Source organism: Zea mays, chromosome 1 (genome assembly GCF_902167145.1).
Source record: "Zea mays cultivar B73 chromosome 1, Zm-B73-REFERENCE-NAM-5.0, whole genome shotgun sequence".
NCBI lineage: Eukaryota > Viridiplantae > Streptophyta > Magnoliopsida > Poales > Poaceae > Zea > Zea mays.
In genome coordinates, this window is record NC_050096.1 from 4,285,501 (window position 1) to 4,357,589 (window position 72,089).

At 44.1% G+C, this 72,089-nt stretch overlaps 3 protein-coding genes and 1 non-coding gene across 5 annotated transcripts; all 4 read left to right on the top strand.

Moving 5' to 3' along the window:
* The first annotated feature begins 7,482 nt into the window (after positions 1-7,482).
* LOC103631010 (histone H4) lies at positions 7,483-8,206 on the top strand. Its single transcript, XM_008652034.3, has one exon. The coding sequence runs from the start codon at positions 7,668-7,670 to the stop codon at positions 7,977-7,979; it is 312 nt and encodes a 103-aa protein (XP_008650256.1). The 5' UTR covers positions 7,483-7,667; the 3' UTR covers positions 7,980-8,206.
* Positions 8,207-14,938: 6,732 nt separating this feature from the next.
* LOC103630963 (uncharacterized) lies at positions 14,939-18,961 on the top strand. Its single transcript, NM_001301530.1, has 6 exons — positions 14,939-15,095; positions 16,565-16,842; positions 16,994-17,359; positions 17,464-17,967; positions 18,086-18,167; positions 18,292-18,961. Exons 1-6 carry the CDS (start codon positions 14,939-14,941, stop codon positions 18,732-18,734), a joined length of 1,830 nt encoding a protein of 609 aa, NP_001288459.1. The 3' UTR covers positions 18,735-18,961.
* A 12,617-nt stretch (positions 18,962-31,578) lies between these two features.
* TRNAK-UUU (transfer RNA lysine (anticodon UUU)) lies at positions 31,579-31,651 on the top strand. The gene has a single exon. It is a non-coding gene; the product is annotated as a tRNA-Lys (tRNA).
* A 38,093-nt stretch (positions 31,652-69,744) lies between these two features.
* On the top strand, positions 69,745-71,845 carry LOC100274636 (uncharacterized). 2 transcript variants are annotated; one of them, NM_001148973.2, is made up of 5 exons: positions 69,745-69,979; positions 70,245-70,370; positions 70,526-70,576; positions 71,148-71,199; positions 71,523-71,829. In NM_001148973.2, exons 2-5 carry the CDS (start codon positions 70,251-70,253, stop codon positions 71,717-71,719), a joined length of 420 nt encoding a protein of 139 aa, NP_001142445.2. In that variant the 5' UTR covers positions 69,745-69,979; positions 70,245-70,250; the 3' UTR covers positions 71,720-71,829. The 2 variants fall into 2 exon arrangements, with proteins under 2 accessions (NP_001142445.2, NP_001159099.1); NM_001165627.2 differs by lacking the exon at positions 70,526-70,576 and having other exon boundaries at positions 69,747-69,979; positions 71,523-71,845.
* The last annotated feature ends 244 nt before the right edge of the window (positions 71,846-72,089 follow it).

The following is a 72,089-nucleotide window of genomic DNA, read 5'->3' on the forward strand; positions in this document are numbered from 1 at the left end:
TATTCCAGCAACCTCACCTATTTGGTCCCAAGTGGTGGTTGCTTGTCATGATGTGACTCATGAGGGAGTGCATAAAACATTACATTGTATTAAGCAAAGTTTCTTTTGGGAGAATCTGCATCGGTCTGTAGAAGAGTATGTCAAGAATTGTCTTGTTTGTGAGCAACATAAACAAGCACTTTAGCGCCAGCTAGTGTTCTGCAAACCTTGCCAATACCTCATCATATTTGGGCTCTTATCTCAATGGATTTTGTGGTTGGTCCCCCATAATCTAAAGGGAATATGGCTTTGTTGGTGGTGGTGGATCGATTATCAAAATATGGTCATTTTATTGCCTTTCAAGCGGTCTGCTATGACCTCTATGGTTGCTGATATTTTTTTTGACTGGATTGTGAGACTAGATGGGATCTCGGAGTCAATCGTCTCCAATCGGGATCCAGCGTTCACTAGTTCTTTTTGGCAGGATCTTTTTAAGCGTTGTGACACACAACTCCTCACTTCTTCCTCTTATCACCCTTAGACGGATGGCGAGATAGAGGTGGTTAATCGTACTATTGAGATGTATCTTCGCTATCTAGTTGTGGAGGGGCCCTCCACTTGGGTCCACTAGTTACCCTGGGCTGAATTTTGTTACCACTCCTCATATAATTCTGCTCTCCAGCTGACTCCCTTTGAATTGGTGTATGGCCGCAAACCCCCTCTAGTTGTTCCTTATAGCCAAGGCTCTACCCTTGTGGATGCGGTTGATAGTCAGCTGATGGATCGTGATGTCTTATTGGATAGAACTCGTCATCACCTATTGATTGCCTAGAACATGATGAAACAACATTCTAATCTTCCTCAGCGTGAGGTCTCTTATGGTATGGGTGATTAGGTGTGGTTAAAGCTTCGAGGTCATCGTCCACTCTCGGTTCGCCCGGATAACTATCACAAGTTGGCGCCCAAAATTTTTGGACCTTATCAGGTGGTCAGTCAAGTGGGCAACATTGCATATCGTCTCGCCTTACCAATAACAGCTAAAATATATGATGTATTTCACGTCTCCATGTTGAAACCTTTCAAAGGGTCTCCTCCATCCACTAGACCTTCCTAAAGATGTGTCCTACCCCTCTCCAGAATCTGCACAACCTACTCCTCAGTCACAAGATACTGGCTCAACGCTTTGTTCAAGGGCACCAACAGTTCTTGATTCAGTGGACCAGACAAGATATTGAAGAAGCTACTTGGGAGGATGCTCTAGACTTCCATCAGGTGCACCTAGATTTCAAGCTTGAGGATAAGCTTGCTATGGAGGGGGAGTATTGATATGGCCCACCACATAGAGTTTATTTTAGGAAACATTGAGCCGATTGGATGTGTTTATTTGGTAGCAAATAGTCTCTTTTCGTAATGGTAGAATTAGTTACCTTATTGAGCATTATAATGCTCCATAGTTTCTATGTTTAGGAGAAAGAATTTGGGGAAATAAAAGGAGAAAAGGGCATAAGAGAAAAGGGACCATTCTGTTCCACAAATTCTAGTTTCAGGCGTCGCCAACGATAAATGACTGCTAGTGAGCTATTCTGGTCCAAATAAAATTGAGCAAGTAGAGAGCGTACCAGGTCCTGGATAGTTTTTGGCTTTTTGCAACCTTCTTATATTGAATAGATTGGATAGCACGAAAAAAATCCAAGATCTAAGATGTTAAAATCTGGTGAATTCGGTGATTGACAAATGAGTCTTATGTCAAATCCGTCTTGTCTAGCAACTTCACTGAATAGTGGATCAGCAAGTTCTATATGTGAGGATGCATTATCTTGCTGAATATAGATAGGTTTGTTCATATCTTCACGTGGCCATTTAGCTCGAATAGCCGGAAGAATCTTCTCAATCATAAATTCCCTAATGACATATCTTATAATGGATACGATTGGTTTCACCTCTATGGTCCCAGCTGGCCAGTTAATACTGCTCCTCCTTTTTTTAGATAATGGAAAAAGAGTTCCGGCCTTCTCCTCCGTAGAGGGTCCGAGCCAACATCTACATAAACAGCATCCACGCGAACAGCCACAGAGTCAAACACACATGAAACTGTAACAAGGGGAAACCACGCAGGGCTTCAAAGACATAAAAAACTACAGAGTAATGCGATTGGAGAAACGCCATCCATTGTGCGCAAACACCATCATCACCACTTTCTCCAGATGTCTGCAAGCCAGGACTAACTTCTCCTTTGCAACTTCATGCCTTTGAAGCAGCGCCCAGGAACGACACCAGTAGGTTCCCCTGTAGATTACCTGCATGTAAGTTTTCGAGTTATCACGATCAAAAACCACCTCATTCCTGCTAAGCCATAGAGCCCAAACCATTGCCGCCACCCCCATCATAATTAGGGTTTTGTCATGTTTACTGAAACCCATCAACCAATTCCCAGCAACGTGCTCCATATCCCGAGGGATCGGCAGACCAAAAGTGGCTAACAACGCCCTCCAAATGAAACGAGCGTAATGACACTCAAAGAACAAGTGTCTAATCGTTTCACTATTAGAGCAAAACACACAAAGCTTATTCCCTTTCCAGTTCCTACGCGTCAAGTTATCTTTAGTCAGGATGACCCCCCTACCAAGATACCACAGAAAAACCTTAATTTTAAGCGGTATCTTCAATCTTCAGAGAGGATTATTTTGTCTTATAATACCATTTGACATAAGCACCAGATACATGGAATTAACCGAGAACTTCTTATTTTGGTGTAAATCCCACTCACCCACATCTTTCGCACTATTAACCTGAACAGCCACCACCAGCGACACCAATCTAAACCAAGCCTCAAGGTTCACCTCCGTCAAACCTCGCCTAAAAGAAACATTCAGCGGTACTGACCTGAAAACATCAGCCACCGAACTCCCTTTTTTCCTAGTTAGATTATAGAGAGAAGGGAAACGATCTTTAAGCTTGAAATTGCCCACCCAACGGTCCTCCCAAAATCTGGTATTGGTTCCATTATTAACCCTGAACCTAATGAAGTCCAGGAACTTATGTTTGACTTTCATTAAACCCGACCAAAATTGGGAATCGCCCGGTTTTCTCTCCATCGCCCCAATAGGTAGGTCCTTTAAGTACTTGTGTTTTAACAAAGTTTGCCACATCCCCTCCTCATTGATGAGCTTAAAAAGCCATTTGCTCAGAAGGCATTGATTCTGAACACCCTGATTTTTCACCCCAAGCCCCCCTTGGTCCTTAGGCTGACATATAATATTCCACTTGACCAGCCGATATTTTTTCTTGTGGTTGTCAGCCTGCCAAAAGAACCGAGAGCGGAAGTAATTGAGCTTCTCTAGCACCCCTCTTGGAACTTCAAAAAAAGAAAGCAAAAAAAGAGCAATACTAGTAAGAACGGACTCGATCAAAATCAATCTACCACCAACCGACAAATGCTTACTTTTCCAATTACTCAGCTTCTTCTCAAACCTTTCTTCAATAACCCTCCAGTCTGCACTGGAGAGCTTTCTAACATTCATAGGAATTCCTAAATAATTAAAAGGAAATCCCCCAGCATTGCATCCAAATAGCCCAGAGTACACACCCTCCTCTTCCTTGGCCTTACCGAAGCAGTAAATCTCACTTTTATGAAAGTTATTTTTTAGCCCAGACACTTGCTCAAAGGCACAAAGAATCATTTTCATATTTGCAGCTTTCACCGGGTCATGATCCATGAACAACACTGTGTCATCTGCGTACTGTAAAATGGACAAACCTTCATCTACCAGATGCGGAACCACCCCTCCCACCAAATTGTTCCTTACATCCCTTTTCACAATAATAGCCAGCATGTCAACCATTATATTGAAAAGAATCGGAGACAACGGATCGCCCTGACGTAGACCCTTCTTAGTCTCAAAAGTATTCCCCGTGTAATTATTAACTTTAATGGCTACATGTCCTTTCTTCATAATAGTGTCCACCTAGGCACACCATTTATCATTGAATCCCTTCATTCGAAGAGTTTGCGTGACAAACGACCACTTAACCTTATCATACGCTTTTTCGAAGTCAATCTTAAAAACAACCACATCCTGTTGCCTCTTATGAAGTTTGTGCAGGGTCTCGTGGAGGACAACCACTCCCTCCATGATATTCCTACCAGGAAGGAAAGCTGACTGCGTGGGACTAATGACCTTATTGGCCACAGTAGTCAACCTATTAGCAAGCACCTTAGTAAAAAACTTGAAGCTCAAGTTAAGCAAACAGATAGGTCTATACTGCTGGATGGAAATCACGTCCGAACTTTTGGGAATTAAGATGATTGTCCCAAAGTTAATACTATGAATAGGAAGCAAGCCATCATAAAAGCTATCGAACATAACCATCAAATCCTTCTTAATAACATCCTAGAACACCTGCCAAAACTCAGCTGGAAACCCATCCGGGCCCAGGGCTTTGTTTTTTTCCATCTGGAAGAGTGCAGCCTTAACTTCCTCTTCAGAGAACCTACTAGTGAGCCTTTGGTTTTCTTCCACCGAAACCTGAGAGATATCCCCTCTAATAGAATCATCCAGAGTGATTTGCGAGGCTTCTGGTGGTCCAAAGAGATCTTTATAGTAAGAAGTGATATGTCGCTTAAGATTTTCATCCCCCTCGATAATATTGTTACCATCCTGAAGCTTAAAAATTCTAGTTTTCCTATGTCTCCCATTAGCCAGGAGGTGGAAGTATTGAGTATTTGCGTCTCCCTGAAGCAGATTTTTCGCTTTCGCTCTCTGGTACCACTTCAGTTCCTCCTCATAAAAACCCAATAGTGTTTAAGTAAGACACAACTTGCCTTGAAGTTAAAGCAAAAATACACTTAGAGTTACCTTCATTCAGTCACGCCTTAAGCCTTTCCGCCCGCTCCAGAGTTGAGTCGTCCATTGACGCGCCCCTTCTTTTGCTAGACCGGGTGGACTTGCTACCCGCCAACATTTCAGGAATGACAGCCAACTCTTGAGCGCTACAGGTCCCTCTTTGGTTCGGTTCCACTACCCCGTCTTGTGCCCCTTGCTGCACACCCGACACTACCACAAACCCCATTCCACTTTCCTCATCCAAAGCAGCCCCCTGAGCAGTTCTAGTCTTGGATTGATGGGTTAATGTTCCCCCAGTGCGAGCAGCTGGAGCCCGATCACCCGTCTTTCCAAGCTGACCAGGACCATCCCCTTTAAGATCATCGCCATCTTCATCCCCCAACAGGTCATCTTCATCATCATTGAACCCTCTCTCATCATTATCAGTCTCAGACAGAAGCCCCCCATTCCCATCTTCAACGCGGAAGGACAGAAGGTATACTTCCTCCCCAATGACCACGTCCACCGTGCTGGGAATAAGATTAGCATCAAGAATCATAACTTGAACTCTACCAACCTCAAATTGCCTGGTGTGTTTCATGTCCACATCAATAGATGTACCCAGCAAACTGCCCACTGCCCAAATTGTTGGGAAAGTACGATACACCAACGGTATACCCAACACCTGCACCCAGTAGCTGTTCACCACCTTGCACGGTTTTTCCGATTGCTTTTCCTCAAAATGAAAAAGAACCCCTTTCTTCTTTGAGTGAACCGTTCCCCATTCCACCAGACGCTGTAGCTCAGTTGTGGAAGGAAAAGCTGTCCGGAACACGTTAGACTGAACCATTTGCACCTTCCAATCCTGTGTCCCAGGTATTAGGCGCTTCAGTTCAGCAGTAACTTCCACCTCAGTAAGCTCGCCCTCGGTAACTCTGATCACTGCGTCAAGGCCCTCCCTCTTTGCCGGATTCTTGACAGTCACTGGAATATGGAAAAAACCCAGCCCCACAGCCGCGAATCCGCTGAGATAGATGCATCCGGGTCTCTGTTTGAGATGATTAAAAACCAGACACCTACTCTTAGGATGATCCAAAATCTTATCTTTATCTAAGATCGGTTCCAAAATCTTATCTTGAAGTTCCAAAACCAGGCACCTACTCTTAGGATGATCCACACTATCACAGACCTCAGATTCAAAAGTCACAAGAGGAAAACATCCTATCTTTCCATAAAAAATGCATACCCCATTCCCATCAAATCTTGACTGAGCAGTCGCACATAAGAACATTCCTATCAAACCATAAAACCTAAACCCTACAAGCCTAGTTGTAATTGCACATAACACAGTGTAGCGGTAAGTAATCAAGCCAGGGACGGTTGTGACATAGTAAATCGTAGCATTTTCGTAATGTCACCCTAATTATTTTCAGTCTCCAATATAAAACAAACATTCGATAATCGGTCGTGCCTAGACACTTGTCCAAATTGTGTCGCAAACTTTCATATACCGATATACAACTAGTTCTGGTTACCTATCCTAAAACTAGAATCATATATCCTTATGACAGATGGAGTTGTAATGTTTTAATGACCGTGAAGTTGCCATCATACCCGAGTTCAAAGATGAAAACAACAAAATTAGTTTCGTATAATCCATAAATTCACATACCACACGTTGGGTTGGTAGTTGGAACAAGGAGTTAGAATCTAAGGTTGCATTGCATCTTAAAAAAATGGATCTTCTCCAAGAAAGTATAAAAAAAAAAAACAAGGCTTGAGGAAGAACGTTTGGAGCACAAATATGACCACTGTTTTGTAGTCATGAAAAATTCTCAAGAGGAAAATGCCTTTTTTCTTGTTCAGAAGGCACTAACATTCATTAGCAAGATTGTTACTTAAGAGATATTGAGAATGTTTGTAGTACTAAGGTCTAAGGTATTACGAAATTTTAATAGCTTTTTCTATATCTTGTTTACACAGTAGATAGTCATTCATATTTTTATCTCTGTCTAGCGAGAAACACAGAATATAAGATGATTATATTTGAATAACCATTTAAATAGGTTATTGATATTTTTTGTAAAAATTTCTATTCATATCAAATATCAATTAGTAAGAATATAGAGACTTTTTGGTGTTTTTTGATAGGGTACAAAGACGCCACACACACTCACACCACTACACACCACATACACGCACACACACTAAATTAATTTAGAGCTCTAGACCTTTAATAAGTGAGCATGCGTAATACCGCTGAAGGCATACGCGTGTGTACTATATTTTCCTAGATAAATGACGCGCCACTCAGACTTAAATCTTAGTCAGGAGCGCTGCCGGCCAGTGGGCAGTGGCCTTTGCCACTATGCCGTGAGCCCTTCGCGAGTTTTTTTTTAGTTGCTCTAACACACTGTAGGACATACGTTTTTCATTAGCAAAGGAAATGCTTTTTTTGGAAAAGAAAAGTCCATTGGATTTAACGGCGACGCCACAATCTCCCATTCCCGCGGCCCATCTCAAGCCCACTCCTGGAAAACAGACCCACGTGACGTCAGCGATCCGGGTTCATCCCCCACGAACCAATCCAACGCCGCGCATCCCTCCGGGATCCTTGCCACGTCACGAATCCACCCCACTCGCTTCCACGCAGCCCCATCCATCCATCACGGATCCGACGCGCCGAACTCCACCTCCCACGGATTGCACTCCCTCCCTCCTCGCGCCCAAGCGCACACCCCCTCCCGCCTGGAGGCCGCTACAGCCTACAAGTAGCACTCAGCCCGGCTCCCGTTTACCGCCGCCGACTTCTGATTCTACCACCACCCGCCTCCTCTCGAGTTCGATCTGTTTGCTCCCCCAGACATGTCGGGCCGCGGCAAGGGAGGCAAGGGCCTGGGTAAGGGCGGCGCGAAACGCCACCGCAAGGTGCTCCGCGACAACATCCAGGGCATCACGAAGCCGGCCATCCGGAGGCTGGCTCGCAGGGGCGGCGTGAAGCGCATCTCCGGGCTCATCTACGAGGAGACCCGCGGCGTGCTCAAGATCTTTCTCGAGAACGTCATCCGCGACGCCGTCACCTACACGGAGCACGCCCGGCGCAAGACCGTCACAGCCATGGACGTCGTCTACGCGCTCAAGCGCCAGGGCCGCACCCTTTACGGCTTCGGCGGCTAGGGCGCTAGGCTAGGCCATGCTCGACCCGCCCCCCACTCTCCGCTCTGGCGTCGTCACTGGTTCCTTGACCCCTGTGCGGGTCGGTCGGTGGTGCTAGGGTCAGCAGTTGTCTGGTGTCTGTAGCCTCTCTGGCTATCCGTTCTTTGGTGTGAAATGGAATTCCAATCGTGTGGGAATGGATCTCTGTTCGATTGTTCAATTGGCCCATATTCCATCTTTGGATCTTAGTTTTGCACTAATGGCGCAAGCCTTTTCGAAAACCAATGCTCTGAACTGCACTCTGTCTGGCTTATTTTGGAGCTGTCTGAATCTGGTTCGAAATTGGATATGGGCGGCAATTTTGCACTTGTGCAATCAAAATTCGCAACAGTCGTTTTTCGGCTTGGCGAGTCGAATTCGCAACAATGTTTGGGCGCCAGAGTGGCTCGTGAAAGGGGGTGCAGCGTGGCGTTCCACGGGCTTAGAATATCCTGTTCCCTGGACGCGGTCCTTTCCATGTCACTTCTCGCCTGGCGGCCGCTGCGGCGGTAGCGATCCCGACGATTTTGTTGTTAGCGATGGGACTAGAGGCCAGGCGGGCCACTGCGCCAGTGGTCGCAACCCTCGCCGCTGGTATGGCTGTGCCCCCGCCTTCGATCGGCTGCCTTCGCGTTGGCGGCAGCCGGCAGCTGGTCCCCCAACCTCCACCCCCCAACTGATTTGCTTGCTCTCCACAAGGCCCACCTTCCGCTGCGGCGTGATCAGCTCCAGCATCCGCGTACGCAGTTACGCACAGGTATGCTTGTTCCACCCATCACCCCCTCGTTTCATCCAGTTGATTTAACTGTGCAAGGTTTAATCAATTGAAGTTATTTGATCGTGTGGCACTTGTTGCGATCACACATCTCAGCAGGCAGCACAGTATTGTCTCCTTTTGGCGAAATGACAATATGGCACGGTGTGTAGTGTCATGTGTGTGCTCCAGCACTTGGATGGAAAATATAGAGCCTGTTTTTCTTATCTGGTTACAGAAAGTTTTGCTAAATCAGTAGTGTTGCTCTGATGCTTGGTTTCAGTCTTACTGGGCTGTTCTACCTGTAACCTTCTCCAATCTTCTGCATATCGCTGGACAAAAGCAGCCGAACTTTAGGACCAGACAGATTCATCTATGTGCCAAAATCTTATTAACAGTTGGCTTGCGTATGTCACTTTGACTGAACAAACATATAATGTTTCACATGAAAAGAAATGTAAACAAGATTTTGGCACATGAGTGAGATCTAGAGAAGATATACTAAACAAGATTTAAATCATATTTAACAAACATATACTGAACCAACTGTTTTAATTATATTATTTAAATATGATGATATCTTGTTTACATTTCTTTTCACAGTAGTGATCTGAAACTAGCCATATGTGTGAGCGAATAAAATGCATGTAGGATCCCACATGAGTGAGATCTAGAGAAGATATAAATTGAGGTAACCCTTTCTCCCGTAAATATGGAGAGGCGGCTTAGAACCTATGACTTTGCACCAGCCTTCTAGTGAATAAAATGCATGCACCATTTTTTAATGTAACAAATGCATACACCATTTTGACGTGAACCTTTCTGACTAGATGAAGATTTGCATATCCATGTGGGGCAGACGATTTGAAAACGCAATCCACAGTCCCTATACTTAGAATTCTGCTTTAATGCTGCCATTTCTTTTGACGCCGTTAAGTTTTGTAGCATAACTGAAAATGACAGCTCCTTTTTATATCTTATCGTCTTCTTTTCCTTTTTTTCATGCAGCTGGATACTATGATCCCGGCCGGTATCATGATGTTGCTTCTGTCAAGAGAAATCAACCATTTAAATAGTTGATGTTTTATTACAGAAGTTTTATCTGATTCTGTAATTTAGCTTCTTAATACCATCGTTTCGCATGCATTGTACGTCCATGGTAAAATTAGTTTTTGATAGATAAAAAAACTCGACCTGTGGGGGTAAGACAACCCATTGTGACCCGGGACAAGTTTTAGACCTATGCTTTGACGTGGAACAAATGAGAGAATTTTTTTAATCACAAGTCTGAAATTTATTGCCATATGGAGTTGTACCTAGGACCTCATGAGTATTACTCAGACTGTCTATCCAACTCAGATAGAGGCCGTTTCGATAGAAGTATTGTTTTGCATTGAATTCTAATATATAGCATTACGTGTTGGTAATGACCAGTTAGATAGCAGTTCTTTTTTTTTGAAGATGTAGATAGCAGTTCTTTGAGGCTAGAAAAGAAGCTAACAAGATTTCTTGCTTTATCGGTTTGCAGTGAGAAAAGTAATAAGCATGTTAAACATGTGCAAGTTTCATCATTGATTCTTAGAAATCTGCTTGTATCATCCAATGGATAAAGAGAGAATAAACTTTTTGGTTCGATGTTGACCTCAGCTTCATAGTTTGCTTTTTTCCTGATGAAGATTGCATTTTGTCATGTTTTTCTCGTCGTTGCTGCAAGCTCTGCAGGCATGCATCTTCCATGACGTTCGCCCAAGTTATTCTTAGTCTGTCTTTCCCCCAATGTTTGTTCTTGCACTGAGTAGTGTTCTTTTTTCTAAATGGTATAATATCTATACCTTCTAACCATTGCAGTTCTAGCATGCTCAACCGTGGGACGAGGGCTAGGCCCGTGGGCCGGTCCGGCACGGCCCGAAATTCAAACGGGCCGGGCCGACCCGAAATTCAAACAATGCGGGCTTTTTCGGGCTTGGGCCGAGCCGGACCGGGCGGCCCGAATGTACACCTATAAACTGGAGATGAAATGTCTTACCATTTGGTTGCAACATAATCAGACAAACATAATCACAATGGCTTGCAATTCTGAAGGCACATGTTTACTTGTAGGCTGTGAGAATGTTATCATTTATCAAAACTAGAAGTTGATCGAAATAATTACATTTACAGCTGATGATGTTCTGCACCGGCACCCTGCACATTAAGCTGCTATAGTTATCTGTAACTTGTCCCACGACCACGACACTAGTATGTACCTAGTGACAGTAGTAAAGAACCAAGATAGCAGTTTGAGTCTCAACTCTCTGAAGTCAGCTGGTCGAAGATAGTGCTATCTTTTCCTAATGGATCAAATTGTATTTGAGCCTTGGCTTCAGCAATTCACTTATCCTAAGGCTACTTTTCATAGTGGGCTTGCTCTAAAATTTTGACCATCCTTTATTATGCATCAAGGATTTTACAACTATGTGTTAGAAGTGTCATCCAGTATTCCAGTGTAAGGTACGTTTTCTTTCCCGAGAAATGCTTTTGAATGGAATATATCTCAGCATATTAATCACCAGTTCGGTACTGGTAGGAACTGAATTCGGAGCTTTGGACTGCTACAGGAGAAAATCTGAAACTTTATGCCTTCCCAGCTGAACACCAAGACCTTGTCTACACGGGAGACGTACATACAAAGTTTCGTTTCAGAGCCATACTACCCGTATCGTATCGCTTCATCATTTGGCGCAAGGTACTCAGATCTCTTTCCCTGTTTGGGTACCATCTGATTCCTGTGGACGCCAAGATACTTGAACAATGGCCGGCTTTTGGGCTTTCAAAAGTGCTGTGCGAGGGGTAGGGTCGGGGGGTGGCCTATCCTTTCGGCTACACCGTTGCCGTTCCTTTTGTTTCGATTCCTCTTCTCCCGTAATCTGAACCGACACTGCGTTCAGCTCTGCGACCTTTGCGATTAAATAGCTTTTTTTTCTTCTTCTGAAACGCTTTTGAACGGAATATATCTCGGCATATCTTGATCGTAATTAGTTTTGTGTCCAGGTTGTTGAAGTGCTTTGCTTGCCGCTTGCAGATAGAGGCCACCCATCTGACTCTTGCTGGGTTTCGACGTGGGCACTCAAGGTCTGATCCCAACACCACCTCCAAAGTTGTTCGAATGATTCCTTGGCACATTAGTATATTTGCTCCTCGTTCGTCTTTTACCAAAAACTAGTTCTGACGGATATACAGTGGTTGGTCCGAGCTCTGGAAAACATCGGGGAAATAGAAAGAAGGATTTTGGATTATTTCCATCTTTTGAACTAAAGCTCAACCTTAAAGCAAAGTAATGATTTTTGTTGAAAAATAAACAGAGAAGGTATGTAACGCTTTTCTCTGTTGGTTGAGGGAGTCAAGTAATTATATATATATATATATTTTTCAAACTGAATTGAACACATGCTGATTAGACCTTAATGATTAGTCTGATGAGTATGTAATTTTTGTCTTTGGCATCATTACGAAGAGATACATGACTGATCTGCTGGGTCCAGGTGGGCTTAAATTCTCCCTTTCTTCTTCCCGCATTCCTTAAAAGCGGCGTGAAGTTGTGAGATCGATCTGGGTCTCCCTTATGGATCGAGCTGGCTAACCGCACTTTATCAGGTCCATCGTTATTGACAGGTGAGAGTTACCGAGACACATTGCTTTTTAGATTTTAAACTGACTGCGTCATGTGTGCTCTTCCTGCTCACTCTAGGCTGTCGGATCGACCGACTTGTTTGCCATCTCGATCTCACACCATATTCACCCACGCACCCAGCTTTTGTGTATCATAGCCACCGGGCTTAAGCATGATTGAGCAAACAGAGAACATGTATTAGCAGTTTTCTGCATGTCATTTTGAATGCAACAGCTTATACGCTTCAGGCAGGAGGAGCCGTGCAGTAGAATAATAGCTCGAGATGGTGTTGGAGACACCGGCTGTGTGTGTGTGGAGGGGGGTGGGTGGGGTACTGGGGTGGGGGGAAGCATAAACTCGAAAAGGGGAAAGGAACCTAAAGCTGGAGCGGGATGGATTGATAAAAAGGAAAAGTGGCCCACAAGCTATGCATCGGCAGCCGCAAGTTGGGTGGGCCTCGAAAGCTCCCGGTCCCGGGCCGGGGGAAGGGACCCAGCCCAGCCCTGCACGGCTGCACTTGCCATGTAGGCGTAGCAGTGGAACGTGTCGAAAGTCTGGCCGTCGCAGTAGCTAGGTTGGACCCCACCTTTCCCTTTTTTGTTGTTTTGTTTTGCTGCTGGTTGCAGGCTGAGGGATGTCGCCATCATTGGCTGGCTCGTTCATTGGATACTGGGAATGGGCTTCTGTTAAACTGGATCATCGACCAATGAGAGAGAGCGAGACCGTCGTCAGCTGGATGGAGAACAGAACACAGCCTGTCCTGTCGTGTGTCGTCTCATTCAGCTCCGATGTTCTTTCTGATCTGGACCCTTCTAGTTCACACTTTCTGCTCTTTTGAAGAAATTATTAGTCTCGGGTTCCTGCCGACTTGAGCAGGGGGGCGGCGGTGGTTTGATCAATTTTTTGATACGTACCAAGATGTGATGTGAAATGAATCCCCTTTCGGATTTATTATTAGTGGGTGCTTCAGGTGTTTAGTTTCTTGAGGCGGTAGGTAGTTCCGGTACTCTGAATCCGTGTCATTATTAGCAGCAGAAATACCTGTCCTGAACCCCTATGAGCATGCATGAACTATCATCGTCCTTGTTTGTATTCATGAGAAAAGCGGGGCTGTATATTTGTGTCCATCCAAAGCTTGCATCGTCCCATGGAAATTAACTGCACTTTTGCCTACGGCGGATCGAGCATCCAGAGCTGGCATGTCCATGCGCTGTTGGCAACAACGGAAATCTCGGTGGTGGCCCAGCTCCTCGAGCAAGTTTTCTGGAAAGCAGATTTCACTGGTGAGGACATTTTTCCACTCGATCAGCGTCGTACGTGGCTTGAGTTACACGTATATATATCTCTGACAAAATACGAAATATATCACTTATCAGGTCCTTCTGGTATTAGTAATAATTAAGTTTGTCTGGCAATAGGGCTCAACTGACCTGTGTCTTGATGACATTGTTTCGACAGGTGAGCTGATCGAGCGCGCTTTTGCCGTCATGGATGCAGCCATTTCTGTTGCAGCGACCAGTAACAGTAAGCATATATATGGCCATTATTCAGCACATATGCACCCTCCAGTTCTCTAGCATGAACATGAAAACATGGGGGACAGAAGAACAAGCAAACTTTAGTCCGAGTCAGTTGCTACGCTCAGTGTTGGGACAGTGAATCCTGGCAAAAGTATACAGTACATTGGACATGCATGGATTAGCTGCTAATCACGCAGGCACAAGCATCGAGGCATGCATGCAGCCACCACCCCCGGACCCCGGCAAATCTACATCGGGGCTCGTGTCTGAACGTGACGTAAACCGTCAAAGGGAAGTCGCGGGGCAACAAAAAAAAAAAGCGCGGGAATCGAGTACCAACCTTGGGGCCCTCACCCTTTCCAACGGGAGCTGACTCGGCATCGCTCTGGTGGCCCACAAAGCGCCCAATAGCCATCCATCCTACACAGTCCTGCGGCTATACACCAGCTCGCTTTGGCTGCCAAAGACAAGAAGAGAAGATTGGGATATTTCTACTCACCGATATAAAGCTACTGACACAGGACACAACAAAAGCAAAAGCCAAAGTTTGAGAGATAGAGAGAGAGAGAGGGGGCAGTATTAGCTTCATGTGAAAGATGACAAGAATCCCAGCATAAAATAATGTCCCAATCTTTGCTATAAAGCCAGAGCCTCCGCCCTCCTTTCCCTCCCTCCCTCTCTCCTTCCTCATCCGTCCGCCATTAGCCAAGGTCTCCTCCCCCTCCTGCCGCCTCCTATCACTGCACCTCTTAGCTAATTGCATACGCATGTGATCGACGATCTTGGTTAATTTCCTGCGACTTAATTATGCCTCTCTGTTATTTCTTGTTTCAGGTTGCACTGTGTACATGATTTGTAGCTGATCATTCATTCATATAGAGCTAGCTGAGCAGGCTTGCTTGGTTGGCTTGGCTGTCCACAATTTTTGCTTCGGATAGCATTTCTACCAGGCGACTGCAAAGCTCCAAGCACACTCGATCTTGCTGTGATAATTCTGAGAGGAAGGGCAGAGGGAGCAATGGCGCCGGTCAGTTTGCCTCCTGGTTTCAGGTTCCACCCCACTGACGAGGAACTCATCATCTACTACCTTAAGAGGAAGATCAACGGGAGACAGATTGAGCTCGAAATCATTCCGGAGGTTGATCTTTACAAGTGCGAGCCATGGGATTTGCCAGGTATATATGTGCATATCCATTCTTGGATTCATCTCGCTAGCTCTCTTGATGAACGAAGTTAATTGGCATTATGAAGCACGTAGTTATCATCATTTTTTGCTTGATATATTATCGGCCAGAATACGTAACATTCCTAAGTAGTTATGGAACACCTTCCTCAGTTTTGGTTCTGCTGTGAATTAATGTGTTTTCAATTTGTAATTGCACAGTGAATTATTAATGTATTTTCAATTTGTAATTGTACATGCCGCCATGGGATTTTAACATCTTCCACCTTTTATTTACCTACTACACAGAAATCACATACATACATATAGCTTCGAATATTTGTACTGGTTGCCGTGCACACTCTAAGCAATCTTATTCAAATCCTTATACTATTGTTCAACCCTTGCTCTTGAGGAAAGAATAAGCTCATGTTCCCTTCTTGGTGGGCACTTCACCGAACTATACTATACTTGACAGGCATCGTCACTAGCTCTTGCAAATTGCAGTTTATTACATACGATGGCTTTATGTATTTAGCGCTTTCTTTATATGTATTTATGATTCTGTATTTTTATAGAATTCCAATTTATACTTGGTTGAAGCATATATATCCGGCACGTTTTTTGTTTCTTTTGCAATTATAAAAGAGGAGCATGTTTATAAAAGCCATATTTTTCATACTAACTTTGAAATAAACCGACACTACTGGACACAACTGCTTTGTCGAGTGTCCGATAAATTTCCATTGACAAAGATTTTGATACTCGACAAAGAGTCGGATTCCGATAGTGCGAGATTAAGTGATCAACTATAATACATAATCTGTTTTCTTTGAAACGTTTCACGCGCACCGAAAGTAGGAATATAGATAGATCTTGCTCTTTTTGGCTGATTCTGCCAAGTGTAAAGGTGATCGTGTAGATATATATTGTCTATGCTCATGCATTGGGCTGCTCTTGAAAAGGAAAGGAATTCCTGTATCCCAGTAACAACAAAGATAAAGCTTATATATTTTGGGCCATGTCACAGTCTCACATAGATTTCAAGAAAAGAAATAGTCTCTGTATCCATTTGTTGGCTTTCAAGGATTTGCCAGTTTTTATTCCTTACTGAAAAATTACCTATAGCATTGTATGGAGTGAATGCTGTAAAAACTCGATGAAAAGATAAAATAAAGACTATTCTTTTACCAGCATTATATGGAGTGAATTAATGCTGTAAAACACTCGATGAAAAGATAAAATAAAGATTATTCTTTTACCTTCTTTGAGATGGACGTAAGTCAAGAGAATAAACTAATTAAAGTGCACAGCCTCCAAGATTCAAAGTGATCTTGGTCTAGTTCTCTTTTCAGTTGTGATAACCTGCTATATATATTGGTTAACTTTGAATCCTAATAATGATTATCACATATTTATGCAGACAATTTTTTGCGTCTATATATGCTGTGTATCTGACATCTGTTTGAATTAAACGTTCAGAAAAATCATTTCTTCCAAGCAAAGACCTTGAATGGTACTTCTTCAGCCCCCGGGACCGCAAGTACCCGAATGGGTCAAGGACAAACCGTGCAACAAAATCTGGGTACTGGAAGGCAACCGGCAAGGACCGAAAAGTGAACTCGCATAGGCGTGCAGTTGGTATGAAGAAGACCCTGGTGTACTATCGGGGCCGAGCTCCACATGGTTCTCGCACCGATTGGGTCATGCACGAGTACCGCCTCGACGAGAGGGAATGCGAGACTGACACGGGCTTACAGGTGCAACTTTGCTATTGCTACCGATGAGTAAATCTATTTATGTGTACTCCATACAGTTGTTGTTAAACCCTAAACCTTGCAGCTAGCATGCATGAAACATCTATCATACTGCTGGGTGACTGATATGTAGCTGTGTTTCTGTTCACTGCAGGATGCATACGCTTTATGCCGAGTGTTCAAGAAGACAGCGCCTGGGCCAAAAATCATAGAGCATTATGGCGCAGTGCACCATCCCATCGAACACCCTCAGTGGATGGCAGAGGCAGGCAGTGTTGACCGCCACTCCCCAACGCTGGACTTGTCCAGTGACGCTAGAGGTGACGACTTCGAGAGCAGCAGCTTCTCGTTCCCGACGGAGGCGCCCAGCATGGACTCCATGCACGGGATGCAGATGAGCGCACCCCACGAGGATGGCAAATGGATGCAGTTCCTGAGCGAAGACGCCTTCAACGCCACCAATAACCCTTTCTTCATGAACCCACCTTCTTCTTCAAGCTTCCCATGCCTCCCGTCCAAGGTAGTACCTAAAAAGTGGCAGAAATGCAAGTATTTTCAGCACAGTACTTGAGGCAAATAACACCGGAGTGCTTGCTTACATGTGCGTATATCATATATTATTAGGTGGATGTCGCACTGGAGTGTGCAAGGATTCAGCACAGGCTCTCGTTGCCTCCCCTGGAGGTGGAGGACTTCCCACAGGACGTCAGCCTCGACACCAAGGCGAGCGTGCTCCGCAGCAACCCCAACGAGGTCGACATCCTCCAAGAGTTCCTCTCCGTGGCGTCGGCCTCACAGGAGCTCATCAATGGCGCCACCAGCAGCTGCTACGCTGCAGAGTTGTGGCCATCAGGCGCGGGCACAAGCAGCACCAGCACCCACTACGTCAACGAACTGTCTTCCCTCGTTGAGCTCGGGGTGAAGGCCAAAGAGGAGGCAGACAACTTCTACTATATGGACTGCATTGTTGGAACATCTGTAGGGTTCTCATCCAAGTCGTCGGTCCAAGTCGATGAACAGGCCGTTAGGTTGGTTGAGATCGCTGACATCGAGGGGTTGAAGCAGGAAGAGAAGAGGCAGGTAGAGAACCTTAGAGGTGTGCGGCTTCACAACAATGACCTAGGAGAGGTAACTAGCTAATCCACTGTGGATGTGGATGTGGATTGGATGTGAATATGTGATGCTTTACACATTGCTGCCTCTCACCTACTCGTATACGTGCTCACTGGTTTCTCTGATGGCGCAGATTGTTGTACAAGGAGATGAAAGCAATCCAACGGACTGCATCACACAATACCCCATATCAGATTATTCTGCTGACAATTTAGGTATACATATATATGAAAAGAAATTTCGGGGTGCAACATGCATGCTTTCCGCTTGAAGCAGTTGAAAATCTGTAACGCGTACCTTCATGTTTCATTCAAACACTAACTCGGAGCTAGACTGCAGGAGAAGCCGGTCACCTGGCCGATCCCACTGACGTTGGCGGCGGCCTAGCCACTGCACCCATCTTCTCGCAATCTCAGCCTGACGACTTCGCTATTGGGTTCGGTGACGTCGACGTCAACCCTAATGCATCTTTCGACCTGTACGAGAGGGTCGACGTCAAGCATGGGCTCTTCGTCTCAACGGCCGGTGCGCCGAAGACATTCTTCCACCACGTTGAGCCATCGAAGAAGGTCAGCGTCTACCTGAGTCCCGTAGCGAGCGACGTCGTCGGCAAGGCGACCGAGAAGTTCCATTCCCCCATTACTGTGACAGCAACCAAAGCTTCCGTTTTTAGCAAGTTGAAGGCGCTCGTCACTCGTCAGGGACAAATTCCTGGTGGGGAAGACGCCTCCATCATGCCGCCGGAGGTCCTTAGGCAGCAAAGAAATAGCGGCAGTGAGTGAGTTGCTGCAGATAGTACGTACTGTTGTCGCTCCTCTTAATGACACCAATGGAGGCAGGCCCCACGACGATGAATACCGAGCAAGAGTTGGTCAAGAAGGCGAAGAAGGTGATGAAGCCGGGGCATGGTGGTGGTGATGGAAACCAAGCATGTCTTCTTCTTCCACTCTCCAAGAGGAGCAAAGGCATTTCCAGCATGTTCTTCTCGGTGAGAAATGGGCATAATTTCTGACATCCGCGCTCAGGGCGCAATCACTGGAAGGTCTTTCTGATCATGACTCGTGCAAAAAAGTAAGGGTCGTCTTGTGCTACTAGGCAACTAGTATCGGGTGCCTGCATGCTGCTGGTGCATGGAGATGCATAGTCTTTCTCGTGCATCAGTCAGTTAACTGGTGTGTATAACTGGAGAAATGTAATAATCCGTATTTAATTTTTTACTCGTCCGTACGTGTATTAACACGTCTGAAGAAATTGTACATGGAAACATTGTAAGTGCAAATACACATGTGACATGTTCATCCATATACACGGTTACGTTATATTTGGTGTAACTGGTTAGGGACTCGTGCGTTACAATGGTATATAAAATATTCATCAAAATGTTAGTGCACAACGATTAACACCACATATATTATTGGCTTTAATATCTCACGGAATATTTTTATAAAAAGTGTACATGTTCCATGTTTGAGAAGAAATATTTGATGTTCTAATATGGAATATTCTTATAACAAAGTGTAAATATTACATGTTCTAGTTAGGAATATTTGACCTTCGATTACGGAATATCTTATAAAAAAATGTAAATATTCCATGTTTGAGACAAGAATATTTGATGTGGTGATATGGAATATTTCTATAACAAAGCGTAAATATTTCATGTTTAAGACATGCATATTTGATGTTTTAATATGAAATATTCTTATAACAAAGTGTAAATATTCTATATTCTGGTCAGGAATATTTGACCTTTTATGGAATATTCTTATAAATAAATGTAAATATTCTGTATTCAAGACATGGATATTTAAAGTTTTAATATGAAATTTTTTTATAACAAAGTATAAATATTCCATGTTGCATTAGGAAGATTTGACCTTCTATTATGAAATATTCTTATAACTTAAAAACCCTAAACCCAAGTCATCCCCGGTCGACCAGTCAATAATGAATGAGATCAAGAGTCAGACCTTATCTAGGCGATTATGTCCTTGTGCCTTTCGATTAAGGAATATTCTTATAAAGAAGTGTAAATAATCTATGTTCGAGACATGAATATTTGATGTTGTGATATAGAATATTTTTATAACGAAGTGTAAATATTCCATGTTCTAGTCAGAAATATTTGACCTGCTTTTATGGAATATTCTTATAAATAAGTGTAAATATTCCATGTTCGAGACAAGAATATTTGAAGTTTTAATATGGAATGTTCTTATAACAAAGTGTAAATATTCCATTTGGCATGTTTGCTCCATTTGACACTTGTGCTCCATTTGGCACATGTTCTCCATTTCACAGATGTGCTCAATTTGCCCCCTGTACTCCATTTGACACTTGTGCTCCATTTGGCATGTCTGCTCAATTTGCCCCATATGCTCCATTCGCCCTCGTTCGTATTTTGTAGACCATAAACCTAGGTGTCAAATGGAGCCCAACTGCCCAATGGAGCACATGTGTCGAATTGAGCAAACGTCCTTGTAAGAAACGATGACGCCTAAGAGGGGGAGTGAATTATGACTTCTAAAACTTCTTTCTCTAAAGTAGGCCACAATTAAATTCCTAGAGCAAAACCTATGCAAGTAAACAATATATGCAAACTAAGTTTTGTCTAAGTGTTGCTATCTCTACCGCAAAGCCTAAGTTTCAATCCTAATTATTCTAATTGGAAAAGAGAGATTGAAACTTAAGTACTTAATGTAAATGTGGAAGGTAAAGTACAAGTAGAGAAAGTAAACTCTCGTGGATGACACTGATATTTTTACTGAGGTATCCGAAATAACGCAAGGTTCCGACTAATCCTCGTTGGTGCCCCTACACAAAATCCCACATGAGGGCCAAGCACCTCGGTCGAGTAACTCCGTAGAGAGCCACAGGTCTTCTCCACACGCAAGTGGTGCTTCGCTTCCGGCTCCTCTCGGACGCCCCCTGCCATATCCACTATCGAGCTTCTGGCTGAAACGCCGCGGGCCTTGTTCCCTCCAGTACACGGTGGCGGCCGTGACCCAAGCTCGGTTGTCACGGTCTTGCAAGACTCTCGCCCCACTTGGTACAATTACAACAGCTCGCGCAAGAGCCGAGGGTTGTGTGGTTTTTCTAAACTCACTCAACTAACTAGGAACAAACCTAGAGCAAGCGCTAATGCGGTCTAACTAACCTAAGCATTTCGCAAAGCACCTACGCTAATCACCGAGTGATTCTATTAAGCACTTGGGTGTATGAGCACTTGGAAATGTATACAATATGTCTTGATATGTTGCTTGGGACCCTACACATTCAAATGGCTGGTTGGAGGGGTATAAATAGCCTCCCCCTCAATTATAGTCGTTGGACAGAACAGTCCGGTGCACATCAGACATGTTCGATGCCCTGGCCACGTGAGCTGACCGTTGAGGTCTGTAGCAGTTGACCGTTGGCGAGACTGTCTGGTGCACACCGGACAGTCCGGTGCTAAGCCCCGAGAGTCGTTGGTTGCGGGCCTCTCTGCTCAAACTATCCGGTACCCATCGAACAGTCCGGTGCACACCAGATAGGTAATGTTCACTGTTTGGTGCGCCACCAGAGCGCTGGCTGACTATCCTCTTCTTGGATTTCTTCACTATTTCCTTGGGCTTCTTTTGTTCTTGAGTCTTAGACTTCTACACATCTTTTAGGTCTTCTTTGAGGTGTTTCATCCTCACCGCCTCAGTCCAATCCTCTTCGCATCCTATGGACTACAAACACAAACACATCAAACACATGTCCACAGGTTATATTGATCATCAAACACCAAAATCACTTAGGCCTCGTTTGTTTCGTTGGAATTGAATTCCATTTTGATAATTATAATTTAGACAAAACTAATTAAGTTTATATATTTATATATGTAATATATTTGTATATTATCCTAAATCATATGAGAGGGATAGTTATATACTACATTTATGTTATAGCGAAGCAAGTAGATGAGTGTGCTATAAGTTGTACATCGGAAAAATAGCATGTAAATCTATAGAATCAATTTCCATCTCTCCCCATGAATTTGAGATAGGCTTATATGATAACTTTGGAAAGTGGTGGAATGTCACATTCTAAAAAAATAGACTATTCTATTAGTAAGATTTCAATTCCTCGAAATGAAAGGAAACAGACGGGACCTTAGCCAAATGGCCCGGGGACCATTTTCCTTACAATCTTCCCCTTTTTGGTGATTGATGACAACACAACCAAAGCAAGAAAATATAACAAATAATTTAATGAAAATATGTAATCTACTTGTTAGGATGCATGAATGTACCAACAATGAGAGATTATGGACTTAAGCCTGCCCCTAACTCCATAATCCACATACTTCCTATTTTAGACAAAAAACACTTAGAGAACCAAAACCACTTGTAATATCAAGATTTTAATTTTTTGAAATTGGGTGGTGTTTGATGATTGATATATTTTGAGTTGCTTTGGTCCCTAAGACTTCTCCCCCTTTGGAATCAAACATCGAAAGGAAGACATTAAAAGCACATAGGAAGCAAATAAGACTTGCCCTCTAAAAGATTTTACCACTTGAAGCTCTAAAAGATTACTCCCCCTAATAGAGTGTTCTCCCCCTTTGAAAGAATATTCTCCCTCTTTTTCATACAAGAAGATATACTCCTCCTATCGGAGATCCTCTACTTAGAAAAAGCACATGAGAAAGGGAGGGGCAAGATATGCTTGATTAGATTAACTCCCCTATGCATAGGTAAAAAATATTTTTTGACAACATATGCATTTATAGCAACACGGGAAGTATAAGATATGTAATATAGTCTAATCAAACTGTGGAGAAGACATGTAAATGATACCAATTGTGGAATGAAACCACTTGTGGAATCAATTGAAGATTTTGAAAATTCTTGTAGATCTGCAATGGAAGCTTATTGTCTTTCTCCGAGGACTCCATTTTCCTTCAATGAGACCTACTACATATAATAGACTTGAAAACAAGTATTAGTCTTAAAGACTTAGATTATAGAGTAACCTCCCCCTGAAAGTGTGCATACACGTTTTGAATACTTGTAGGAGACATGCACTTTGATTTTGATATCAAGAGGAGAAAATTACCTATAATCCGAGCTTTAGCACATATAAGCCAAAATGACACTACTTGGAGAATACCACTAGTAGGATATAAACTTTGAAGCATTAGTGTCATTTACTTAGGAATGTTAATAAGTTATGTGTCGTGCTTAACTAAACATTTTAAACCATGTATGTTTGCTTAATTAATAATATGAATTGAAAACGAACATTCCTACCATATGATTGACCTAGTATGCATACAGTTCTGATCAAAAGTAAATATCACATGTAAAACTAGGCATGTAAGGTAAAAACTAGATATAAGAAAATAGATACGCATATCTAAAACGAAATGACATAAATCTAGTTACCTTAGTCATGGGTGGGAATTTGGGTCCTGTTGGGGGTCTGCTTCGTCGCCGAAGGTCCTTTAAGAAGAAACACCTTCAAAAGATCAGTACAGAAGCAAACATAGCGCGAAGATACACGCCGAAGCTACCATCCAGGGAGCTTCGGCATAGCGACATGCCTTGAGACGAAGGGCTGCACCGACTTAAAGAGGAAAAGACCAATTGGCCCATGGTAATTTGTGTCATGATTGTAACTAGTTGTGGAGGATATAAATGTAATTTTGGTCGGGCTGCGTCCCGTGCCTATAAATAGGTGAACAATACCCCTGTACTGTTCACGCTGACTTGTACTCGCTCGTGCGTCATGCTTGTACTTTTGCCTTTTGTCAAGCCGAAGGTACAAATGTAATTTAATATTGTTCTTATTCATCCATAATTATATAATAAGGTCATATAAATAATATATGATTATTCATGTTATTTCTCATGTTTCATATGCTTCTTCCTTCATCAATGTAAACTATGATGATGAAGGTACGTCCTTCATGACCTTCGTCCGAAGATCGTTATATCCTAAGGGAAATAGTGCTTCGAAGGACGAAGGGCATTAACCATTAACCTCTTTTTGTGTTGCCTTGTTCTTAATTCATAGCATTTGAGAACAAGTCCCCAACATTGGCGCCCACCTCCGGTGAACTCACTTCCACTTTTGAGCTAATGGCTTCGCTCAACAACCAAGTCGTAGCACCTTCGGCTATGAAGCTGGTGCTCCCGATAACAAGCGGTTCAAGCTCAGAGCCAGCTAACAAGAAGCAGAAGAAAGAAGCGCAGAGAAGGGTGCAACATGTTGGGGGTGCAGGGACCCTTCATCAAGTCAAAAATGGTCTCACATCTCAATCACCTTCTCCCAGGAGGACCTTCAGCTCAAAGATTACCCTCACAATGATGCTATGGTCATATATTGTGTCATCAAGGGATTTCTGGTATATAATGTTCTGGTTGATACAGGCAGTGCAGCAGATATCATATTTGCTAAGGTCTTCAGACAGATGCAAGAGCCAGAAGACAAGATTCATGATGCTACACACCCTCTTTGTGGCTTCGGAGGAAGGCAGATTGTAGCACTTGGCAAAATCACAATGCCAGTGACCTTCGGCTTTGTCCACAACACAAGGACTGAACAAGTTGTCTTTGACATTGTTGACATGGAGTACCCCTATAATGCAATCATTAGTCGAGGGACACTTAATGCTTTCGAAGCGATACTTCATCTAGCATATTTATGCATGAAGATACCTTCGGAACAAGGACCCATTGCTGTCCATGGGAGTCAAGAAGCTGCCAGAAGGGCCGAAGGAAACTAGAAAGATTCAAAAGCAATTCATAATATAGATGGAGCCGAAGCCTGTCAGTAGTACAAATACAAAAGAGAGAAGGCTGCTTCGGCGGATCAGTCGAAGCTTATGCTCCTATGTCAAGACATAGCAGAGCAAAGGGTACTGCTGGGGTCTCAGCTATCTGAAGAGCAAGAAAAGACTTTGCTAAGGTTTTTATTCAACAACAAAGATGTCTTTGCTTGGTCAGCCAATAATCTCTATGGTGTCAACAGAGATGTCATTGAACACTCACTTAATGTGGATCCATCCTTCAGGCCAAGAAAGCAAAGGTTTCGGAAAATGTCTGAAGACAAAGCTGAAGGTGCTCGGAACAAAGTGAAGAGACTTCTTAGTGCTGGTGTTATCAGAGAGGTGAAATACCCAAAATGGCTAGCCAACACTGTTATGGTGAAGAAGGCCAACGGTAAATGGAGAATGTGCATTGATTTTACAGATCTCAACAAGGCTTGTCCAAAGGACGAGTTCCCATTGCCAAGAATAGACTCTCTAGTAGATGCAGTAGCTTCTTCAGAGTTCATGAATCTACTGGATTGTTACTTAGGCTATCATCAAATATGGATGAAGAAGGAAGATGTGCCGAAGACTAGCTTCATAACTCCCAGTGGCACCTATTACTATCGTCGGATGCCTGAGGGGCTCAAAAATGCCAGAGGAAGCTTCAGCAGAATGACAGCTAAGGTCCTTCATTCTCAAATAGGCAGGAATGTACTGACCTATGTTGATGATGTCATAGTGAAAAGCACGAAGCAAGAAAATCAAATTGCTGATTTGCAAGAGACATTTGCCAATTTCAGGCAAGCTGGCCTGAAATTAAATCCAGAAAAATGTGTTTTTGGGTGAAGAAGGGCAAGTTCCTTGGTTGTTTGGTATCAACGAAGGGAATTGAAGCCAACCCAAGCAAGATTGAAGCTATCCTTCGGATGGAGCCACCAAGCACAAAGAAGGGGGCTCAGCGACTGGCAGGAAGACTGGTATCATTAAATAGATTCGTATCTAGATCAGCAGGAAGAAATCTGTCATTCTTTGAAATACTGAAGTCAGCCAAAGTTTTTCAATGGGGTTTGGCTCAACAAAAAGCCTTTGAAGAATTGAAGCAATACTTGATTGATTTAACAACACTAACTCCACCTTCGCTAGTGGCTCCATTGCTCTTATATGTGGCAGCTTCGCACTCTGCAGTGAGTGCGGCGCTTGTACAGGAGAAGCTAGATGGCCAAGTCAAGAAACAGGTTCCAGTGTACTTCGTCTCTGAAGTTTTAAGTTTATTAAAGAAAAATTATACAGAATTGGAGAATGTGTTGTATGCTATGTTAATGGCCTCCAGGAAGCTTCGGCTTTATTTTCAAGCATATCACATTATTGTTCCTTCGTCAGAACCTCTGAAGGACATAATGAGGAACAGAGAAGCTACTAGAAGGATTGGAAAATGGGCTGCGGAGCTTAACGAATTCACTATTGACTATGTGCATAGATCCTCAATTCAGTCCCAGGCGTTAGCAGACTTCATCGTTGATTGGACACCAGGGGCTCAGGAAGAAGAAATAAACAAAGACACTGAAGCTTGGACAGTGTTCTGTGATGGTTCTTGGGGAACCTTCGGTGCAGAAGCGGCTGCTGTCCTAGTTGCGCCTTCAAAAGTCAATACATGTTATGCAGCAAGGCTTGACTTCAGTTGCACAAACAATATTGCTGAATATGAAGCACTTCTGTTGGGGCTTCGGAAGTTAAGGGCAATGGGAATAAGAAGGGCCATCCTGAAAACTGATTCTCAGGTCATTTCTGGCCATATAGACAAAAGTAGCAAGGCAAGAGACCCGAAGCTTGAAAAATATCTGGATACAGTTCGAAGGTTGGAGGTTTCTTTTGAAGGTTTTTCTATCAAGAATATTACAAGAGGAGAAAATGAGCACGCAGATCTGCTAGCCAAGTCAGCAACACAGGGGCTCCCTCTACCTTCGGAAGTATTTTTTGAAACAATAAAGGCACCTTCGGTTGAACTCATGGAGAGAGCAGTGCTTGCAATTTCCCGAGTACATAGTGAAGATTGGAGGACTGAAATTATATCTTTCCTCCAAGGTAATTGTCTTTCGGATGACGAAGCTTATAATAAGAGAATGGAAGCAATGACAAGACCGTATGTAATAATAGAAGGGGAATTATATAAACATGGAGTCTGTTCTCCACTCCTCAAGTGTTTATCAAGAGTTGAAGGTATTGAATTAATGAAGTAGATACATGCAGGTCTGTGTGGATCTCATATTGGGTCTAGGCCCTTGCCGGGAAAAGTGTTCAGACAAGGATTTTACTAGCCGAAGGCAGCTTCGGATGCAGCAGAGCTAGTGCAAAAATGTGAAAATTATAAAAAATGTGCAAGAGACCAGAAACAACCTTCATCTCTTACCCAGCTAATACAACCTACTTGGCCGTTGCAAAGATGATGCCTGGATTTGTTAGGCCCATTTCCACCAGCGCAAGGTAATTTGAAATATGTTGTGGTGGCTGTAGAATATTTTTTAAGTGGATTGAAGCGAAGCCTTTGGCTACAATAACTTCGGTTACGGTCCAGAAATTCTTTTGGCAAAATATTGTTTGTCGCTTCGGCGTGCCGAAGGCTATAACTGTGGACAATGGAACACAGTTTGATGCCGAAACGTTCAAGGATTTCTGTGACCAAATTGACACGAAGATTTATTTTGCATCAGTTAGGCATCCAGAGTCAAACGGGCTGGTAGAAAGAGCAAAGGGCATTATTATGACGGGAATAATGAAGCTAATCTTCAATCAGTCTAGAGAAAAGTGGCCAGATGAGTTGATTAAAGTGGTGTGGAGCCACAATACAACTATATCAAGATCAACATGTTTTACACCTTTTAAACTATTATTTGGTGACGAAGCTATAACTCCAGAAGAAGCTAAAGCATTAAGAACAGCAGTTGCGGCAGAAGACGAAGCTGATTACCACGTAGCAAAAGATACTATAGGAGGGACCAGACTTCAGGCTGTGGAGAACATCAATAAATATCAAGCCGAAACAATAAAATGGCGTGACAAAAAAGTCCGGTTGAAAAATATTAAGCCAGGGCATTTGGTGCTTCGGAGAGTGGCTAATCCGGACACAGTAGGCAAACTACAGCTGAAGTGGGAAGGACCTTTTCTAGTGGTATCTTCGTCGAGGCCCGGTTCTTACAGATTGAAGGATATGGACGACAACGACATACTTAGATCTTGGAATGCGGATGAGCTTCGGCGATATTATGTGTAATTTGATGTAATCTTTTTTCATTGGCACCCTTTTCCTTTCCAAAGGGGGAGAAAGGTTTTTAATGGGGTCATAGCTTGTAATTTTTCCTTTCTTATTTAGCTTCACGAGAGCCAAATCCCCAAAAGAATGAAAAATGTAAAATCTGAGCATGCACCATCGAGTGCAGAAAAAGAAAAAAAAGCAGGGAGAAGCTCAAAAGTCGTCCCCAAGGGGATGCAGAGCACGACGAAGCTACAAAAAGTCGTTCCTAAGGGAGCGCATCGTAAGTTTTCTGCTCAAAAGTCGTTCCTAAGGGAATGCAGAGCCAAATACCGCCGAAATATAAGGCGAAGAAGTTCAAAAGTCGTTCCTAAGGGGATGCAGAACTTATACCGCCGAAATAGAAGGCGAAGAAGTTCAAAAGACGTTCCTAAGGGGATGCAGAACTTATACCACCGAAATAGAAGGTGAAAAAGCTCAAAAGACGTTCCTAAGGAGATGTAGAGCTTAAGACTCAAAAGTCATTCCTAAGGGGATGCAGAGTCTGGGTGTGGCTTCGTATGCGTGTGTTTGTACATTCATTTGCACGTTACATCACATCATTCATTGCATTCATACACATTCATTTAGACATTCGTAGGATCATCATCATCATAACATAGAGTACAAACAGATGCTTTGGCTCTGATGACAAGGCTTCGATGAGTATAAAAGAAGCAAAGTTATGCTTCGTTGTGTACGAAAAGAAGGGAAGGTGTTTTTCGCCTTCGGCTCAAAAAATACAAGTTTCGTCCACATCAAAGCAATTCATACACGGATGAAAAGGGTAAAAATATATTACAAGGTAAGGACAAATTTACAGAGCAATGTTTCATTCCTAAAGTTCAATATCTTTTACAAAGATAATTCAAATTTCTCTAGAGCTTTTTGCAGCAGCTTCATCAGTATCCGTCAAGCTTCGAATCATTGACCTTCGGCTTCGTCATCCTGTACATAACAAAACGGTATAAGGTAAATAGAAATCTCGGGAGAAGGTAAGCAACAGGCACAAGTTTAATACTGGCTTAAGATGACTTCGAGCTTCGTCACCAGCTAAGTTCCGCCCATCCTTCGTCCAAATTTGAGTTATGAATCTATTTCCAATGCTTCAGGCCAGGCTGGGGATGTCAGTTAAATCCGCTGGTGATAGGCTGAAGTTCGGTCAGTTTACAATTTTTCCGTGCGTACAACCAGCCTTCATAAAAGCTACAGCTGTGCCGCGAGAAGCCAGCAGGGCACAGAAATCACCATGCCCAGCTATAACTTCGTCAAGCGCCTCAACTTCGCCCTCAATATGTTCGAAGGTGCTTGGCAGGTTGTAGCATCCCAAAAATTCAAATCCTGAAATTTTCTCAAACTCGCTCTAAACTCAAAATGAATTTCAAATTTCATTTCAAAATGTTTGTTTGCGAGTTGATATCAACAAATAAAGTATAGTGGTCTATATTCTCTCTAAAATCCTCCTCAAAATATCCTGCAAATATTTCCCCAGTGACCCCCCTCAAATTGTTTACAGAAATACTGCCCAGATATTTTCCTAGTGATCCTCTTCAAGTTCTTTCCAGAAATACTGCCCAAATATTCCACCGATACATCTCCAGGTATTTTCCTCTTGAGAAATACCTTCAGAATCATTTTTCAAGTCCCTACAAATATTTTCTTCATAACTTTTCTCATGCTCATACGTATACGTATGCCTCCAGTGTCATACGGTGAGCTCTACAAGCAAATCTCACTTATACAAGACAAATACATGCTAACCTCCCACTAATCATCTCATCCTCCCACTAATCCTCTCACCCCTCCCCCTAATCCCCCCACCATGGCTATAAATAGAGGGGCAAGGGCCTCCTCTCATCCCACCCAAGCCATTTCATGGCAACTCTCTTCCCCCCACACACCCACTCCATGTTCCACACAAGCACACACTAGCACAAGGATCGTTCGATCGTTCTTCGATCGTTTGTCCCCTGTTCTTAGTTTGTTCGTTCGTTCGTCCGATCGTTCGATCGTTCGTCCGATCGTTCATGGTTTGTTCGTCCGTTCGTCCGACCATTCGATCGTTCGTCCGTTCGTTCGTCCAAATAATCTTTTTCCTACCGTTATGCTGCCGAAATTCCGATCGTTCGATCATTCAATCATTCATCGTTCGTTCATAGTTCCTATTCATCGTTCATCGTTCGTTCATAATCCCTATTCATCGTTCTTCCAGATAATCTTTGTCCTGCCATTATGCTGCCGAAATTCCGATCGTTCGTTGTTCGATCATTCGATCGTTCGTCCGTTCGTTCATCCAAATAATCTTTGTCCTGCCGTTATGCTACCGAAATTCCGATCGTTCATTCGTTCGATCATTCGATCGTTCATCGTTTGTTCATAGTTCCTATTCATCGTTCATCGTTCGTTCATATTCCCTATTCATCGTTCTTCCAGATAATCTTTGTCCTGCCGTTATACTGCCGAAATTCCGATCGTTCGTTCGTCCGATCATTCGATCGTTCGTCCGTTCGTTCATAGTTCCTATTCATCGTTCATCGTTCGTTCATAGTTCCTATTCATCGTTCATCGTTCATTCATACGACTATTCACCATCACTATTCACCGTTACTATTCATCATTACTATTCACTGACACTATTCACCATCGTTACTATTCAGTATTACTATTCATCATCGTTACTATTTATCATCATTACTACTCATCGATGATATCTAGTAACTTTTCGACGTCACTATTCGTCGTTACTATTCATCGATTAGCCGATCACCCCAAATTTCAACTACTCATACATCATGCTGTCCAGTCCACCTAAGACCAGCCAGACCCATATTCCAGTCATACGAACTCCGATGACTGTGATTTTCCTTCCAGTAGGGAACTTCCCATCTGGTCACCCATCCCAGGTTTCTCCAAGTTGAGCACGCTTAACTTTAAGATTCCTTCGAACCAGGCTCCCAAACTCAGATTCCAATAATTCTTGTTTCTAAATTCTTATCAAACTATTCCCTATCCAACCATGTCATCTCTTAAGCATGGTCCATATTCCAGAAAACTCCCAAAATACTCTTGTCCCATATTCTGCCTATAACTCTCCTGTTCATACTAAGTCAGACGATTCATTCGTCACTATTCTCACCAACAGTGAACTTCACTGTGCTACACCACATACACCCAGCTATAAATACACCCAACTACCCTCTCCCTCTCCACACACACTCAACACCCTCAGCCAAGGAAAACACCCTACCCACTCAGTTACTCCGCTCTTCCGGCTACACGCATAGTGTCGCTTCGCCTCCAGTCCGAATTTTTTATATTTTAGCCCTTTTTTGGAAAAAAATTCACGTTTGGACCTTAAAAAATTTTAATGTCATTTTTGGACCCTTTGCTCGGCGCCATAGCCAATGGCGCCGAGGTAACACAGCTCGGCGCCATAGGCTATGGCGCCGAGGTGCGTGTTACGCTGGCACAAACGGACGTCGTGGCACCGACGTGGCACCGACATGGAACCGAGCTCGGCGCCATAGATCTTGGCGCCGAGCTCTGTTATGTACACAAAACTTGTCTAGCTCAGTTGGTAGAGCTCAAGGCTTTTAACCTTGTGGTTGTGGGTTCAAGCCCCATGATAGGTATGTTTTCATACTTTTTTTGTCTTTGACACTGATTTTTTTTGTTGTCCAGATTTTTCGTTTATGTCGCTGATTTGTCCGTCTAGATTTATTTCTTATCCAGATTTTTTGTTTTTGTGACTGATTTGTTTATCCGTCCATATTTTTTTCGTTTATTAAGCTTAAGGAAACGTACTTACATTGGTTAGCGGCCACCGGTTTAGCTATGGTGCATCGTGGTTTTTTTCGTTTATGCCGCTGATTTGTCCGTCCAAATTTATTTCTCATCTTGATTTGTTTTTGCTTTTGCGACTGATTTGTTTATTACATTTTGTTTAATAGTACTGAATAATCCGTCTGGCCCTTGGTGCATTGTAAACCCCACATGCTTAAGCTTGATTCCGTCCTCTCGCTAATTACAAGTGATTTTAAACATTAAATAATATACTAAAAACTGAAGTACACCATTTAAAATGTTAAAAATATTTATATCATAAACAAATGATTGTGTTAATCTTACATTAGTAGTGATGTACAATGATAAATTTTAATTAATATTAAAAAGTATAATTTTGAATACATTAGATTATTGGAGTTTTAGAGTCCAAAATATAAATATACTTAATAAACAAAAAGATTATAATTAGAGTCCAAAATATAAATATACAAGGTATAAATAAACAGTGACTTGATGATTTTATAAAGTACTTTGTACTTCCATAGGGTGGGTTACTTATGTGCATGGTACTTGCGTCACACAGTTTGAATAAACAAAAACAAAAACAAAAACAAAAAATATCTAGATGAATAAATAAATCGGTCACAAAAACAAAAAAACTAGATGAAAAATAAATCTGGACGGACAAATCAGCGACATAAACGAAAAATATAGACAACAAAAAAACAAATTAGTGATAAAAAAATACGTCCACGATGGAGCTTGAACCCACAACCTCAAAGTTAAAAGTCTTGCACTCTACCGACTGAGCTAGACATACTTTGCTGTTACATATCCAAGCTCGGCGCCATAGATCTTGGCGCCGAGCTCGGTACCACGTTGGCGCCACGTCGTTCAGGTTGGGCCAGCGTAGCACGCACCTCGGCGCCATAGCCTATGGCGCCGAGCTGTGTTACCTCGGCACCATTGGCTATGGCGCCGAGCAAAGGGTCCAAAAATGACATTAAAATTTTCTAAGGTCCAAACGTGAATTTTTTCCGAGGAAGGGCTAAAATATAAAAAATTCGGGCCTCCAGTCCACCCTCCTGGTAAGCACCTCCGCTCCACCACCAGTAATATCACAACACCACATGACACAGATTCTACTCAAGACTCTACCCATCCATATATTGCTATTCTGACCACTATACTAAATATTTGTTGGTATACTTGCTGGTTTGTATGTTTGCTTGTTCATGTTGCATAGTTATCGGAGCGTTCGTGCCGTCTCGTGGAGGCCAGATCCGTAAGTCTACGCTAGGCGGTGGAGCCAGAAGCCAGTGCCGCGAGCTCCCCTTCCCCCTTCGCCGAATAAGCACGGCAAGCTCACTGGATCCCTTTGATGCATAAATTACCTATGATTTTTCAACCACAACCCTCAGCCTGTTATTTTATGCATGATATGATTTTGAGACAAGTTATTATGGCCACCCAGTCGCTTGCCGCAATCAATCCCTGATATATATGTTCCAAATGATTTGAGAACAGGTGTGAGTTTTCAAAAGAAAATGCTTTTCAAAATGTGTGTGATGAAGGGTTTTCACCCTTATCACCTTGTGAGTGGGATAATCAAGGACTCCTTGGTTTAGGGGAGGGCCTAAGGTGTTGGCTCAGCTGGTTTAGGCGTGAGCAGAAGGATTGTCCCCTCATATAAGGACCGGTTTGTCATCTTCACTACCTGTACTCTTTAATAGTACAACCACTCGAGACTGTGTGGGCAGTCACTCAATCTGAACTCGTACGGTCCAACCCCAGGGTTATGAAGGCTGGGGAGCACCAGGAGGATAAGGAGGGGGGAAGTTTTGTCCGGTTTGGACATGGTGGTGGCCTGACTCCTTCCGGATAACCGTTAAGGTTAGGACGTGCGGGGAAAGAAAGAGAGTCGGATTCGGGTCTCATTGGCCATGGGATCGCAGAGCCGAACTAGTGGGTAAAGTGTACCCCTCTGCGCAGAGTTCAAACCTATTCGAATAGTCTGTGTCCATAGGAATGGACGAGTCTGGTATGGTATGGCAATTAATGTTTTGTTTTCCAAAAAAAAAGAGATGGTTTTGAGAAAAGTGGTTTTTAAAAGGTTCGGCGGTTGAGCCGTGAGCTATGGTGGACGGGAAGTCCAGTAGCTGTTTTTGAAAATGAAAACCAGTGGGAACTGCTGAGATACCTGGATGGTTTAGTCCAGGGGGTTTTGTTATAATACTGAAAAACTTCCTGCTCCTTTTGGAGAGGATGCGCTTTGCAAAAATACAAAATGTTTTTCAAAATAACTCTGCATAAAATATTGATGTTTCTGCAAAATATCCTGAGCTCCACATATTCCATGCATTATATCTGATTTCCCCATTCCGCGGGTGAAGGTGGGCTGCTGAGTACGTTTGTACTCACCCTTGCTTATTTGTTGTTTTTCAGAAAAAGGAGATCGGGTAAGAGTTACGACTGTTCCCAACCTTGCCTGTGGTTGTTGGACCGCTGAATTGCTTCACTGCGTATATCGGGCTGCTTCAGCCCCACTCTGATGATATGTCCCGAGTTGTGGACCAACTCTTAAAGTTGTTCGCCACCTTTATAGGTTTGTCTCGTTTAAGCAGATCTGGAATCATCTGATGTATAAATGTGTTTACTAGCCACCTGGGACTAGTAATTGTATCACATTTGAGTCCCAGAGGATCGGGACGCTTCAGGTGGTATCAGAGCTGTTAGGTTGGCCGCAGGACGTAACCCTTAGCCTGATCCAAAAGTTTTTGAGTCCAAACTATTTTCTTAAAAAAATTCTTGCTCTCATCCCTTCATTTCAAAAATGCTTTCCCCCTTTCTCTCAGAAGTCAGATGGAGGTCCGTTGCCAAACCAGCTTTTGCCAGAATGAAGATGGTTTCCCCAAGTTGCTGAGAGCATGCACAGTTCGCCTCAGAATCAGGAACCAGCCAGAGTATGATGGTCGTGAGTTCGTCGAGCATGGCACAGAGAAGTGTGTCATGACTGTATACATTGGATCCAGTCCACACCATGTGGAATGGAGTGTCACTGCTGCTGGGCACAGATTTAGAGACACCTGCCAAGTCATCGCTCGCAAGGCATTGAGGGCCCTGTGTCAGATCTATGAAGAAGTGGCCGACACACCGCTCAGATTCTTTCCGCCCTTTCAGAGAGATCGTCCAGTTTGGATGGCCAGGATGCGTGCATTGGAAGGGAAGCAGCTGCTTGAGGACGACCCCACAGTCGTGTACCTCACTGCATACCTGCTCACCCTGGATGCCCAGTATGATTTCTTGGCTCGGCACCACCGTCAGATGATTGCCCGAGTAGAAGATGCAGAGAAGCTCAACCGTAAGCTGCATGTGGATCTCACCTCAGCTCAAGCCCGTGTAGCTGCCTTGGAAAGTCGTGAAGCCATTGCTGTTGAAGCCCTGAAGCAAGCCAAGGATGAGCACGTCCAGAAGTTGATGGAGGCCTACTTGGTCACCCATAACCAACATAGAGCCCTGCAGATCCAAGAGCCCGCTTCATCCAACCCAGTTCAACCCAGGAGAGTAGAAGACCCCCAGATTCTTGAAGGTCACCCGGTCTCTACCAGAGGAGAAAAGAAGGCTTGGGAACTACCAGAAGGAGCCATAGTCTTGGAAGGAATTCCTGTCTTCCCTAAGGTTATGGATAAGCAAGAGCACCCTGAATCCTCCCAAGATCCCCCGCCAGAGTTGTTTGAGCCCCTCACCATGAAGAAGATTCCAGCACCGTCCCTTGAGGTCAAGGAAGAAGCTGCAAGCACCCCGCCAGCACCACCGCCCTCTGAGGAGCTACAAGAGCCAGTCCTGCTTGAAGAAGAGTTTGACCCTGTCCTGCCATCTCAGTCGCCGCCAGAAGAAGTCATCAACATCAGCTCCCTCTTGACCCATCCAGGAGATGTCTCAGATTGAAGTTGTGAGCCAGCCTTGCCAGAAGAGAAGCTGCCAGATCTGAGTTAGTTATACCCAGTCCTCTGTGTGCATTGGGTAGTGAAGTTTTTCTTCACTTTGCCAGAGTCCTGCATGTATGAGAGGTAATCGTGTAAACTCGTGTTTTGAAAAACTCTAATTGTGTTGCCCCCTAGGGCATTTCAAAATGAATTTCGCTTGATGTTTTCCTCCCTTTTGAGTGCATATGTGATGCTTTAACGTTAGTGCTCATAAGTTGCATTTAGCATAGTTCTCAATTCAGGAGCCAAGCAATAGTAGTTATGCTTAGCCCCCGAATCTGAGTAGTTCGTGCTTTGGAAAAACTCTATTCTTCCCCTATTCAAAATATTTGATTTGTTTGTGCTTATCATTGCTGAACTTATGTGTTTTCTTTCTTTTTAAGAAAGGTTTTCTCTAAAAACATAGATCACAAATTAGATCTAATCCTCACCTTATGCTTCCATTCTCATCTTAACCCATCTCAAGAGAAAAGTGCCTTACCCAAGAAGATACCGGGAAGCTTACCCTTGAAGCCTGGAACAAGCTACAGAAGAAACCAGTCCAGCCGCTCAGTCAAAAGGACTGACCTTGAGAATCAAAGCACTACCCCGAGTCAAAGTAAACAGGAAAAGAGGATAAAAGGAGTTATTACCATACAGAGAGGCAAAGATTCTTGGAACCAGAGACCACAAACATCAGGGTCATCGACCCCACCACTCACCCGTGCCCCTCGCACGCGTGCCCGCCTCCATGCGCACTACCACCGCCCCACGCCCCCCCTTTGCAGCGCACTACCGCCGCCCACGCCACCTTTGCAGCGCACCCACCGCCACCATCATCGCCGGCAACATCAGGCCCCCTCCCCTTATCGCACCCGCTGCCACATAGCACCTACTCCATCACCACTACTCCGCAACCGAACACCCCCGCTCGCCTATAAAACCCCCCCACCAGCTCCCTCAACTCCCATCTCGCACAAAGCAAAAACAGCCCCGATAAAATCCCCTCTGCCAAATTGCAAGCAACTCCATTTTCCCACTCCCTCGCCCCTAAGATCACAATGTTTGGTGATTCTTGGGTTGAAGACTGTTGTACATGGTTCATAGTCTTTGGTTTCCTCCTCTGTATGATGGTAATACTCATCGATAGACTCCTCCAGTGGGAAGAGCAAAGAGAAAGAAAGAGGCAGTGAAAAGTGAGAAGAGAAAAGAAGATAGTGAAGAGAAGATAAGAAGAAGGTTCTCCCAGAATCAACCCTGTGCCAGTCATACCTCCGCAGCCAGCTCAAGCAACCCTCAGCCTGTTATTTTATGCATGATATGATTTTGAGACAAGTTATTATGGCCACCCAGTCGCTTGCCGCAATCAATCCCTGATATATATGTTCCAAATGATTTAAGAACAGGTGTGAGTTTTCAAAAGAAAATGCTTTTCAAAATGTGTGTGATGAAGGGTTTTCACCCTTATCACCTTGTGAGTGGGATAATCAGGGACTCCCTGGTTTAGGGGAGGGCCTAAGGTGTTGGCTCAGCTAGTTTAGGCGTGAGCAGAAGGATTGTCCCCTCATATAAGGACCGGTTTGTCATCTTCACTACCTGTACTCTTTAATAGTACAACCACTCGAGACTGTGTGGGCAGTCACTCAATCTGAACTCGTACGGTCCAACCCCAGGGTTATGAAGGCTGGGGAGCACTGGGAGGATAAGGAGGGGGAAAGTTTTGTCCGGTTTGGACATGGTGGTGGCCTGACTCCTTCCGGATAACCGTTAAGGTTAGGACGTGCGGGGAAAGAAAGAGAGTCGGATTCGGGTCTCATTGGCCATGGGATCGCAGAGCCGAACTAGTGGGTAAAGTGTACCCCTCTGCGTAGAGTTCAAACCTATTCGAATAGTCTGTGTCCACAGGAATGGACGAGTCTGGTATGGTATGACAATTAATGTTTTGTTTTCCAAAAAAAGAGATGGTTTTGAGAAAAGTGGTTTTTAAAAGGTTCGGCGGTTGAGCCGTGAGCTATGGTGGACGGGAAGTCCAGTAGCTATTTTTGAAAATGAAAACCAGTGGGAACTGCTGAGATACCTGGATGGTTTAGTCCAGGGGGTTTTGTTATAATACTGAAAAACTTCCTGCTCCTTTTGGAGAGGATGCGGTTTGCAAAAATACAAAATGTTTTTCAAAATAACTCTGCATAAAATATTGCTGTTTCTGCAAAATATCCTGAGCTCCACATATTCCATGCATTATATCTGATTTCCCCATTCCGCGGGTGAAGGTGGGCTGCTGAGTACGTTTGTACTCACCCTTGCTTATTTGTTGTTTTTCAGAAAAAGGAGATCGGGTAAGAGTTACGACTGTTCCCAACCTTGCCTGTGGCTGTTGGACCGCTGAATTGCTTCACTGCGTATATCGGGCTGCTTCAGCCCCACTCTGATGATATGTCCCGAGTTGTGGACCAACTCTTAAAGTTGTTCGCCACCTTTATAGGTTTGTCTCGTTTAAGCAGATCTGGAATCATCTGATGTATAAATGTGTTTACTAGCCACCTGGGACTAGTAATTGTATCACATTTGAGTCCCAGAGGATCGGGACGCTTCACAGGTCTTCAACCGAAGGTTCAAATTTTTTAGAGCTAGCACCCACTGAGTTGAAGACCTGTTTCAGCCGTTGCACGCACCGGTTGCCGAAGTTTAAACATTTGTCCTGAAGCTCTTTCAAGGATTTCTGCAAATTTAAACTTTTTTCAACTTCAGCTTCAAGCTTCGCATCAAAATTCTTCTTTTCTTGCTTCTGCCAATGAACCCTCCATTGTTTGAAGAAGAAAATCTTTCTTTTCAAGGGCAACTTCATGATCTTTGATTTTACTCTCCAAACTCTCAATTATAACCTCATTCTTCTTATCTTCGAGGTCCTCATCCTTAAGGCTTTACTTAGTAGCATACTCTGTGCAAAATAACCTTCATCAGAAATCACCTTCATCGCGAAACAATAAAAAGTTGAGGGAAAAACTTTACCTTAAAATTAGAATAGAATAAGCTACCGACGATATGCTGTCGTCGGTAGCGACTGATGTCAGCTTCAAGCTTCGGAAAACCAACACTCTTCGACAGAGTGCTAATAATCTTTGCTCCAGTTCGATCTCGAATACATCCTAAGGCTTCTTCATTAATTCCGCCGAAGAGCATGGCTCCTGGCTGGTAGCCACAGGATATAGCATATTCCTGTAGCTCCTTCTTCTCAGCCTTGGATAATTCTTGACCAAGTATATTTTGAAAGTTGAAGCCCTTTTCTTCCGAAATATCTTCGGCAATTTCCTTCCCTTTTTCACGCACTGTGGCCAGGACTTCTTATGCAGCAACAGCAGTCTCCTCCACATCCAAATCCAAGAGCACTTTATCGATAGCAGATAAAGTGCTCTCCAGGTTGGTAGCTTCGGCAGTCGCAACTTCGACAGAAGCAGCAACATCGGCAGCTGGTGTTATTTTTGATCCTGAGGCCGGCAATGGCGTTTCTTCAATAGCTTGCATAACGGTAACAATCATTTGCTTTTTTGGCCCAACCGCTTTCTTTGCTGTCGAAGGCTCGTCCTTCTTCTGTAAAAGCTTCGTCAGTTGCGGCCCCAGTGGTGAGAGCACCTAGAGGGGGGGGGGGGTGAATAGGTGATCCTGTGAAACTTGAAAACTTGAGCCACAAAACTTGGTTAATCGTTAGCACAATAATTGCCAAGTGGCTAAAGAGGAATCCTCGACAAAACACAATAACCAACAAGGATCAATCACAGAGATGGCACGGTGGTTATCCCGTGGTTCGGCCAAGACCAACACTTGCCTACTCCACGTTGTGGCGTCCCAACGGACGAGGGTTGCAATCAACCCCTCTCAAGCGGTCCAAAGACCCACTTGAATACCATGGTGTTTTGTTTGCTTTACTCAATCCCGTTTGCGAGGAATCTCCACAAATTTGGAGCCTCTCGCCCTTACACTTGAAATTCACAACGAACACGGAGCAAGGGAGGGATTAGCAACGCACTCAAGACAAGAAATCACAGCGACACCACGCACACAAGTCGCAATGAGAGCTCACAACACAACTCAATGAGTTCACCACTCAACTAGAGCTCTAATTGCTATCACAAAGAATCAAAGGCGCGGAATCGATGTCTTGGTGCTTAGAAATGTTGTAGGAATGCTTGGTGTACTCCTTCATGCGCCTAGGGGTCCCTTTTATAGCCCCAAGGCAGCTAGGAGCCGTTGAGAGCAATCTAGGAAGGCTGATCTTGCCTTCTGTCGACTGGCGCACCGGACAGTCCGGTGCCCGATTTCCTTCCTTAAAAAGTGAAGCCGACCGTTGCAGATTTGGGAGCCGTTGGCACACCAGACATGTCCGGTGCACACCGGACAGTCCGGTGCCCCCTTCTAGCCGTTGGCTCGGCCACGTGTCCCGTGCAGATTGTGCGGCCGACCGTTGGCCCGACCGACCGTTGGCTCACCGGACAGTCCGGTGCACACCGGACAGTCCGGTGAATTATAGCCGTACGTCGTCGGTGAATTCCCGAGAGCGATCACTTCGCTCGATACAGCCTGGCGCACCGAACACTGTCCGGTGCACCACCGGACACTGTCCGGTGCACCCAGACTGAGCAGAGTCTTGGCTGCTCGAGCCAAGACATTTCCAGTTGGTCTTTTCCTGTTTCCAGCACTTAGACACGATACATTAGTCTCTAAAACAATATACTAAGTCTGAGAAACATACCTTTATTCTTGATTTGTACTTTGTCCACCATTTTACACTTAGGCACTTGTGTTGGACACTAAATCACCAAAATACTTAGAAATGGCCCAAGGGCACATTTCCCTTTCAATCTCCCCCTTTTTGGTGATTTATGCCAACACAACATAAAGCAAGTAGAACAAGTACAAAATCAATTCAACTAAGAACTCAAAATTGTTTTGATTCAAATTTGACATATATGGATCACTCTATGCCACCACTTGGTTTGTTTTTGCAAATCAAACTCAAATTCCTATCTCTAGGTCAAATCCACTTGTAGAGACATAAAGAGAGGTTTTCCAAAGAAATTTGATCAAGGATTTCAAAAACTCCCCCTTTTTCCCATAATCAACACTTCTCCCCACAAGAGGCCAGCTTTTGACATAAGAGACAATAAAAGAGTTTTGACAAACCAAAAGCTCTAATCTACTATTTTCAAAAATTTTCTCAAGTGGTAGCTGATCCATCTATTGCTTTGGCCTTTATTTTCTCCCCCTTTGGCATCAAGCACCAAAACGGGATCAATCTTGGCCCGGAACCCCATTGCCTCACCAAAATCCTCAATAAGAATACAAAGGCAATAAGAGAACATGAGATGAACTTGGAATAAGTTACCCTCTCATCGGAGTGCAGTGGAAGTCTTTCATGGTCCAAGTCCACCTTTTCCCTTTTAATCCTCCTTTGAGACTAAAACAAGCAAACTCAAGCATATGGTTAGTCTCAAAAGGTCAAGTTGTAACACACCTCCCCCTAAATATGTGCATCACTTGCACAAGGACTTGTGAGATCCGGGGAGTGCTTATACAACTTGAGCACCACATTAAGCATAAAAAATGCAGAATGAACATGATCAAAGGCATAAACACATGTATGCTACAATTCAATCCAAGTTCCGCGAATCTAAGACATTTAGCTCACTACGCAACCTGCAAAAGGTCTTTTCATCTAAAGGCTTAGTGAAGATATCGGCTAGCTGGTTCTCGGTGCTAACATGAAACACTTCGATATCTCCCTTTTGCTGGTGGTCTCTCAAAAAGTGATGTCGGATGTCAATGTGCTTTGTGCGGCTGTGCTCAACAGGATTTTCCGCTATTCGGATAGCACTCTCATTATCACATAGGAGTGGGACTTTGCTCAGATTGTAGCCAAAGTCCCGGAGGGTTTGCCTCATCCAAAGTAGTTGCGCGCAACACTGTCTTGCAGCAACGTACTCGGCCTCAGCGGTGGATAGGGCAACAGAAGTTTGTTTCTTAGACTTCCATGACACCAGGGACCTTCCTAAGAATTGGCACGTCCCCGATGTACTCTTCCTATCGACCTTACATCCAGCATAGTCGGAATCTGAATATCCAATCAAGTCAAAGTTAGACCCCTTTGGATACCAGATCCCGAAGCAAGGCGTAGCGACTAAATATCGAAGAATTCGCTTCACAGCCACTAAGTGACACTCCTTAGGATCGGATTGAAATCTAGCACACATGCATACGCTTAGCATAATATCCGGTCTACTAGCACATAAATAAAGCAAAGAACCTATCATGGACCGGTATGCTTTTTGATCAACGGACTTACCACCTTTGTTGAGGTCGGTGTGTCCGTCGGTTCCCATCGGCGTCTTTGCGGGCTTGGCGTCCTTCATCCCAAACCGCTTTAGCAAATCTTGCGTATACTTCGTTTGGGAGATGAAGGTGCCGTCCTTGAGTTGCTTCACTTGGAACCCAAGGAAGTAGTTCAACTCGCCCATCATCGACATCTCGAATTTCTGCGTCATCACCCTGCTAAACTCTTCACAAGACTTTTGGTTAGTAGAACCAAATATTATGTCATCGACATAAATTTGGCACACAAAAAGATCACCATCGCAAGTCTTCGTGAAAAGAGTTGGATCGGCTTTCCCAACCTTGAAAGCATTAGCAATTAAAAAGTCTCTAAGACATTCATACCATGCTCTTGGGGCTTGCTTAAGTCCATAGAGCGCCTTAGAGAGCTTACACACGTGGTCGGGGTACCGTTCATCCTCGAAACCAGGGGGTTGCTCCACGTACACCTCCTCCTTGATCAGCCCGTTGAGGAAAGCGCTCTTCACATCCATTTGGTACAACCTGAAAGAATGGTGAGCGGCATATGCTAGCAAGATACGAATTGATTCTAGCCTAGCCACAGGAGCAAAAGTCTCCTCAAAGTCCAAACCTGCGACTTGGGCATAACCTTTTGCCACAAGCCGAGCATTGTTCCTTGTCACCACCCCGTGCTCGTCCTGTTTGTTGCGGAACACCCACTTGGTTCCCACAACATTTTGCTTGGGGCGAGGCACCAGTGTCCAAACTTCATTGCGCTTGAAATTGTTGAGTTCCTCCTGCATGGCCAACACCCAGTCCGGATCTAGCAAGGCCTCTTCTACCCTGAAAGGCTCAATAGAAGAGACAAAAGAGTAATGCTCACAAAAATTAACTAATCTTGAACGAGTAGTTACTCCCTTGCTAATATCACCCAATATCTGGTCGACGGGATGATCCCTTTGAATCGTTGCTCAAACTTGGGTTGGAGGTGCCTGAGGTGCTTCTTCCTCTTCAACTTGAACATCCTGTGCTCCCCCTTGATCATGCGCCTCCACTTGAGGTACCTGTTCGTCATCTTGGGTTGGGGGATGCACCATAGTTGAGGAAGACGGTTGATCTTGCTCCAAATGTTCCTGAGGCCGTACATCTCCAATCGCCATGGTGCGTATCGCGGCCGTTTGAACATCTTCTTCATCTACATCATCAAGATCAACAACTTGCTCTCTTGGAGAGTCATTAGTCTCATCAAATACAACGTCGCTAGAGACTTCAACCAAACCCGATGATTTGTTGAAGACCCTATACGCCTTTGTATTTGAATCATAACCTAATAAAAACCCTTCTACAGCTTTGGGAGCAAATTTGGAATCCCTACACTTCTTCACTAGAATGTAGCATTTACTCCCATATACACGAAAGTACGATACATTGGGTTTGTTACCGGTTAGCAGCTCATATGAAGTCTTCTTGAGGAGGCGGTGAAGGTAGACCCTGTTGATGGCATGGCAAGCCGTGTTCACGGCTTCCGACCAAAAGCACTCGGGGGTCTTGAACTCTCCAAGCATAGTCCTCGCCATATCTATGAGCGTCCTGTTCTTCCTCTCTACCACACCATTTTGCTGAGGTGTGTAGGGAGCGGAGAACTCGTGCTTGATCCCCTCCTCCTCAAGGAACTCCTCCACTTGAAGATTCTTGAATTCGGACCCGTTGTCGCTCCTTATCTTCTTCACCTTGAGCTCAAATTCATTTTGAGCTCTCCTAAGGAAGCGCTTGAGGGTCCCTTGGGTTTCAGTTTTGTCCTGCAAAAAGAATACCCAAGTGAAGCGGGAAAAATCATCAACTATAACAAGACCATACTTACTTCCTCCTATACTCAGATAGGCGACGGGTCCGAAGAGGTCCATATGAAGCATCTCCAAGGGTCTTGATGTCGTCATCACATTTTTGGTGTGATGAGAGCCTCCCACTTGTTTCCCTGCTTGACAAGCTGCACAAGGTCTATCTTTTTCGAAATGTACATTAGTTAGACCTAACACGTGTTCTCCCTTTAGAAGCTTGTGGAGGTTCTTCATCCCCACATGTGCTAAGCGGCGATGCCACAACCAGCCCATGCAAGTCTTAGCCATTAAGCATGCATCTAGACTGGCCTCTTCTTTTGCAAAATCAACCAAGTAAAGTTTGCCGTCTAGTACACCCTTAAAAGCTAGTGAACCATCACATCTTCTAAAGACAGACACATCTACATTTGTAAATAGATAGTTATATCCCATTTTGCATAATTGACTAACAGATAACAAATTATATCCAAGCGACTCAACTAAAAACACATTAGAAATAGAGTGCTCAGATGAAATAGCAATTTTACCTAACCCTTTTACCTTGCCTTGGTTCCCATCACCGAATATTATTGAATCTTGGGAATCCTTGTTCTTGACGTAGGAAGAGAACATCCTCTTTTCCCCCGTCATGTGGTTTGTGCATCCGCTGTCGATAATCCAGCTTGAACCCCCGGATGCATAAACCTGCAAGGCAAATTTAGGCTTGGGTCTTAGGTACCCAACTCTTGTTGGGTCCTACAAGGTTAGTCACAATTTCCTTAGGGACCCAAATGCAAGTTTTATCACCCTTGCATTTTGCCCCTAGTTTCCTAGCAACTATCTTCCTATCCTTTCTACAAATAGCAAAAGAAGCATTTAAAGCATGATAAATTGTAGAGGGACCATTCATAACTTTTCTAGGAACATTAACAACATTTCTCCTAGGCATATTATGAACAACATTTCTTCTACCAACATTTCTATCATGCACATAGGAAGAACTAGAAGCAAACATGGCATGAGAATCAAAAGCATCATAAGCATTATAATTCCTATAAGTATTTCTAGATTGTCTCCTGTCATGATACATAAAAGCATGGTTCTTTTTAGCACTAATAGCCATAGGGGCCTTCCCTTTCTCCTTGATCGAGATGGGAGCCTTATGGCTTGTTAGGTCCTTGGCTTCCCTCTTGAAGCCAAGTCCATCCTTAATTGAGGGGTGTCTACCAATCGTGTAGGCATCCCTTGCAAATTTTAGCTTATCGAAATCACTTTTGCTAGTCTTAAGTTGGTCATTAAGACTAGCTATTTCATCATTTAATCTAGAAATTGAAACTAGGTGTTCACTACAAGCATTAATATCAAAATCCTTACACCTAGTGCAAATCATAACATGTTCTACACAAGAATTAGATTTATTAGCTGCTTCTAATTTAGCATTTAAATCATTGTTAACACCTTGTAAAGTAGAAATGGTTTCATGATAAGTAGATAGTTCATAAGAGAGCATTTCATTTCTTTTAACTTCCAATGCATAGGATTTTTGTGCCTCAATAAATTTGTCATGTTCTTCATACAACAAATCTTCTTGTTTTTCTAGAAGCCTATTCTTATCATTTAAGGCATCAATCAATTCATTAATTTTATCTACCTTGGTTCTATCTAGGCCCTTAAATAGACATGAATAATCTATTTCATCCTCATCACTAGATTCGTCCTCACTTGAAGAAGCATAAGTAGAGTCTCGAGTACATACCTTCTTCTCCCTTCCCATAAGGCATGTGTGACACTCGTTGGGGAAGAGGGATGACTTGTTGAAGGCGGTGGCGGCGAGTCCTTCATTGTCGGAGTCGGAGGAGGAGCAATCCGAATCCCACTCCTTTCCTAGATGTGCCTCGCCCTTTGCCTTCTTATAGTTCTTCTTCTTCTCCCTCTTGTTCCCTTGGTCCTGATCACTATCATTGTCGGGACAGTTAGCAATAAAATGACCAAGCTTACCGCATTTGAAGCATGAGCGCTTCCCCTTGGCTTTGGTCTTGCTTGGCTGTCCCTTGCGACCTTTAAGCGCCGTCTTGAATCTTTTGATGATGAGGGCCATCTCTTCATCATTAAGTCCGGCCGCCTCAATTTGTGCCACCTTGCTAGGTAGCGCCTCCTTGCTTCTTGTTGCCTTGAGAGCAAGGGGTTGCGGCTCGTTGATTGGACCATTCAAAGTGTCGTCCAGGTACCTCGCCTTCTTGATCATCATTCGCCCGCTGACGAATTTTCCTAGGACTTCTTCGGGCGACATTTTGGTGTACCTGGGATTCTCACGAATATTATTCATCAAATGAGGATCAAGAACGGTAAAGGACCTTAGCATCAGTCGGACGATGTCGTGGTCCGTCCATCGCGTGCTTCCGTAGCTCCTTATTTTGTTGATAAGGGTCTTGAGCCGGTTGTATGTTTGAGTTGGCTCCTCGCCCCTTATCATCGCGAACCGTCCAAGCTCGCCCTCCACCAACTCCATTTTGGTGAGCAAGGTGACGTCGTTCCCCTCATGAGAAATCTTGAGGGTGTCCCAGATCTGCTTGGCGTTATCCAAGCCGCTCACTTGTGATATTCATCCCTGCACAATGAAGCTAGAAGAACAGTAGTAGCTTGTGCATTCTTATGGATTTTCTCATTAATGAACATGGGACTATCCGAACTATCAAAGTGCATTCCACTCTCTACAATCTCCCATATACTAGGATGGAGAGAGAATAGGTGACTACGCATTTTGTGACTCCAAAATCCATAGTCCTCCCCATCAAAGTGTGGGGGCTTGCCGAGTGGAATGGAGAGCAAATGTGAATTTGAACTTTGCGGAATACGAGAGTAGTCAAAAGAAAAGTTTGAATTAACCGGTTTCCTTCTCTCGTAGTCGTTGTGGTCGTCGTCCTTTTGGGAAGAAGTAGACTCATCGCTGTTGTCGTAATAGACGATCTCCTTGATGCGCCTCGTCTTCTTCTTCTTCCCTTCCTTCCGTCTATTGCCCGTGCCGGAGTCGGTAGGCTTGTCGTCCTTCGGCTCGTTGACGAAGGATTCCTTCTCTTTGTCGTTGATCATGATTCCCTTCCCCTTAGGATCCATCTCTTCGGGCGGTTAGTCCCTTTGTGAAGAGAACGACTCCGATACCAATTGAGAGCACCTAGAGGGGGGGTGAATAGGTGATCCTGTGAAACTTGAAAACTTGAGCCACAAAACTTGGTTAATCGTTAGCACAATAATTACCAAGTGGCTAAAGAGGAATCCTCGACAAAACACAATAACCAACAAGGATCAATCACAGAGATGGCACAGTGGTTATCCCGTGGTTCGGCCAAGACCAACGCTTGCCTACTCCACGTTGTGGCGTCCCAACGGACGAGGGTTGCAATCAACCCCTCTCAAGCGGTCCAAAGACCCACTTGAATACCACGGTGTTTTGTTTGCTTTACTCAATCCCGTTTGCGAGGAATCTCCACAAATTTGGAGCCTCTCGCCCTTACACTTGAAATTCACAACGAACACGGAGCAAGGGAGGGATTAGCAACGCACTCAAGACAAGAAATCACAGCGACACCACGCACACAAGTCGCAATGAGAGCTCACAACACAACTCAATGAGTTCACCACTCAACTAGAGCTCTAATTGCTATCGCAAAGAATCAAAGGCGCGGAGTCGATGTCTTGGTGCTTAGAAATATTGTAGGAATGCTTGGTGTACTCCTTCATGCGCCTAGGGGTCCCTTTTATAGCCCCAAGGCAGCTAGGAGCCATTGAGAGCAATCTAGGAAGGCTGATCTTGCCTTCTGTCGACTGGCGCACCGGACAGTCCGGTGCCCACCGGACACTGTCCGGTGCCCGATTTCCTTCCTTAAAAAGCGAAGCCGACCGTTGCAGATTTGGGAGCCGTTGGCACACCGGACATGTCCAGTGCACACCGTACAGTCCGGTGCCCCCTTCTAGCCGTTGGCTCGGCCACGTGTCCTGCGCAGATTGTGCGGCCGACCGTTGGCCCGGCCGACCGTTGGCTCACCGGACAGTCCGGTGCACACCGGACAGTCCGGTGAATTATAGTCGTACGTCGCCGGTGAATTCCCGAGAGCGATCACTTCGCTCGATACAGCTTGGCGCACCAGACACTGTCCGGTGCACCACCGGACAGTCCGGTGCACCCAGACTGAGCAGAGTCTTGGCTGCTCGAGCCAAGACATTTCCAGTTGGTCTTTTCCTGTTTCCAGCACTTAGACACAATACATTAGTCTCTAAAACAATATACTAAGTCTGAGAAACATACCTTTATTCTTGATTTGTACTTTGTCCACCATTTTACACTTAGGCACTTGTGTTGGACACTGAATCACCAAAATACTTAGAAATGGCCCAAGGGCACATTTCCCTTTCAAGTGGACTAAGCATCTTGATAGGTAAGGATTCAGCCATTACCTTTAAAATTTCTTCTACTTCAACAGCAGAAGGTGTTGAAGGAGTTTCTTCTATCTCAGCTGTTTTAGGCTCCGGAGTTGCAGCCCTTCTCTTCTTCGAAATAGTCACCTTCGGCTCAGGATTGGATTTTTTCTTTTTCAGAGCTTCTTCATCCTCTTTCACCATCCTTGCAGCCTGTCTGCTCAGAACACTGACAATCCTCTTTCTCTTTGGACCTTCGACACCCGTGCTTAGTCGTTCATAGTCAGGGTATTCAAAGTTTAAGGCGTCCATTACCCGATTCAACCTTCGTTTTGGTCGGGTGCCGAAGGCTGCAGTCATCAGTTGATCTTCTTTTTTGGTATAATTACCCAAAATTTCGTTGCATATAGTTTCAATCATTTCTAGCCACTCTTGGCAAGGCTCTTTGAATTGTTTTTTCAAATTTAAAGCAATAGGGCAATCGAACAAGTTCATTCTTCTTCTGTGTTCCTTTCAGCTTCGGCATACTCCATTCACTCAATGTTGGAGACACCCTGTTAGCCATGTATTCTTTCACTAGATCTCTAGTGCTGATCTGTTCAGCCACCACGTTGAATTCTGCTATAGCTTGTTGGCATGGTGACCCCGACGTCATGCGGCACAGGGGCCTAGTCAATCCGAAGCTTAAACTCAGTGGGCTCATGACCATCGTCTTCAACTTCTCCCTCTTCTTCTCATCGACCTTGACATAGAACCACTCACTTTTCCAGCCGGTTGGCCACTTGGTGCGATAACTGAGCACCGGAGCCTTTGTATCCTTGCGATACGCGAAGTTGTAACAGCCAAAATTTTCATGTAACCCGTCTTCTCTGGCCTTCGTCTGGTAATGTAGCTCATGCACTTGGCAGAAAGCTTCAGCATTCGGGTCCATTCCTTGGCTTTGAAGGGCCCAGATGAAGGCACTGAGCCTAACGATAGCGTTAGGGGTCAGCTGATGAAGATAGATTTCATAATTATCCAAAACTTCCCCAATCATCTCGTTCAAGGGAAATCGTAATCCCGCTCTGAAAAAGCTCTTGAAAACCACTACCTCATCATCTTTCGGCTTTGGAGTAGTTTCTTCTCCGGCAAAACGAATAAGTTTCTTCTCAGCTTCCACGAAGTAACCCAACTTCATCATCATGGACACATCGGCCTCAGACACAATAGACTTTTCAAAATCCAAGTGGCTGGGCTTTGATGGGATCAGAGTGTTATAGTCTTCCTCTTCTTCATCAGCATTTTCTTCTTCGATGTCAGCTTGTTCAGCTTCGGTAGTAGGCGCACCTTCATCAATAACTTCCTCCGTCACAACCAATCCCGATTGCCTCATAACTTTGGAGATCGGGGCTGTCTCGGTGGCTTCGACCTCCTCTCCTTCACGGGTCACCCTTGCAGTTGAGCGTACTCTAGCCATCTGATGATGATTTTTTTGTGGTTTTTACGAAGCTAATGATTTTTACAGTTTTGACGAAGCTCTTTCTTTTGCCGAAGCTAAATCAAGATGATGCTTTGCTCGAGAATGCAGTGAAAAAGCTTCGGCTATTGTTAAATTTTTCAACAGCACAACAGTGCAATGGCAATGAATGCTGTAGTAACTTCACACCAACTCGTCTGTTTATATAGTGCTGCAGGTGGGAAGGTGAATCGGCAAGTTGTCCGCACCCGCTGAACAGTTACTCGCACCCACTGAACGGTGGACCACTCGGCGCTTGGGTGGAGAATCGCCAGACCGTGCGTACCCACCGCATGGTGGGCCACCTCGCGCTCGGAATATTTTAATCGTTTCTTGGCAACGAGCTCAGGGAAGGTGTTTTTCGGACCTTCGACATTCCGAAGCCTTGAAGATTTTCACGGATCAAGCTCGTTACGAAAAACGATCTAGCACCGTGAAGGGGCTACTTTTGGGGTCTGCTCCGTCGCCGAAGGTCCTTTAAGAAGAAACACCTTCGGAAGATCAACACAGAAGCAAACATAGCGCGAAGGTACACGCCGAAGCTACCATCCAAGGAGCCTCGGCATAGCAACATGCCTTGAGACGAAGGGCTGCACCGACTTAAAGAGGAAAAGACCAATCGACCCATGGTAATTTGTGTCATTATTGTAACTAGTTGTGGAGGATATAAATGTAATTTTGACCGGGCTGCGTCCCGTGCCTATAAATAGATGAACAGTACTCATGTACTATTCACGCTGACTTGTACTCGCTCGTGCGTCACGCTTGTACTTTTGCCTTCTGTCAAGCCGAAGGTACAAATGCAATTTAATATTGTTCTTATTCATCCATGATTATATAATAAGGTCATATAAATAATATATGATTATTCATGTTATTTCTCATGTTTCATATGCTTCTTCCTTCATCAATGTAAACTGTGATGATGAAGGTACGTCCTTCATGACCTTCGTCCGAAGATCGTTATATCCTAAGGGAAATAATGATTCGAAGGACAAAGGGCATTAACCATTAACCTCTTTTTGTGTTGCCTTGTTCTTAATTCATAGCATTTGAGAACAAGTCCCCAACAGGTCCAAAGTATTCACTAACCCATTTGGCAATAAACTTGATCCAATATGATGTATCCCATGATATACATCCCAATTTTGCCAAGTCTCTAAATTCCACGAAGTCCTTCAGACTTCTCACTTCCCTCTTGGGATCCAAACCATCTTGGTGTTTTTTATGGTTGAAATGATTTCCGTTGGCACCCAGATGTGTTTGGCCCCCTTTCCTTTGTTAGCTTGCTTGTTGGCTTGATCGCTATCACATTTCCATTCTTTTTCTTCTTGATCAAATATGGTGTAGCGGCCTTTTTGTCCACCTTGTTGATGTAGGTGTTGGAGATTTTACTTGTTGGCTTTAGCTTGAGCTTTTGCTTATCTCCGGTCTTTGCCTTGCATCAGTAAGACTTGTGGCCTTCCTTGTGGCATAGCCTACAAATCATAGTTTATTCCTCCACAGGCTTGTTCACTCTCGTAGTGGTGTTATCCTGAGGAGGTTGGATTTGTTTGGCTTTGCCTTCCTTGTCATACAAAGCCTTGACAAGGCGAGCCACTTCTTGCCTTAATAGCTCATTCTCCTTTGCAACCTCATTCGAACATATTTCTATAACAACCTTCTCAACAAGAAACTGGTTGCAGGGGTTAGAATCATCGATTAAATCAAAGCAATAAATAGAAGAATCTTTCCTAATAATTTCAGGAATTTCAACTAAAGATGCTTCTGGGGTGCTACCGATGTTTTCTAGCTTAGTAGTTAGCTCATTATTGTATATGGTAAGAATTTCCATTTTCTCTAGCAAGTTTTCAATTGCTTCTTGAGAGCTAGCTAACTTAGCCTTAAGTTTTTCATTCCTTTTGACGAGGCTATCATTTGTAGTTGAGGATGGAGCATTAGACTCTAATTGCTCAATTTTAGTCGTTGGCTCACAATTCAAATTTGCAAATGTTTCAAATTTTTCTAGCAAACATTTATAATCATTTTGAGAGCTAATCAACTTATTTTTCAAGGTTTTAAGTTGAGCCTTTTGTTTAGTGCATACATCCTCAAAAAATTTAACGACATGCACAAATTCATTTTAGGAGGGCTTTCCCTCATCATCACATTCATCATCACTATCATCACTAGAGCATGGGATATTTGTTTTACCTCTTGCCATAAGGCATTTGTGTGATGACCGTGAAGAGCATGATGAAGAGCGGTGGCAACGAGTCCTTGGAGGATCATCTTCGCTTGAAGAATCATCCCAAGTTTTGACACTTATAAGCGTCTTGCCTTTGCTCCTACTCTTTGGGGGTTCAACCATATTTGGACAGTTGTCCCTAAAGTGGCCCTTTTTCCCGTATGCGAAACATCCTCTCTTTCTTTGCTTTTACCTGTCAATGTTAAATAGAAGATCCTCGACCTACAGGGGCACACCCATTAGATTAATCTTGCGAATCATCCCCATTACCTTTTCGACGCGTCGGATTGTTTTTTCGTCCTCAAAGGATGATGTTGAGGGTTGATCATATTCATCATCATCACTTTCTTCTTCACTTGAGGAGCTTGGAGTGGGAGCCTTCTTCTTATCTTTCTTTTCATCACATGCAAAAACATATGGCCTTGAAGAAGTTGGCTCCTCTTGACCCATCTTTCGCGACATTTTAAATGCTGCAATCTTTCCAATCACAATTGTCTGGGTCATTGTGCTCAATTCCTCCATGTTGTGAAGAATGATGATGATGCTCCCATATTTTTGTTGTGGTAGCAGGGAGATGATCTTCCTCATAATGTCTACATCACCTAGCTTATTAATTCTAATAGAATTGAGCTCATTGATGATTAGATTCAAATGGGAATACATATCTCTAACAAGCTCATTATCATTCATAGTAAAAGAATTGTAATCATTTAAGACTAGACAATGTTTTTGCTCACGGACATTGGATGTGCCATGATGGAGCTCATGCAATTTTATCCACATCTCATTAGCATTTTTTAATGTAAAAACTTGGTTGAAAATTTCCATGATAAGAGATTCATACAAGCAAATTTTGGTTCTAGCATTCAAATGAATTTCTTTTTCCTCACTCGTGGTGAACTTCTCGGGATTTTTAGGTGGTTTCATCCCATCATGAGTGACTCTCTAAACACCTAGATCAACAACTTCTAGGTAACAAGCCATTCTAGCATTATAATATGGGAAGTTAGTGTCTTCAAAATGTTGTGGCCTATGGGTATCCATCCTCTTCCTCTAAAAAGTGTCGGCTCGATTAGCGGTGAAGCTAAAACGTTTCAAATGAGCCAAACCAGGCTCTGATACCACTTGTAGGAAACGGTGACGCCTAAGAGGGGGGTGAATTAGGACTTCTAAAACTTCTTTCTCTAAACTAGACCACAATTAAATTCCTAGAGCAAAACCTATGCAAGTAAACAATTTAGAATGTGCAAACTAGGTTTTGTCTAAGTGTTGTTATCTCTACCGTAAAGCCTAAGTTTCAATCCTTAATATTCTAAGTGGATAGGAGAGATTGAAACTTAAGTACTTAATGTAAATATGGAAGGTAAAGTGCAAGTAGAGAAAGCAAACTCTCATGGATGACATCGGTATTTTTATCGAGGTATCCAGAACCACGCAAGGTTCCGACTAATCCTCGATGGTGCCCCTACACAAAGGGTAGCCCACGCGAGGGCCAAGCACCTCGGTCGAGTAACTCCGTAGAGAGCTGTGGGCCTTCTCCACGTGCAAGTGGTGCTCCGCTTCTGGCTCCTCTCGGACGCGCCCCGCAGTCTCCACTATCGAGCTTCCGGCCAAAACGCCATGGGCCTCGTTCCCCTGAGTACATGGTGGCGGCCGTGACACAAACTCGATTGTCACAGTCTCGCAAGAATCTCACCCCACTCAGTACAATTACAACGGATCACACAAGAGCCAAGGGGTTGTGTGTTTTTTCTAAACTCACTCAACTAACTAGGAACAAACCTAGAGCAAGTGCTAATGCGTTCTAACTAACCTAAGCACTTCACAAAGCACCTACACTAATCACCGAGTGATTCTATTAAGCACTTGGGTGTATGAACACTTGGAAATGTCTATAATATGTCTTGGTATGTTTCTTGGGCTCCCATACATTCAAATGGCCGGTTGGAGGGGTATAAATAGCCTCCCCCTCAATTATAGCCATTGGACATAAAAGTTGTTGCTTCTGTCAACGGGCGCACCGGAGAGTCCGGTGTCTGGCCACGTCAGCCGACCATTGAGGTATATAGCAGTCGACCGTTGGATCCGACCGTTGGCCAGACTATCTGGTGTACACCAGACAATCTGGTGCTACAACCCAAGAGTCCCTGGTTGCGGGCCTCTCTGCTCAGACTGTCCGGTACCCACTGGACAGTCCGTTGCACACCGGACAGTTACTGTTCACCGTCCGGTGCGCCACCAGAGCGCTGACCGACTGCCCTCTGCTTGGATTTCTTCACTATTTCCTTGGGCTTCTTTTGTTATTGAGTCTTGGACTTCTACGCATCTTTTAGGTCTTCTTTTGAGGTGTTTCATCCTAAGTGCCTCGGTCCAATCCTCTTCGCATTCTATGGACTACAAACACAGACACTAGCAAACACATTAGTCCACATGTTATGTTGATCTTCAAACACCAAAATCACTTAGCCAAATGGCCTGGAGACCATTTTCCTTACAGTCCCAAATGGAGCACAGGTGGCAAATGGAGCAAGTTGTGCTCCTTTTGACAGCTCTGCGCCATTTAACACATTTGCTCCATTTGTCACATGTGCTCCATTTGCCTCGTTTGCTCCATTTGACACTTGTGCTCCATTTGGCAAATGAGAGCGGAGAGCAATTGAGAGAGTGCAAATGAATCAAGGGTTGGGTCCTCTCCACCTCTCCCCACCCCTTTATATAGGAGGTGGAAGGGGAAGTTTTCACTACCTCTCTTTATGGGGTTTGTATTTATAAAAGAGCACCTACGACTATAGATATGACTTAATCATTATCTCATAAGCCCCTTGGCTAGGGATGTAAATGAACAGAATTGACCAGGTTAAAACATTTATTGTTTTCATTTTTACATTTTAATTCGAAAACGGATTCAGGGTCGGAATATTCGAAAGCGAGATCAAACATGAGGTATGTGGGATGGCAGGAACAAAATAATCCAAACAAAAATAAAATGCATCGGTGATGGTAAAAAATCGGAAAGATAAAACAAGTGTCATCCATATCACACATAATCTCATCGAATGAACAAATATATGATAATAATATAGTAATATAAGTAACATAAGTATATAACAATAGATTGATAATAGATCTATAAAATATGTATCAATTCAATATTCATGTATAATTAATTAAGTGGATACACACAATTGTACAAGCGCACAGGTAGTTCACAAAAGTCAATCACACATAACATATTAACTTAAGCTAAAAGCAATATTGTCGGGTATGATAATTAGAGGTACCGAGACTACACCCCTAAAACACGTTTAAAATCCTAAGGACACCATCAAAGTATGACCCCCGAGGTCAAGGAATCAAGAACTCCGCCTCGCCCGAGCCCGATCTCGGATGGGGCGTATGCTCGGGAGAATCTCCGTCTCGACCGAGGCCCCTCACCCCAGGACAACCATGTCCGCCTCGCCCGAGCCCGTCTAGGGCGAGAAGGACAAAACCTATGGCAAGGCTTGCCCAAAGGCCGCTGGGAGACAGCCGCATTCAATGCGCGCACCTACCCCACGCAGGGCTGTAGGTGTACAATGGTGACAAGACCGTGGTCTTGTCAAAGATTCACCAACTATGATTACGCGTGCAACCATTGTTCACGCACGCCGTCTGTCGGCCCCTAACGGGACATGTAATATGACAGGGGCACGGACCAGCCCTCGGGCACAAACTCCATCTCGCCCGACACAGGCCTCGCTCTCGGGACAAACTCTGCCTCGCTTGAACCCGGCCTCGGCTACCTACTCCCCCGCGAATCCCACGGAATGCCACTCCTTCAACTGTGGCGCACGTCATTGAATCTCAAGCTGGGTTCGGTCATGACCTCAGGCGGACCTCCGCCTCACTCGAGCCCGGTTCTGCCCTCGATATCTATAACGGAGGACGCCCCAACGTCATCAGATACAGTGGAGCTTACGCACCCCTTAAGAAGCTTTTTCCCATGCTTAGCACTGTGTCAACCACTACGGTATGGGCAACCCCTCGCCAAGGGGCTCGGGTACGTGACCGAACCCTCGGCCTCGGCTCTCAACAGGAAACAAGCGGGCACAAGTCAACAACAAAGTACAAGGCCATACCATCTACATGATATGAATACATCCCTTCACAGTGTGCAGCAAACTCCCATCCTCCAGGAAGCTCCCCTTGAGCCTATGAATAGGGTAGTCTACGGCTTCTGAAGGGTAGACGAACACTTCACAAGTTTTCTTCTCCACTCGGTATTGGCACTTGCCTCGATCATCCCCTAGGACTTGGAATCCTTCCCTATCCCACTTTGCTTGTAAGCCCTACTGCAAGCACTTAGGTGCAAGTAATATAAGTCTCCTCCCCCCTCTGCTGGAAGTAGGGCCTCTTCTAGCCCGAACCAGTATAAAAGACTTGTGTCAACTTGCATCACCATCTGGGTCCGGGGCACGCAACATTATTTCATTAGTTGGTTAGGTCCTCGGATCCAAACACCAACAAATACCCTACAACTACATCTCAAAGCTTAGTATGGTCACCCATGATATTTGGATCACTGTCAATATATATATTCTCTCCATCATCTTGCTCCCAGTCCTTCCCCTCTATGTCCCTGTCATCCTATAATTTTACATACATAAATATAATATATAAAATTGCATAAGTGAGAGCACCTAGAGGGGGGGGTGAATAGGTGATCCTGTAAAACTTAAACTTATAGCCACAAAAACTTGGTTAATCGTTAGCACAATGACTGCCAAGTGGCTAGAGAGGAGTCAAAACACAATAACCACAAGAAATCAATCACAGAGATGACACGGTGGTTATCCCGTGGTTCGGCCAAGTACAAAACTTGCCTACTCCACGTTGTGGCGTCCCAACGGACGAGAGTTGCACTCAACTCCTCTCAAGTGATCCAATGATCAACTTGAATACCACGGTGTTCTTCTTTACTTTGATCTTTTCCCGTTTGCGAGGAATCTCCACAACTTGGAGTCTCTTGCCCTTACAATTGAATTTCACAAAGAAGCACGGAGTAAGGGAGGGAAGCAACACACACAGATCCACAGCAAAAATGCGCACACACACGGCCAAGAAACGAGCTCAAAAGACTATCTCAAAGTTCACACTAGAACGGAGCTCGAATCACTGAGAATGACAAACGAATGCGCAAAGACTGAGTGTGGATGATCAAGAATGCTCTAAGGTTGCTTGGATATCTTCTCCATGAGCCTAGGGGTCCCTTTTATAGCCCCAAGGCAGCTAGGAGCCGTTGAGAGCAAATCTGGAAGGCCATCCTTGCCTTCTGTCGTCGGGTGCACCGGACAGTCCGGTGCACACCGGACACTGTTCGGTGCCCGATTTCTTTCCTTAAACGGCGCAGCTGACCGTTGCCGACCGTTGCAGATCTGGTGCACCGGACAGTCCGGTGCACACCGGACAGTCCGGTGCCTCCTTCCGACCGTTGGCCAGACCACGTGTCGCGCGCAGATTCCGTGGCCGACCGACCGTTGGCTCACCGGACAGTCCGGTGCACACCGGACAGTCCGGTGAATTTTAGCCGTACGCCGTCGGCAAATTCCCGAGAGCGGCGTCTTCAGGTCGAGGCGGCCTGGCGCACCGGACACTGTCCGGTGCACCACCGGACAGTCCGGTGCCCCAGACCGAAACAGCCTGTTGGCTGTACACAGCCAACATTCTCCTTTTCTTCTTCTCTCTGTTGCTAACACTTAGACAAATATATTAGTACACAAAACCAATGTACTAAGGCTTAGAAACATACCTTTACTTGTGATTTGCACTTTGTTCATCCATGGGCATAGATTCACATTTAAGCACTTGTGTTGGCACTCAATCACCAAAATACTTAGAAATGGCCCAAGGGCACATTTCCCTTTCAATCTCCCCCTTTTTGGTGATTTATGCCAACACAACATAAAGCAACTAGAACAAGTGCAGAATTACTTCAAATAGAACTCAAATCTATTTTGATTCATTTTTGGCATATATGGATCATCCTTTGCCACCACTTGGTTTGTTTTTGCAAATCAAACTCAAATCTCTATCTCTAAGTCAAACACACATGTTGAAGCATAAAGAGAGTCATTCCAAAAGAGATTGATCAAAGATTTCAAAAACTCCCCCTATTTCCCATAATCAATACTTCTCCCCACAAGAAGCCAACTTTTGACGAAAGAGACAATGCAAGAGTTTTGAACAAACCAAAAGCTCTATTCTACTATTTTCAAAATCTCTCAAGTGGTAGCTGATCCATTTATTGCTTTGGCCCTTTATTTTCTCCCCCTTTGGCATCAAGCACCAAAACGGAATCAACTTTGGCCCTTTCAACCCCATTGCCTCACCAAAATCTTCAATTAAGAGCAAATGGCAATAAGAGTTCATGAGATGGACTTGGAATAAGTTACCCTCTCATCGGAGTGCAGTGGAAGTCTTTCATGGTCCAAGTCCACCTTTTCCCTTTCAATTCTCCTTCGAGACTAAATTAAGCAAACTCAAGCATATGGTTAGTCTCAAAGGGTCAAGTTGTAACACATCTCCCCCTAAACATGTGCATCACTTTGCAACGGACTTGTGAGGTCCAGGGAGTGTTTGTACAACTTGAGCACCACAATAAGCAACAAAATGCAGAATGAACATGATCAAAGGCATAAACACATGTATGCTACAATTCAATCCAAGTTCCGCGAATCTAAGACATTTAGCTCACTACGCAGCCTGCAAAAGGTCTTCTCATCTAGAGGCTTGGTAAAGATATCGGCTAGCTGGTTCTCGGTGCTAACATGAAACACTTCGATATCTCCCTTTTGCTGGTGGTCTCTCAAAAAGTGATGCCGGATGTCTATGTGCTTTGTGCGGCTGTGCTCAACAGGATTTTCCGCCATGCGGATAGCACTCTCATTATCACATAGGAGTGGGACTTTGCTCAGATTGTAGCCAAAGTCCCTGAGGGTTTGCCTCATCCAAAGTAGTTGCGCGCAACACTGTCCTGCGGCAACATACTCGGCCTCAGCGGTGGATAGGGCAACGGAAGTTTGTTTCTTAGAGTTCCACGACACTAGGGACCTTCCTAAGAATTGGCACGTCCCTGATGTACTCTTCCTATCGACCTTACATCCAGCATAGTCGGAATCTGAGTATCCAACCAAGTCAAAGGTAGACCCCTTTGGATACCAGAGCCCGAAGCAAGGCGTAGCACCTAAATATCTAAGGATTCGCTTCACCGCCACTAAGTGACACTCCTTAGGATCAGATTGAAATCTAGCACACATGCATACGCTAAGCATAATATCCGGTCGACTAGCACATAAGTAAAGTAATGACCCTATCATTGACCGGTATGCTTTTTGATCAACGGACTTACCTCCTTTGTTGAGGTCGGTGTGTCCATCGGTTCCCATCGGAGTCTTTGCGGGCTTGGCGTCCTTCATCCCAAACCGCTTTAGTAGATCTTGTGTGTACTTCGTTTGGGAGATGAAGGTGCCGTCCTTGAGTTGCTTCACTTGGAACCCAAGGAAGTAGTTCAACTCGCCCATCATTGACATCTCGAATTTCTGCGTCATCACCCTGCTAAACTCTTCACAAGACTTTTGGTTAGTAGAACCAAATATTATGTCATCGACATAAATTTGGCACACAAACAAATCACCATCACATGTCTTTGTAAAAAGAGTTGGATCGGCTTTCCCAACCTTGAAAGCATTAACAATTAGAAAGTCTCTAAGGCATTCATACCATGCTCTTGGGGCTTGCTTAAGTCCATAGAGCGCCTTAGAGAGCTTACACACATAGTCGGGGTACCGTTCATCCTCGAAGCCAGGGGGTTGCTCTACGTACACCTCCTCCTTTATTGGCCCGTTGAGGAAAGCGCTCTTCACATCCATTTGGAACAACCTGAAAGAATGGTGAGCGGCATATGCTAGCAAGATACGAATGGACTCTAGCCTAGCCACAGGAGCAAAAGTCTCCTCAAAGTCCAAACCTGCAACTTGGGCATAACCTTTTGCCACAAGTCGAGCCTTGTTTCTCGTCACCACCCCGTGCTCGTCCTGTTTGTTGCGGAACACCCATTTGGTTCCCACAACATTTTGCTTCGGACGAGGCACCAGTGTCCAAACTTCATTCCTCTTGAAGTTGTTGAGCTCCTCCTGCATGGCCAACACCCAGTCCGGATCTAGCAAGGCCTCCTCTACCCTGAAAGGCTCAATAGAAGAGACAAAGGAGTAATGTTCACAAAAATTAACTAATCGAGACCGAGTAGTTACTCCCTTGCTAATGTCACCCAGAATTTGGTCGACGGGATGATCCCTTTGAATCATCGCTCGAACTTGGGTTGGAGGTGCCAGTTGCGCTTCTTCCTCCATCACATGATCATCTTGTGCTCCCCCTTGATCACACGCCTCCTGTTGAGGAACCTGTTCATCGTCTTGAGTTGGGGGATGCACCATAGTTGAGGAATAAGGTTGATCTCGTTCATCTTGTTCCTGTGGCCGAACTTCTCCAATCGCCATGGTTCGTATAGCGGCCGTCGGAACATCTTCTTCATCTACATCATCACAATCAAAAACTTGCTCTCTTGGAGAGCCATTAGTCTCATCAAATACAACGTCGCTAGAGACTTCAACCAAACCCGATGATTTGTTGAAGACTCTATACGCCTTTGTATTTGAGTCATAACCTAACAAAAACCCTTCTACAGCTTTGGGAGCAAACTTAGAATTTCTACCCTTCTTCACTAGAATGTAGCACTTGCTCCCAAATACACGAAAGTAAGATACATTGGGTTTGTTACCGGTTAGTAGCTCATACGATGTCTTCTTGAGGAGGCGGTGAAGGTAGACCCTGTTGATGGCGTGGCAAGCCGTGTTCACGGCTTCCGTCCAAAAGCACTCGGGGATCTTGAACTCTCCTAGCATCGTCCTCGCCATGTCGATGAGCGTCCTGTTCTTCCTCTCTACCACACCATTTTGCTGTGGTGTGTAGGGAGCGGAGAACTCGTGCTTGATCCCTTCCTCTTCAAGGAACTCCTCCACTTGAAGGTTCTTGAATTCGGACCCGTTGTCGCTCCTAATCTTCTTCACCTTGAGCTCAAACTCATTTTGAGCTCTCCTAAGGAAGCGCTTGAGGGTCCCTTGGGTTTCAGACTTATCCTGTAAAAAGAACACCCAAGTGAAGCGGGAAAATTCATCAACAATAACTAGACCATACTTACTTCCTCCTATGCTCAGATAGGCGACGGGTTCGAAGAGGTCCATATGCAGCAGCTCCAGAGGTCTTGAAGTGGTCATCACATTCTTGCTGTGATGTGCTCCTCCCACTTGTTTACCTGCTTGACAAGCTGCACAAGGTCTATCTTTTTCGAATTGCACGTTAGTCAAACCTATCACGTGTTCTCCCTTTAGAAGCTTGTGAAGGTTCTTCATCCCCACATGTGCTAAGCGGCGATGCCACAGCCAGCCCATGCTAGTCTTAGCTATTAAGCATGCATCTAGACCGGCTTCTTCTTTTGCAAAATCAACTAAATAAAGTTTGCCGTCTAATACACCCTTAAATGCTAGTGAACCATCACTTCTTCTAAAGACAGACACATCTACATTTGTAAATAGACAGTTATATCCCATATTGCATAATTGACTAACCGATAGCAAATTATATCCTAGAGACTCTACTAAAAACACATTAGAGATAGAATGCTCATTAGAAATTGCAATTTTACCTAACCCTTTTACCTTGCCTTGATTCCCATCACCGAATATAATTGAATCTTGGGAATCCTTATTCTTGACGTAGGAGGTGAACATCTTCTTCTCCCCCGTCATATGGTTTGTGCATCCGCTGTCGATAATCCAGCTTGAACCCCCGGAAGCATAAACCTGCAAGGCAAATTTAGGCTTGGGTTTTAGGTACCCAACTTATGTTGGGTCCCACAAGGTTAGCACAAATATTCTTAGGGACCCAAATGCAAGTTTTGTCTCCTTTGCATTTTGCCCCTAACTTCCTTGCAACTATTTTCTTATCCTTTCTACAAATAGCAAAGGAAGCATTTAAAGCATAATAAATTGTAGAAGGTTCATTCACTACTTTCCTAGGAGCATGAATAATATTCTTTCTAGGCATATGACCAATAGCATTTTTCCTAGACATATTTCTACCATGCATATAGGAAGAACTAGAAGCGAACATGGCATGAGAGTCAAAATCATCATAAGCATTATAACTCCTATAAGCATTTCTAGTTTGTTTCCTATCATGATACAAAAAGGCATGGTTCTTTTGCACACTACTAGCCATAGGGGCCTTCCCTTTCTCCTTGGCGGGAATGGGAGCCTTATGGCTTGTTAAGTTCTTGGCTTCTCTCTTGAAGCCAAGTCCATCCTTAATTGAGGGGTGTCTACCGATCGTGTAGGCATCCCTTGCAAATTTTAGTTTTTCAAATTCACTTTTGCTAGTCTTAAGTTGGGCATTAAGACTAGCTAATTCATCATTCAATTTTGAAATAGAAACTAAGTGTTCACTACAAGCCTTAATATCTACATCTTTACACCTAGTGCAAATTTCAACATGTTGAACACAAGAGTTGGATTTATTTGCTTCTACTAGTTTAGCATTTAAATCATTGTTAACACCTTTTAAGGTAGAAATGGTTTCATGACAAGTGGATAGTTCAAAAGAAAGCATTTCATTTCTTTTAACTTCTAAAGCATAGGATTTTTGAGCTTCTACAAATTTATCATGCTCTTCATACAATAAATCCTCTTGTTTCTCTAAGAGTTTATCTTTCTCATTCAATGCATCAATGAGTTCATTTATCTTATCTATTTTAGATCTATCTAAGCCCTTGAATAAGCATGAATAGTCTATGTCATCATCATCACTAGACTCATTATCACTAGAGGAAGCATAAGTGGAGTCTCGAGTACTCACCTTCTTCTCTCTTGCCATCAGGCATGTGTGACGCTCGTTGGGGAAGAGAGATGACTTGTTGAAGGCAGTGGCGGCGAGTCCTTCATTGTCGGAGTCGGAGGAGCAATCCGAATCCCACTCCTTTCCGATATGTGCCTCGCCCTTGGCCTTCTTGTAATTCTTCTTCTTTTCCCTCTTGTTCCCCTGTTCCTGGTCACTATCGTTATCGGGGCAGTTAGCGATAAAATGACCAATCTTACCGCACTTGAAGCATGACCGCTTCCCCTTTGTCTTGGTCTTGCTTGGCTGCCCCTTGTGACCTTTTAGCACCGTCTTGAAGCGTTTGATGATGAGAGCCATCTCTTCATCATTAAGTCCGGCCGCCTCAATTTGTGCCACCTTGCTGGGTAGCGCCTCCTTGCTTCTTGTTGCTTTGAGAGCAAGAGGTTGCGGCTCGTTGATCGGTCCATTCAAGGCGTCGTCCACGTACCTTGCTTCCTTAATCATCATTCGCCCGCTGACGAATTTTCCTAGGACTTCTTCGGGCGACATTTTGGTGTACCTGGGATTCTCACGAATATTATTCACCAAATGAGGATCAAGAATGGTAAAGGACCTTAGTAATAGTCGGACGACGTCATGGTCCGTCCATCGCGTGCTTCCATAACTCCTTATTTTGTTGATAAGGGTCTTCAGCCGGTTGTATGTTTGGGTTGGCTCCTCGCCCCTTATCATTGCAAACCTTCCAAGCTCGCCCTCCACCAACTCCATTTTAGTGAGCATGGTGATGTCGTTCCCCTCGTGAGAAATCTTGAGGGTGTCCCATATCTGCTTGGCATTGTCCAAGCCGCTCACCTTATTGTACTCGTCCCTGCACAAAGAGGCTAGCAACACAGTAGTAGCTTGTGCATTTTTATGAATTTGTTCATTAATAAACATAGGGCTATCCGAGCTATCAAATTTCATTCCATTCTCTACAATCTCCCATATGCTTGGATGGAGAGAGAATAAATGACTACGCATTTTGTGACTCCAAAATCCGTAGTCCTCCCCATCAAAGTGTGGAGGTTTGCCAAGAGGAATGGAAAGCAAATGCGAATTCGAACTATGTGGAATACGAGAATAATCAAATGAAAAGTTTGAATTGACCGTCTTCCTGTAGTCGTTGTCGTCGTCCTTTTGGGAAGAAGAGGATTCGTCGCTGTCGTAGTAGACGATCTCCTTGATGCGCCTTGTCTTCTTCTTCTTCCCATCTTTGCGCTTGTGACTTGAGCCCAAGTCGGTAGACTTGTCATTCTTCGGCTCGTTGAAGATAGACTCCTTCTCGTTGTTGTCGACCACCATCCCCTTTCCCTTAGGATCCATCTCTTCGGGCGATTAGTCCCTTCTTGAAGAGAACGGCTCTGATACCAATTGAGAGCACCTAGAGGGGGGGTGAATAGGTGATCCTGTAAAACTTAAACTTATAGCCACAAAAACTTGGTTAATCGTTAGCACAATGACTGCCAAGTGGCTAGAGAGGAGTCAAAACACAATAACCACAAGAAATCAATCACAGAGATGACACGGTGGTTATCCCGTGGTTCGGCCAAGTACAAAACTTGCCTACTCCACGTTGTGGCGTCCCAACGGACGAGAGTTGCACTCAACTCCTCTCAAGTGATCCAATGATCAACTTGAATACCACGGTGTTCTTCTTTACTTTGATCTTTTCCCGTTTGCGAGGAATCTCCACAACTTGGAGTCTCTTGCCCTTACAATTGAATTTCACAAAGAAGCACGGAGTAAGGGAGGGAAGCAACACACACAGATCCACAGCAAAAATGCGCACACACACGGCCAAGAAACGAGCTCAAAAGACTATCTCAAAGTTCACACTAGAACGGAGCTCGAATCACTGAGAATGACAAACGAATGCGCAAAGACTGAGTGTGGATGATCAAGAATGCTCTAAGGTTGCTTGGATATCTTCTTCATGCGCCTAGGGGTCCCTTTTATAGCCCCAAGGCAGCTAGGAGCCGTTGAGAGCAAATCTGGAAGGCCATCCTTGCCTTCTGTCGTCGGGTGCACCGGACAGTCCGGTGCACACCGGACACTGCCCGGTGCCCGATTTCTTTCCTTAAACGGCGCAGCTGACCGTTGCCGACCGTTGCAGATCTGGTGCACCGGACAGTCCGGTGCACACCGGACAGTCCGGTGCCTCCTTCCGACCGTTGGCCAGACCACGTGTCGCGCGCAGATTCCGTGGCCGACCGACCGTTGGCTCACCGGACAGTCCGGTGCACACCGGACAGTCCGGTGAATTTTAGCCGTACGCCGTCGGCAAATTCCCGAGAGCGGCGTCTTCAGGTCGAGGCGGCCTGGCGCACCGGACACTGTCCGGTGCACCACCGGACAGTCCGGTGCCCCAGACCGAAACAGCCTGTTGGCTGTACACAGCCAACATTCTCCTTTTCTTCTTCTCTCTGTTGCTAACACTTAGACAAATATATTAGTACACAAAACCAATGTACTAAGGCTTAGAAACATACCTTTACTTGTGATTTGCACTTTGTTCATCCATGGGCATAGATTCACATTTAAGCACTTGTGTTGGCACTCAATCACCAAAATACTTAGAAATGGCCCAAGGGCACATTTCCCTTTCAATAAGGAAATACAAGATACACTGTATGGACATGATAGTGGGTCCGCTAATAATGTACAAACGGGATATATTGTATGTGAATACGTTATAATCCCATAATAATATGGGATAAACAAAAACGACCGAGACATGTCCTAAATTGTTTTCAATTTTCTCATCCCATTTGTCGTACCATTTTCACATTTTTCCAAAAATATGAATCCGAGCAGGACAAATATAAAAATTCGTGCGTAGCGAGGCAAGATTTTTCCAACAGCTTACATCCCTACTCTTGGCTATTATCGTTGTTTATGACCCGACTGCACACCACGTGGTTCCCCAGGTGATGCTTTTGGACAGGACGACATCGTTGATTGCAACTCAATGGTACGTATGGGTGCACGCCGGATCACACAAGAGTTTATAAAAGTTCGGGCCGCTGGAATGCGTAACACCCTACATCCTGTCGAGGATGAGTATTTGAGTATTACTGGTGTACACGGGTTACAAATGAGCTGTGGGCAGAGGAGGGTGAATTATCCTATTGATCTAGTGGTGGCGTAGTTGCTATGAGAAGGCTAATGAGCTATGAGGTAGTGAATTTATGTGACGAGATGATTCGCGTTCATAGGGGTACCCCCTCGGCCTTATATAGATGCCCAGAGGGTTATCCCTTTATAGGTCATGATGATGACTATCTAACTCTATCTGAATCTATCCTTTAACGTGGCATGCATTCCTATTTATTCGGAGTTCGGTCGACCTTAATCCGAGTTATCTCTGAGTATCTAACTCTTCAAGTATGTGCCACTTCATTGTGTGAGGCATCAACGCTCCTTCTGCGCATAACTTGGTCGTTCGGTCTTCGTCTCCCTGGGTCGAGCTCATCCAAACTAGTTGCGGCCCGAGAGTGTGCCTTGCTATGCAAGCCATCAGAGGCCCATCTAGCGGCCCATGGGGCGTTTTTGTGCTCCCACCCAAGGTTGGCCTCGAGCGAGTCGTGACTGTGTTTCCTATCCAAGGTTGGCATCGGACAAGTCGTGACTGCGTCTCCCACCGAGGTTGGCCTTGGGTGAATTAGAACTGCGTCTGCCGTCTGAGGTTGGCCTCGGGCAAGTCAAAATAGTGTCTCCCGTCCGAGGTTGGCCTTGGGCGAGTTGGAACAATGTCTCTCATCCAAGGTTGGCCTCGAGCGAGTCGGAACTGCATCTCCTGTCCGAGGTTGGCATCGGGCGAGTCGAAATTGCATCTCCCGTCCGAGGTTGGCCTTAGACGATTTGGAACAACGTTTCTGTGCTCATAAGGACCCAAGGGATATCTATTTCATCAGGTTGTAGCTGATGCTCGAGAGGTTGACTTTTCCATTCTATTGTAGTCTTAGGTGAAGGTATGGTTTTATGTTTCAATTAACAAGAATTATCTGTGACTTTATACTAACCTTCATCTTTCGCTTGATGTATAGTAGGTGGCTAATAATGTTATCAAAGACATTCTTCCCTAGGTGCATGCAATCGATGGCATGCCGCATATACAACTCCTAGTATAACAGACTTTAAGAAAACTGACTTGTTGAAAGGAATGAAGACATTCAGTGGTTCTTCCATTTTCTCCTACTTTCTCTTCCTTGTCATGTTCCCTCTTGTTCTTCTTTCTAGCTCGACCTCCATGTCCTTCACCACGCCAAACACCTGTTTTCCATACCTTTCTTGCACTAGTTGATTTGGTTGAGGTATGTCCTTATTGTCAAAGTACTTATTCATCACATTAGATTGGTACTTATGCTCTCTAGAAAGGAATCATTTGTGCCTCATGTACAACATCTTATTATATCCCTTAAGGTAAGCATAACATGTACAATCAAGGCAAACTACATGACAAGTCTTATCATTTATATTCCCCAATAGTAAAAATATAACAGGGTAATCAATGATGGTGACAAATATGATGGCTTTTAGAGTGAACTTCTTCTTTTAGGACACCTCAATTATCTAGATTGATTTCTCCCATAGTTTGTTTATGTCCTCCATGAGTGGCTCTAGGAACACATCTATCAAAGTCAGGTTGCTTCAATAAAAATAAGGATGGCCAACAGAAGGTACATATGCTTCTGTCAAAACTCATAACTAGGTTAATAGGTTGTAGATGGTAAAGACGATCAATCAAGTGCTATATGAGATTCTAAGGTCATCGAATGGATTCATCCCATTAGTATTCGACATAAACCTGATGTTCCTTAGCTCATCACGAAACTTTAGGAATGTGGCATTAAAATGCTTCCACCATTGAACATCGACACGATGTCATAGCTTACTGGTGTCCTTTGTATGCTCACTAAATGCATGTTAGGACAATAGCTAGGCATCCTTAGGGTTCTTGAATACATAATACAGTCGATCAACCATAGGTGGATACCACATCAATAGGACATGAATTCTTCTATGCGTGTAACCTTCTTCCTCCCCATGAGATGAGACCTACTTTGCACTATTCTTCTTGCATGCCCTTTTCTTTGGCCTTGAGTCTCTCTCGTCATTCACATCAACGTGACACCCAACGTTCCTTTTATATCAATTCACACCATAGTATGGGTAGCTCTCCAAGCTCGCATACTAGGTGTTCTAGTACAAGATATAGTCGTTAGGGCAAGCATGGATCTTTAAAGACCCAACATTAGCTTTTTCTCCCGATAAGTATTGGTGGGTGTTTTGTTATCCTATTGAAGCATGAAACCAAGGATGCATAATAGCTTGTTTAAACTACTGTTGGACCATCTAAAAATGAGGAAGCTCAAGGAAAAATAGGGTTGGTTAGGGGTCTATTTCATAGCCACAAAATAATAGAGTCAAGCATCCTAAGGTTGACCATCGCTATTAATGGAGACAATAAGGAGGCAGTCTTTGTAGTGGCACTGTCTCTATTAATAGTCTATTAACAAAGGTGATCAACTTATGTCACTATCACATATAATCAAATGATGTAGCGATAGCCATAAGGTGTCCACCTCTATTATTGTACTATTAAAGGTGGAATCACCTAATATTAAGTGCCTACATTAACCTTTAACTGATGCGACCACTTAGCTATGGGCCCTACTAGTGATTAATGGAGGTTCAAATAATAAAACAAATCTGTAGCATCAAAACCATTATCCGACCGAAAATACCAAACAATAAAGGTCTTCAAAGAATGATTGAAAAGTTTTGGATATAACAAAACAAGTGTTAAAGTGTAAGACATAGTGGCAAATCTAGCTATGAAGTTCGTTAGGGTCATTACATTAATCCAATAAAGTTAACACAACAATGAACAATAATTCTCTATCAAGATGTTGAAGGTCACATTACTCTAGTAATATAGGCTACATTCACCCCTAGCAAGACGCTTATCTTAATCACAGATGTTGTGACGCTAGTTCGACCGATCGACCATCCGGCAAATCCAAAACGACATTTGACCACGAAAGGTACCTTCCAAAGTAGCAACTCTGAACTATGGTCAACTTTAGCAATGCTTTCTACTTTCTAACCCGTTGGTTAGTTCCTGATGGCCATCCGAAGTAGTGCTTGCCTAGGTAGTCGAAGATAAGGTGGTGTGAACATATATGAAGCGAAAGCAAATGCAGGCGAGTACATAGTGAAAGTAGTGCAAACTAACATGATACACTTTTTTAAATGTGAGGCTTTCTCTTTCGCTCGCAAATCCGATCTCTCGGAGAAATTTTAAGGTGCCAAGCATGATGGACGCTAGTGTTAGTCTTGGACCGAACTTAAAAGCAATTAGAAGGATGCAAATGAATCAAAGGTGAGGCTCTAGCTCTCATCTCTCTCCTTTTATAGGAAAGGTAGGAGGGGTTGTTTTTATTATTTCTCATGATAAAGTTTTTATTTATAAATGAGATTCTAGGGCTACAAATAACCATTGGTCATTATTTACGGGCCTTTGACTATGTAATTAGATTCTAATTTTATTAATGAAAGTTCCTAACACGCAATATACCATCAACGTAGAACTCAAATAGCATACATCCCTAAATTATATGATGATCTATCAAAAGATGTTAAAATAAAAAAGTAAAAAGGATAGTATAGACTTTTATTTGGCGTAAAAGCCCATTAATTCAACACAAGCCCAATTTCCACGAGAGCCATACATTTCTTCACTGCTCAGCGAAGCGACACAGCCGCCGCCGTTTCCTCGTCTCCCATCTTCATCTTCCTCGCAGCGCCGGGACTCCATCTTCCGCTTCCTCCCTTACTCGCGCTCGGCACGCAGGCGACGGGAGCGGCGCTCAGGCTCGGGCTCTCAGCGGCGACTTCAGCGGCTTCCCCTCCCGCATCGCGCCCTCGCCTCCGGTCCTCCGCACATCGGCCGGTGATCCTGCGTGCGTGCCTCTCTCTCTTCCCGCTCTCCGGTGTATCGTAAACGGCACCCGGCCCCGGCGGCTGTGTCGCGCACGGCCTGAGGACAGCGGGAGCCAGCAGCCGCTGCTCCACCAAGGCGGTGGAGCGAAGTGTTATCCGTCCTCTTAGTGCTTCAGCGCGCTGAAGCGGGCGTTAGTGCCGCTTTTTGGAACCCTGTATTTAACATAGGTTGGCCTGGTCTCCTGTGCCCTGAAAAAGGACTGAAGAGTATTGTTTGCCGTGCAGTTTAAGATGTCAGAAGCACTCGAGAAAGATAAAGAAATTGATGAAGAGGAAGAGGAGTATGTATTGCTAGAGTTGGACAATTGTCTTTATTCAGACATGTCGCCAGGTGCTCCGTTCGTACTCTCCGTAAGTGGTTTCCTCGTATGCACTACTCTATGCCTATATGGGATTAACTTGTTACCTTTTGGTCATTGATAATTTGGCTCACAACTATCTCTGGATTTCTTTTGTTCGTTTGCCTTTACATTAGATTACTAAGTTGTGAAAATCATGTTTGTCAGGGTTTGGATACATTGACGCCTACCTTGATAATAGGTGACAGTCTTAAGATGGTAAGTCATGTTCTGGTATTGTTTTCCCTACTCTGTACTGTGCCTTTGGGTTGTGGACTGCAGCAGGTCCTGTACTGCTGTAGGTTAGCTGCACAGGGTGCTAGTAAGTTTTGCATTTTTCATGAACATACTATCTAATTTATTGAGTTTCGAACTTTAGATCAAGTCTCACATACCTTTGTTCACTTGTATTGCCAGTCTTCCTGATCAAAATCAGTTACTAGTTAGTTGACTTCTTGGTGACTAACAGAGTACAAAGTACGTATTCGTTGTGACTGTAGCCTGTGCCGTTGAATACTGTAACAGAACAACATGTATTTGGATTTTGGAGGCCATAAGTTACTTATTTCTTGAAGTGCCAAACCTGCATTTACTACTGATTAGCTATTTTGTTGCTGATGAGGGCAACTTATTTTATTAAGCATTTGTATATCTTTCTTTGTTCTAACAATTTTCTTCTTTACAAAATGAAAGAAAGCTTTGAAATTCCCAATTTGTACATTAGAGTTTCAGGCTCTAACCTGCTTACCAAGCACTATAGTCCTAATGCTAATGCCTTGTTTAATGACAGATCGGAGAATATGAAGAAACTATTGGCACCTGCTATCTATTCTCTGAAACTGGTAAGGAACTCAAACTATCCCAGAAACTGATGCAGTGTTATTATGCCACTTCCATTTCCTGAGAATTTCAGATGTTCATTTCATATGAGATGGCATCATTTGCACATTAAGACTCCCGTTCCTGAATCCTGTCACAAAGTTTTGATTGAACTAGTGAATATAGTTTTCATGAGTATGTACAGCCTTTGTCAGTCATACTATAATCGTTGTCAACTCATAAGCTCATGGGGAAACTCATTTGTGCAATCTGAAAAGCTTTATTTTTGACATAATACGGTTCTTTATAGGAGATTAATTCAATAATTTCTCCCCTCTGTTATCAGAAGCTGAACCGAAACCTACAAGTAATGAGATGGCACCTTCTGAAGAAAACACAGACAAACAAGTTAGCAGCAGTAAGGAAGCGCCGTCGAAGGAGGTGAACCATCTCGCCAGCGTTCAAAAGATCCTCAAATTTCGGCCAATCAATGCGGAGCATTCGCAGCATCGAGCATATCAGCACAAGGACAAGGAATTCTAGAAAAAAATTGTAGCTGGCTATCTGCCGTTATCTTCTTCATTGGCCATCCAAACGAGGTGGTTTGTACACTTTGCTTTGTTCTATACATAATCTGATCTATTGTATCGATCTGTCGGTAATTGTTTCTCAGCATTCCCCAAGGAAATCATACACCAAGCGGGAGAATTTTTTTGTCATAATTATAGCTGTAAACCAAACATACGTTACTCAAACCTATCTAACCTTAGACGTGGCAAGTTAGGCAGGAACAGGCTCATAGCCTTATTGACTGGGTACAGATAGCAGATAGATTTTGTTAGGGTCTAAGGAGGCCCACGGAGGGGCTGCGGTAGCAGCAGCCATGGGCCCTCCAAGGGGATTAGATAAGGAT

Coding starts and splice junctions, on each gene's coding strand:
- LOC103631010 (XM_008652034.3), top strand. CDS start 7,668: ATGTCGGGCCGCGGCAAGGGAGGCAAGGGCCTGGGTAAGGGCGGCGCG.
- LOC103630963 (NM_001301530.1), top strand. CDS start 14,939: ATGGCGCCGGTCAGTTTGCCTCCTGGTTTCAGGTTCCACCCCACTGAC. Junction 17,360..17,463: donor TCCCATGCCTCCCGTCCAAG/GTAGTACCTAAA, acceptor ATATATTATTAG/GTGGATGTCGCACTGGAGTG. Junction 18,168..18,291: donor TTATTCTGCTGACAATTTAG/GTATACATATAT, acceptor GCTAGACTGCAG/GAGAAGCCGGTCACCTGGCC.
- LOC100274636 (NM_001148973.2), top strand. CDS start 70,251: ATGTCAGAAGCACTCGAGAAAGATAAAGAAATTGATGAAGAGGAAGAG. Junction 70,577..71,147: donor TAGGTGACAGTCTTAAGATG/GTAAGTCATGTT, acceptor GTTTAATGACAG/ATCGGAGAATATGAAGAAAC. Junction 71,200..71,522: donor CTATCTATTCTCTGAAACTG/GTAAGGAACTCA, acceptor CTCTGTTATCAG/AAGCTGAACCGAAACCTACA.